Source organism: Cupressus sempervirens, chromosome 8, assembly GCF_028749045.1.
Source record: "Cupressus sempervirens isolate cs-2001-9-10 chromosome 8, ASM2874904v1, whole genome shotgun sequence".
Classification (NCBI taxonomy): Eukaryota; Viridiplantae; Streptophyta; class Pinopsida; order Cupressales; family Cupressaceae; genus Cupressus; species Cupressus sempervirens.
Window position 1 is genome coordinate 267,537,145 of NC_143125.1, and position 72,089 is coordinate 267,609,233.

Sequence of the window (72,089 nt, forward strand, 5' to 3'; positions counted from 1 at the left end):
TCTCTTGAGCTTTTCTCAAGCTTCTTTGTTGAGTTTTGTTTCTTGAATTAATACTGTATCTGATTCAAATAATGTTAAATTAGGCTTAAGTAAGCACTTTTTATTAGGGGCATTTAGACACCTTATGTTCCATGAAGTTAGCTTCATGAGTCCAAGAGAAGGAACTTCCCCTTCCCTGCATTCAAAATATCTTTAATCTTTTTCTAGTTTATGGGCAAACCTATAGCTCCTCTAAGTTCATCTAAAGATTTCCTTCCTCTTTTTCTTCTTTGTTTTTCACAATTTGGAAATTCTAAACCTTGCACATTTGCTTCAAGACCAAGATTTTCTATGTTTTAATTAGCATTATGTACACTAGTATTAATTGAAACTTCTTCCTCTTTATTTGAATATTCTTTTTCTAATTCTTTCTTTATATTATTACTAATTTCTTTATCAAATTCATTTGTTTATTTATCTATTATTTTATTAAATTGGTTACTATCTCTATTTCTTTCATCCATGTCTTGTTGTGTAATGCCCCACTTGGAGATCCTTGGAACACAAGGATAAACCATGCACTGAATAATTATTTTTCTTATGATAAGTTACTCGACAACAGCATAAAGTAACCAAGTGCAAGAGTGAAGCATCAAAATAAGGTAATAAGAATAGGAGACATGCCAAGACTCACACGTTCACCTACACTAGTAGAAGTCTTACAACTACTTCCAAAGATCTCCAAGCTCTAAACCACAACTCATGAACCAAAGATCACACGAATCATGAGAATATACTGAGGGAATGTTCTCATTCAATCCCAAAGTAAAAGCTCCTAGCATGGTTAGACATACAAGTCCACATCCATTAATCATATCATAATCAAGAATCACAAGCAGAGACCAACAATGGTCATGTAGAAGATGAGGGCTCAAAGTTACATCCACTCATCTACTAGACACCATGCTAAAAGATAATGTTGACTCTTGCAATTTGGCTAAGTTTGAAATCCTGAAGCCTTGAAATTTGGCTATTTGAATTTCTGAAGCGCTGAAATTTCCTAGAATCTTTATCTTAACTCGGAGAGGTCTGGAACCTATCTTAAATGAATCATCACATATATTAAAATATATCTTTTAAATGATATATTTTAAACCCCATAGAAAATCTGTTGAACTAGGAAGGAGTGCAACCCTAAAGGGTGCCCAAGACACCCTTCAACTCTCAACCGATAAGTCCAGATATACCTGTTGTTTTCCTTAGCAGGTTTTTGCAATAAATCAGGCCACACTTTACAACAACTAGGCGATATTTTTTGCCCAGGCAATACTTTTCACTATATCCAAGTGATACATCTCAGTATGGCTAGGCAATACTTTACCAGTATCATACGATATTTGTCACTACTATGGTGTGATTTTTTTTGTATCGCCCAGGTTCAAAATTAGAAGGGAAAACGCCAAGTCTAGAAGGCAAACAAGGTGAGAAAATCCATACCAAGGAGTGTTGGAACCATTGTAGTCGAGGAAATGTCACTCAAAAGCATGAAATGCAAGGCAAAAACAAAACTATCCATCTAATCCATAACATCATATGAAGGAACATGTGGAAAGCAACATCATAGTGCACGTACATGGTTCATAAACCAAACATCATATGAAGGAAAAACATAACATCAAAGCACCAACACAACTAAGACTCGTGTGTGGTTCCTCCCAACCGTAATAGCATCATGAGACCTTAAAGGCCCTAGCCATCCCTCGTACGTAACATCCCAAACTACCAACTAGATAGTCGGAGTTGGCTTATGAGGGAGTTACTACTACAAATGTAACTAACATCATAAGAACAAGAAAATCTAACGTGCTAATCCATCAAAGCATAGATACTCCAACTAGTAGTGAGTTGCATCATCTAACCATATGCTAAACATCATAATAAAGGAATGGATCAAAAGAAACTAACATCATCTAAACAATATATCCAAGCATTCCAGTTAAAGCATAAATCACAAGGAAACATACTCTGCAAATCCAAAATACCAAGTGAACATCAAGCATCGGTCTCAACTAGAAATAAACCATCTTTGTACATCAGTCCCCAGCAATGGTATAGGTAGCTATGCCTTCCAACCATGTGGAACCCATAGGTCAACTCCCATCGTGTTGACGGAGATAGTGATCCAACCATAAACAAACATAAAGAAAATGGCCATAGATAACACTCACACCAGACAATAAAGAGGACTGCAACCAAGATCATGAGATAATGCAAGTACAATAGGTCCTAGTCAAACACTCTATGGGTCAACTATGTAGGGACTCGATGGAGGGTAAGTCACTTGGCATCAAGTAGCCTAAGCTAGTATCCTGTGGAATCAAAACCTCCCTAGGAAGCGCATCACACTGTGTCCTCGAACCAAATCGAGTGCTCACATATTTAGTGTCCTCGAACAAAATCAAGTGCTCACCTTTTTATTGTCTTATATTTATTACCCAGTGATTTATTTAATTATCACTTATTTAAAACTTCTTTATGCCAAGTCGGGAAATAGTCACCAAGGTTCCAAGAGAAGCCCCTCCAAGTTGTTAGCCTGCATACCCATGCTAATCGCATGATGAGTGCCCATAGGCAATGCATATTTCCAACCCAGCCCCAATAGACATAACTCCACCGATAATAACCATGAGTTTGGGTCTCCCAAGCACCCAACAAATACACGTGCACGTGCTCATGTGTGGGCCACTAACATCACGAAGATCATAAAACAAGGGTTGGAAGAGAACATAGGCACAATAACACTTAACTGAATACAAGCTCGGGAGTATAATTCTACACGAATCTCAATAAACAATAAAACCATACATCATGAACTCACTCAACCAGCCTCAATCTAGGAGTATGGATTCTCCACGAATCCCAATGATGCAACCAAATGATACATCATGAACTCACTCAACCGGCCTCACGCTGGGAGTATGGATTCTACATGAATCCTAACGTCCATGAAATAACAAGGGTTTGACCAAAAACAATAACACCAGATATAAAATCACTCAACCAAATAGAAAGTCAGGAGTACGGATGTGGCATGCATCCCAAGGTAAACATAAAGATGCAACAATGGTTAGATTTTCATCTTACGGATAATCTAAATCCACAACCAACACCATGCCAAGAAAACCTAAGAAAACTAGGTGGCACACAAATTGAGGCAAAAATCTTAAAACTGAAAACTTTCGAAATTAAAAACAATTTAGTCTTAGGGCACAAAAGCCACAAATATCAAAAAGTGAAAAGGAATAAAATTTCTTTTTGGATACTTATTCACTTTTCGAGTGAATAAATGATTAGGGTAAATATCCAATTCACCTAGTTAAACCCTAAATCCACCCAAATGAAAATAGGCTATTCCAAGTAATTGGATTTCAATTATGGCAAAGTTGTTGGGAATTAAATAAAATAAGATAAAGCCCAAATTTCCCTTAAACCAAAATCACAAAATTCCTTAACAACTTTTGTGACAATTGCGAACCTTCAAATGCACAGGCACACTCACGAGTCTAATCACATAATGCAAATGAGTCTGGATTCATTAAATCACTGGAGCGTTTAATTTAAACAATTAAATAGGATAGGTCAACCATATAGGGATGACATTGGCTAGAGATGAATAGTTGAATCACTAACTCCATGTGTCACTGCCAAGGATATAAATCATGCACACTAAAACACATGATCAAGTGCAATTGTATATAATAACATATTTGAAGCAATAAATGCATTAAATAACCTAATTTAACCATTTATTTAATTATCTAGATCTAAGTTATTGTTTACCAATGGGGTATAAACTCCTATGTAATCTTTCAAAATATGATTCTCTTCATCTCCCTCAAAAAATTCATCTTCTTCCTCCTTATCTAGTTCCACGATTATTTCTATTAACCAATTTCTTTCCATTATAACTTCTTCAATATCTTCATCTTCTAATGCAAGATCTAGGTCCTTATATTTATCTTCATCTAAGATCATTTTATAAGTTGATTTTTGCTTTATCTACCATTCAGTTTTTGCAAATTAATCAGCGTGTTATCTTCTCCAAAATTATATTTACCTCCAATAGGTGTTTGCCAAAATTTATAAAACTTATGTTTCTTATTTGGTTTGTCTTCAATCAAGTTAGTTACTATATTATCTGAATACATTTGTAATTCCTAAATTTTTGGACTAGTTTGGTTCTTTAAATTTTTTGAAATGTCTAATTTTAAGTCCATCTTTTAATTATTATAATCGAGAAGACAATTTTCATTGTTATTACCTATATCTCTATATGGAGTTCCAAATTAATAGTACTTTCCCCTCCTAAATTTTCTACTAAGGCTTCAACCATATGATTGATATCTTCTGTATTAAACTTCAGCTCTTTCATCTTAGATTGTTCATTCTTTTTCGACCTCTTGAGTCTCTTTATTTTCTTTCTTTTGATTCCCTTAATTTACCCCCATTTAAGACACTCTTTTTTGCCTTCACCAATCTCCTTACTCTGGTGATGCTCTATTTCTTGAACTTCCTCTAGGCTATACCAGTAAATTAATTGGTTTCTTATCTCATCCTAGACTTTATGAATATCCTGTAACATCTCATTGATAAACTTCATATTTTTTGTCATTTTCTTAACTATTTGGGCCTTCTCTTGGTGCTTCTCTTCAAGCGACTTTATATGTTCCTTGAGATCCTTCATTGCCAAATCTTTGACGACTTTCCACAAGATCTCATTGTTGAGTCTCTGGAATCCATCTTTCGTGTTTTCTTTTGAGATCGAAGCTTTTTCCATAATCTTATTTTTATCTAGCTTTGCCAATTTTGAATCTATATTTGTTTCCTTCCCTAATGTATCTCGTTGCTCTATAGGAATTTCTTCCCTTATCTCCCCTTCCTCTAGATCTTGATGCCCTTCCTTAATGTTCTACATGTCTTCCTTAGAGCTTGAATTTGTTTCACTCTTTGTTATAACGGTGTTAAGCTTTGTCACCCCACGATTGAGTTTGTTGTAAGGGTTTAATTTCGTAAATCTAAAGCACATATCTGTTGATCTAGGTTCAGATAGACAAATGGTTTTTCCTTTAGAATCAATTTCCCCCTCAATGTAGATCTCAATATCATTGATGTATCCTTCATATGAAAGTGACTGGAGTTTGCAAATTGAGTTATTCATGATGATTTTTAAGGGTTTAAAGGAGCATGAATCTACTATGGTTTGGATTTAAAAAAAAGTTGTCAAATTTTCTAAAAAGTTCTTCAAAACCAAACCTTTTTCCAATCAAATTACCTACTTGATGAAGGATTTTACTATGAAATAATTCCATCGAAAAATTATCTATTGCTACCCATTTAAGCACTAGATCTTTTGCATAAATTTTTTGGTCGAAATTTGGGTGCCAATGAAAGAAATTCGGGAAATAACCCTCATAGAAAATCGATAAACCTTCTGATAAAGATTTCCTAAAATCAGAACTATAACAATCTAAATATAAATAATTATTGCCAAGGTTAGTGATACTTGTTTCCCGAGGGTATCCAGAAGCCATTACGAGATGTTTCTCATATATGATTTGGGGCCACTCTAAAGTGTAACCCCATGTTTCTTGCAATAGCGCCAAAATCAATATGTATATGCATTGCTAAGAATTGCCACCGTTTCTCGGTGATCGCCTGATCTTGGTGGCATTTCCCTTTCACATGTTGGGGAATTTTGTTTTGCCCCCTTCTATTCTCCGAAAAACCTTTGAAAGGAATCTGCTTATTCTCATTGAAAACTTTGTGCTCGTTTTGATCCGTCTGAGGTGGATCGAGAAGCTTTTTCCTGTGTGGTGGCATGTATTTTGTTGGATGCCGACATTTTTGCGTTCAAATTTAGAGCTCTCCAAGTGTGCCCTAGTGAGGGCTTCAAAACTGTTCTTATAGGGCCAAATCAAAGCTGTATTGTTCACCCCATAGATTGCTTGCCCATATTTCGTATTAACAAAAGGAGATAACTGTTTTGCGTGCCTTAATCTGTTCGCATGTTCGTCGTTTTCTTTATTCACAAAGGTAGGAGAATTCGCTTTTATCGCTGGAACAGAAAGTTTCGCCATTTTTTCGGTAATGTACAGAAAATTATAAACAAAGAGCCATGAAATTTATTTGAGTAGGTCAAATGCATGGAAGGCCTTGAAAGTCGTCAGGCGACGGAGAAAAACAAGTCGTGGAGGCAGCTCGTCCTCAGTCCCGCATGATTGCTGTTAAGAATATGGTGGAATCTGAAACCGATGGTGATGCAATCAGGGAGATCCTTAATGCCTTCCAATGTACTTGTTTCAGTCAAGTCGTATCTCCCTTTTAAATCTATAGAAATCTGCAAGCAATTTCTAAGAAAGTTGGCAAAAATCTGCTTTGTGTGTGGCTTGATTACCCACAAAATTTCAGATTGGACGACTTAGATGCTTGTTGACATGTCACAAAGGGCTGAATAGGCATTGGATCTGTGTGCTCGTGTTTGCAAAGTGAAGATATAGTGTTAGATACAATTTTGTCATCCAATATACTTTCTCTGCTACAAGTCATATATGGTAGCCAACGAATGATGTCGTCAGGAGGAGATTTGTTTTTAAATAATAATCTTTCTGCTTATTAAACTCAACCATGTTTGTTTCCTTTTGTTCTATGGGGTTTTTCGGAGCCCAGCCTTGCTTGCGGATGATAATGAATCAGACGTTGATTACAGGAGATCAAGTTTGTTGGTGATTCTGTGTTGCGTATTTGTTTTTCCAAAATAAGAAGTCGTGCTTGCTAAATCGAAGTTCGCAAGAGATTTTTAATGTTTTCCTAAAAAATCTTGTCTTCATAGTATTTTCCCAAATCTTTGTTCCTGATATGCACTGCTGCTGATAATCGCTTTTCTGATATTCACTGATAAAAAAACAAGGAGCACTATTCGCTGAGGACGTGAGCAATCTCAGTTGCTAATTATAGTTAGAAAATTCTAGAGAAAAAATGTCTTCAGTCTATCTCAGAACAACTGTTGGGGTCGTTTATAATATTATTGGTATACTTAATTGTCATATGCTACAGGAGGGGTCATTTCATATTAGAAGATTAATCTTCCAAGACTAATGCCTAGGAGAATGATTTATCCACTCACCAAAGGCTGGAGAATTGGAAGAATTACAGAGCTTGTGAAGACCAAATTTCTATGCATACCATCTGTGATTGCTAGGCGGCAACAGTAAATAATTGGATGTCACCATTTCCGACTTGGGAGAATTAATTCCCACCAATTGGCAATAGATTTGCGAGTTGTAGATCAACGTTCAACAAATAAAAAGGAATCACAAACCGGTCTAGCCTTAACGTCAGTTTGGAGGCAGCAGCGTATCGAATTGTTTCTAGTTGGCTAGTGAACAGTGGAATTAGCAAGTGCAGTTCAGGCTGTAATAGAAGGTTAGTAGTCATCAAGGAATTGACATATCAGATGTCTAAATTGTACAACACATTAGAGAGTCAGCCAACTTAAAACAACCATTCACATTAATTCTGGAAGCTTCTCTTTGCAGTCCAGTCATCCATTGATGCACAAAAATTCACCAGTAACAGTCTCGTGTCCAAATTCAAGTGGTGCTATCTTCCAACATTCATATTATAAGTTCTTGATCTTATTTATATAGAGTCAGCTGAAGTAAAGATTCCAGATGTATGAGACTATATGAAAACTACTTCTTGAAATTACACCTAGTGGAAGCAATTTAGTGACAGAACTGGTTAGCTTTTACAGCATGTTGAGCAGTTCAAAACAAAGAATTCTCAGTTTTCAATGGCATCAAAAGGCACATCATAAATGGCCAAAATGCTTTGCGAAATAGGTAGCAAGTTGGGGTTGAACTTGCATACCAGTGAACATACTCTCATCACTTTGATCAAACTGGAAGGATGTTTAAGCATGGTTGAGCAATCACCTTCCGAATTATTGCAGATTGCTCTAGTTCCTATAGTGACTGCTTTGGATCCCCACAAGTGGCTAAAGCACTCCGATAATAAGGTAGGGTTGTTGGTTACTTCTTGTTTGATGGAGGCTACAAGGATTTTAGCACCACAAGAGCCTTATGAAGAAGATGAAATGAAGGAGGGAATTAAGTTAATGGTTGATAATTTTCAAAATCTTGAGGATAGCAGTAGTCGTCATTTTCCTAGAAGGGCTATTATACAAAAGTCATTTGCAAAAATCAGATTATACAATCTTATGCTTGACATGGGATTGTATGATTTAATTCATAACATGTTTCAAAATCTATGTGGCACAATCAAGGAAGAACATAATGCACAATCAAGGAAGAACACAATGCAGATGTTATTGCAGCCATGGAAAACATTATGCTTATGATAATTAATGAGTGACACTCATTTCCAACCACTTCTACAAATGTTACTAGCAATTTCAGATAGAGAACAAAGGCTACACAAAGTGCTCATAAATTGGTCAACAAGGTGCTCAAACAGTGTGAGTCAAGACTTGAGAAGTACAAACAACATTAAACTAAAGAGAAACTAAAGGCAAGAGAGTTACAGGCTGTAGGATCTCAGAAAATTAGCAAGAGCAGCTCTGTTTTAATAGCAAACAATCTTGGTCTCATGGTCATTCATGCGAGGATAACAAGGACGATGATGGATTCATTAGTCCAGCTTCTACATTATGAAGACCATGAGAGGAAACCCGCAACGGATGATGGTAAGGATTATACTAGTATCTTATTTAGTGAATTGGAGGTTATAATTGACAAACATTATGACGATCATAAGGGCAAAGGTAAATCTCTAATGAGGATGAACTATGTGAAAATAATATCATAGTTAATGAAGTAATACATTTGGAGATGAAGGTAAATTGTGAAAAGGGCACAACTGAAAATGATGTTGATAATATAGGGGCTAGTTTGAAGGACCAATCATAGATCCCATTTCTATTTGATGGTTTCAAAGCATATAATTTGGAGGATAAGCTGAAAGTAACAAATGATATGGTCATTGCAGCCTTAGTGCATTTTGACGAAATCCATAAAAACATTGAAGAAGTCATGTGGGGGGGTTAATAATGTTGAAAAGGAAAAGGGAATAACGAATTGAATCAATATTGCATACCTTCACACTCTTAAAAGGGCATTGGAAAGAATGAAATCAGACTACCTAAAGCTGCTCAAAGACAAGGATATGACTATTAAACATGTTGAAGATAAAGAGAAGAGATAGATGTGTTATGTCTCCAACTACGTGTGACACATTACTCCTTATATCAAGCTGAAAATCAGAATTTTATTGCAGTCATTCATAAGAAAGGTGAAACAAAATATAGAACTATGGAGATGGCACGAATTGTTGAAAGAATCAATACCATTTGTGGGATGAAAACCAAAACAATGTTTCCACCATTCCCCATCCTAGTGAGGCACATTTTGCTAATTAAGACCATAAAGGATCAGCAAAAAGTCAAATACATAAGTTGTCATTTTTACAACAGCAGTGACATGATCTCACCATGAGGTAGAAGATGAACCATGTGACTTTACTTCAAAAACTATGCGTGGAGGTAATCATATCACTTGTGGAGATGTTGATTTTAGTGATGATACTTATGGTGAAGCAGATACTCAGTGTGCCCTGAGAGTTTTTACAACTTATCTAGATATTTATCACCAAGTTATTATGATATGATACATGTCAACTTATTGATCGGTGATTTTGTCTTTCTACATGCTCCAATTATCAATGGCTTTCCTGCTTGGACTATTAGTACATTTTCAGATTTGGCTTGGCCTACAACGGTTAGTGAGTTGCATGCAGATGACTAGAAACTACACATGTTGTGATATCTTCCATATGAGGTGTTTACCTTTCCAGTTCAATGACATATTGGTGACAACATTGTCATTCTTGATGCAGATCTGAGTTATGATAGTGACATCTTGAGTCGTGATCAGTTGGTTTTCTTGCACATGGGCAATGTGTTGGGCATCTATTTATTCAGCTAGCTGATTCAAGAGGTTGGAGATTCATCGATCATCCCTTTCTACACCCAAGATCGTGTTGATAGGTTGGTTTTGGTCCAGGTGCTAACGGGATGTATTATAACACTTTGCGAATTATGTTGCAATGCTACACAATTGGAGATTCATGATCAGGGTTGTGCAGCCTACAGATGCAGTGGTACTTCCAAATTGACTTGGCATCCAGGGATATTATAGTGATAGACAGCATGCATTCCCACTTTGGGTACTATAGCATGGTCGGTCATGACTAGAAAATTACCAAACGAATATAGGACCCTAGTATTAGTTTGTGGACTCATGATTGTTTGAGGGCAAGCAATCTTGAGAAGGAAGGACATGTAATGTCCCCTTTTTGGGACATTAAGAATTCTAAAGTCAAATTCATAAAAATTTTAACTTGGCTTATGAGAGTTTAATGTAGATTTATTTAAAAAAATGGTCAATTTAATATGAAGGGGCATTAACACGGTACGAAATAACAAGGTGACAAGGAGACAAGGTAGAGGAAGCTGAAGAGTCATGGCATTGGACAATAAAAGAAGGAGAGACGGTTTCATTTGGGCATGTTTGGATATTGCTTTGGTTTGGAATTTCTCTTGGAGAAATTGAGGAAGCTCAGCGTCTTTTTAGAATCCGAGAACACAAATCCTTTGTTTCTTCTTGGTGGATTGGACATGACCCCGATTCATCAATTGTGGTGAATTCATGATGGAGTTCCCAATTGCATTACAAGTTCTTTCTTAGTTTTCCAATCTGACTGTAATACTTTGGATTTTGATATCTAGTTATTGTATTGCTGATGTATAATGCAATAACATGCATTTCTGATGAATTTATATGAGCAATTACTGGTTTAATTTGTTAGAGTTTCATTGCATATTTTATCTGTTATATTCTGAAAATTATTTGAGGAAAATTGGAAAGGGATATCCGGGTAGAATATTATATAGAGTTCAAAATATGTATACAAATAAAATATTAAACACCTTAGCATTTAAGAACTTGTCCAAAACAAAGCATCTCAAAAAATGGGATGAGCAAATAAGTACTAACTCAAAACCTTGAAGTTACTTGTCAATATAGCAATACAAATATACAGCCTTTTGAAATTGAAATTTCGGACTAAACGCAAATGAACTGCCTTCTTGCATACATCAAAACTGAACAGAACTACCACTTTTTCCTGAATGAAAAAGAACCCAGTTCCATAACAATTACATGGATTTATCAAATGGATGAATCTCCGCACATACACGGGCATCTCTATGGAGAAATGGATGTTAAGGGATGCACAAAAAGTATCAAACCCTTATAATCAAATTAGAATCACTGAAATGGATTACTTTGCTGGAGTAGGTAGGTTACTTCACTTCTAAAAGCTCCACATTGAGTTCAAAGGTTCCATTTGGCTGCAATTGGACAGAGGAATGTGAGTAGAATTACTGATTAATACAAAAATCCATATTGTTTCTTGTAATAATGTATCAACTCCTCTTACCGGAATTTCATTCATGCTCCTTTTACCATAGCCCAATTCAGGTGTCACAATTACAGTCCGCTGCAAGTTCACAGGGTAGGAAACATCAGTGTAAGGACAATTTGTCCTGATTATAAATGTAGCACAGCATCGGAAACAGTTAGTCTCTTCAGACATTTTTTGATTCAAAGCATGACCCTAGCCTCCCAAAAAACTTGTTTTAAAATGCATTATAATAAAAACATGAAACCCTAGCCTCCCACAAAACTTGTTTTAAAATGCATTATAATAAAAACATGAATTACTGCAGGAAAGACTACCACCTGTCCTCCTACATGCATGCCCTCTGTTATTGTATATAAAGCTACTGGTGGTTTTGGTGCTGCTTGAGCAGAAAAAAGACCATTTGGATTGTCTACAACATCACGTTTTCGTTCTTTGCCAGGAGGTGCTCCAACCGTAAATTCATATGGCTAGAAGACAGAGAGATGTTGACAAGAAAATTTAAAGGGTGGCATACAACTCAAAATGGAAAATAATTAATAAATAGTCATGACTCATATCATAAGAGTATAGACATAACAAGAAGCAAATGACAACCAATTTTAGACAAAAAATGAGTATCAAAATTCAAACTTGTTTCTGTTGCTAAGTATGGCCTCAAATGTTAAATGTGCTTTGGCTTTGGTTGTGCAAGCTAAACCTGAATATTTTTTCAAGAATATGAACTCTCTGCCAGTTGGAGCACAGACACGGGTTTTTCCCTTTCTTCAAGTAGGCAGAGATTTTTCTTCTAAACATAATGAATAGCTGATTGATGTAAAGATTTTTTTCATTGGGATAATATAACTTTTGTTTCTTCAGAAATAAAAAAACTTTCCAGTTTCCAAGAAAGAGAGAGAGAGAAGAATTTAAGAGCAAGTAAAAAAAATTCTGAATCGTTCTAATGATTATAAACTAACACCCATCTGAGTACAGGCTGGTCACTTCAGGAGGTGACAACTGTTAACATAAAACTATATCAATCTGATTAGGTTTCCACAATCCATTAGACTTTTTAATCTTTTGCTTCTGGATTTGATTGTGTTCGTTTTTTTAGCATCAACGTTTCGGATCACACTCTGTGATCCATCATCAGGATGAGAGAATGCAAGAATGAAAAGATAAAACTATATGTTATTGTTTGGCAACCAGACATCAATTACTTGTGAGAACAAAATTCATCAAAGAATATGATGCTGACCTGAGAAATTGCTCTATTTCCAGCCAAAAGTTTAGATTCACGACTAGAAATGACAGTGAGACCTCGATATACACAATCAAAGTGCACCTGTAAATCAGGAAAATTAAATGAAAGTATCATTCAACCAAGTGGACAAAACACGTGTAGTTTGCAGGGGAAAAGGAAATAAAATAACAATAGACATTCAAGAATCACAGCTACTAAAGGCATCAGCAACAATTGATATTTTCATTTTAAGGTTTGATCTCTTCTTTGTTAAGAAGTTGCAAACTTGGAATAAAAAATTGAGCTGAAAGATCAACAACAGTACAGCATCTAAGACACACCAACACAGTTGACCCTTTCTTGGCTTCAGGTCCTTTTCCTTCTTTCAGATCGTAGTATTTGATCCCATCACCTGCTTCCAGTTTTTGAATAAAGATTTACATTAGCAGGAGTAAGAGTTCTTATTGTCATTGAAAGGATTTGAGCATTAGAAGATAATCATCAGTGAAATAAGATAAACACCACTCTGTAATCAATTTGAGGAAGGTCAGTATTTGAATTTGCCTTTTAAGGTTTACTGAAATATTCAGTATTATTATGAGAATTGAATCAATGAACCATTCCTCGTAGCAAGCAGCACTGAAGTAGGGATTTTTTTCTCAGAATAATTCCTACTATATGTATTTTATGTTCCTCGCTCAATTCCTAAGGACATATCTAAGTAAAGATGAAGTCCAAATCCATTGAGCCAGACCAAGTCATGAGTAAGAGACGCTCACAAGACATAGGGTTTAGGTTCAATCTCAGCTAGGTTATGCCTGAAGCTCCATTCAGGTGGTGAACTAGTCTAGGACATTGGCAAGAAAACTGAACTGCACCCTGGACTGATGAATTACCAAGTCAAAGAAAAGAAAAGATGAGTCCATTTTTAAATATCAAAAAACAGAGAGAAGACTATTCTAAGATTCTGGTACAGATCATGATCCTAGATAAACATGCTCTCACGTTTCCGTTAAGTTGTTCTTTGTACTCAGCCCTTTTTGTTCACATTCTGTACCAAGTTAGTAAATTCTTAAGTTTCTGAATCTAACAATCATGATACAAAGGTTCATATATACACGGACCGCCCAACCATTCTATGGAAACAAGTTTTTAGTGTTAGCCACATGCACCAAAGAAAACTTATGTTGGTGAGTCAGTTAGGTTTTAAACTTCAGTACTTCTTCACGCATTTGGTAGGAGTTGATGAAACAACAATAGGAGCCAAGAATCATCTGCAAGCAAAACACCTATCACACAAAAAAGATCAAGCAAAGATAATATGCTCTATGACAACACTGGAATTCTTTATTAATTGCACAAACAACGAATTGAAATTGGAATATATTACAATGAATGAATGACTTGTTTTACAAAAAGCAAGAGTACTAAAAATATCCAAAAACTAATTGTTACTAACAATGTGCAAACTGGAGCCTACGAGACTAACCTAAATTTAGGCTCAACTAAGTGAACTTAACTTAGAGCATGAATGTGCAAATATGTGCTCAATTATGCATAATTATGCATGAGAATATTCTTGAGCATGTGCACAACTTATTAATGCAACTAATATGCTTGTTCTAACCCCCACCCCCCTTAAGTGAAACTTAGGGTGACAAAAAGGCTCTAAGCGTGAAATGCATGAATGAGTCCCAGCAATGAAGACATGATTAGGTACTCGCAAAGCAATGAAACTCACAACAACTAGGTCTCTCTAAAGTTCCAAATGTAGCAAAGGAGAAAAACCACATGGGAAAAAATCCCTCTCCAAAAGCGAGAGATGCAACGAAAAAAAAGGAGAAAAAAAGGTACTGCATGCATCTAAGATGGACTTCAAGTGTCCTCCCAAGTATTGAATCGGTCACATAAGTACAAAAAATATCTCCCCCCATAAGAGAGAAGAAGAGACAATGTATCCCCTCCATAGGAGAGAAACTTCGATGCAAAACATTAAGGCTCAAGGACAACTATGAAGATCCAAGAGCAGCAAACCACATTCCCCCCACCCCCTTAGAAAGAAACCAATCAAATGGCCAAGGCTGAAACAACTCCATGAAAGGAAGGAAAAGTCTCATGATGTGTGCCATTGAAGACTGCTAAGCTATCCCCTGGGCTGAATCAACTGAAGAAAATCCAAACAACCATGTAGATGCCTAATGAATAATCTCTAAGGCACTGATGAGATGATGGGAATGCTCAAACTACCATCACAAAGGAACAACATATCCTCAATCATGTAACAAATGTTTGGAGTGTGTGACGAATCCAACAATGTTGCAATATCTGGCTAGTACTCATCCCACTCTCCTGAAACTAGAAGGGAACAAATAACTTGCTAAACTGAACTGAACTTTGAAGAAGCAAAAGGTGGAAGATCAAACCAATTCTCAGGAACCACTATGGATGACTTAAGTACTAATAGGTTCAAGAGACCAAAGCTCTTCTCAAATACCTGATCCACTCTCGATGAATGAGAGGTGGAACCAAACAATGGAACTGCATTATCAATGGGAAAAACATGAGAGAACTCGTAGAGTCGTGACATATGTATCAACTCTACCAACTACAATGATCTCTCCACTATGTTGATCTCCGATAAACATTAAATTGGGGGTAAACTCAATTGTCTTTTCCTTCCCACTATAAGTAATCTAGTAGATGGAAAGCAATTTGGAAGATAGTAAAGGGACTCTTTAACATCATTGAATCTCCCATCATCAACCTCAATAGAACCACTTACAATAACACCATGTAAGTGTTATTACACATCAAAATTTGTGGAAATGGACGATGCTCAAAAGAAGAGAGCATACCCTCTGAACAAGCCATATGATGTAAAGCTCTTCAATCAAAAAGTCACCAACTAGACTGAGAGTGTGTGCATGGCCTTTCATCTTGTCTTCACCATGTGCCATAGAAGTTGACCTAGAATTTGTAGATCCTGATGTGGTAGAAGAGGATGCACGAGATGAAGGTGGTTGAATGTTGTGCTTCTGTAGAAGATGTGTCAGCTCATCAATCTTCTTTGCATAACATCTATGCTAATTATGTCTTGTCTTGGTGCAATATGCACACTTTGTCTTATCCTTCTTCGATGATGGCCTCTTGGTAGTGGAAGAAGAATTTGAAGAAATGTGTTAGCGTGTCCTCATATGACTTGGAATCCTTGCGTTTCTATTTCTTGCTCTTGTCATGTGAATCCTTTCGATTGTAGAACTCTGGGAAGCAATAAGAGCTATAAGTTGGAAGATTTCTATCTCCCCATTTGAACCACTTGAGTTTTCTATTGTATGAGTTGAGAGACAAACTCATCTAGTGAAGGCATGGTGTATTGAGAACCGAGTGCACCTCTAGTGGCATAACTGTGGAAACTAAAACTAACTAATTAGGACCAAGCTTGGCAAGGATAGAGAAAATCAACTGAGAGTCCTCAATTTTGCACTACTTCAATTGTAATCTGAGAGGCTTGAGTTTGGTGACAAAATCCTGGATGTTGTCAAAATCATTAGGGTTCATACCAATAAGTTCATTCTCCAACTAAAACCCCCTCAATGTAGCTTGCTTCCTATTGTGAGGTTTTCACACCATCGCCTCATTGCAAATGGGGACCCCCCTCATTTTGCTGGTAGGTTTAGATAGTAGAGTAGGTTTGGCAACAATCTGGGAATTATAAGGCCTTTTTGGGTAACACTTGAAATTTGAAAAAAAAAATGGCCAAGTCTAAAGTCAAAAATTGAAGAGAGATTTTGAGTTATTTTTGGCTAAGTATGGAAAGATGAGACCTCTTTGTCCCAAGTGAAAAGGAGATGAGACAACTCTTTGTCCCAAGTGAAAAAGAGATGAGACACCTCTCATACCAAGGAAAGGGAGATAAAGCATCTTCTCATCTCAAATGGGGTGAACAAATCTTCTCATTTCAAATTTAACATGGAAGAAGCACCTTCTAATCTCATGATTGAATAAAGGAAGAAAGAGATAAGATGTGGGCATGGGGATTTAAATTCAAATTTTCCATTAGAAGATTAAGATTTAATGTAATTAAACCTTGCATTGAGCTTTGGATTAAGTATTTAATTAGCGTTGGATTAAATATTTAATAATAACAAGGGGAGATTGATTTTAATGGCGTCAATTTGGGTAGAAATTAATTTTAAATTGAGATGATAAGACCCAATTTACCTTGATTTTGCAAAATGCAAATGGATTTTAAATTTTCCTTGATTTTGTAAAATGAAAATGGATTTTAGATTTACCTCAATCTTGCAAAATAAAAATGGATATTAAATTGAGATGAGATTAAAAATACCTCGATTTTGCAAAATATGGATGATTTTAGATATGGATTAATTAATTCATCCATTGTGGCATTGATTTATCCAAATGATGTCGACTTTAACATATGTGCAACTAAGACTAATGGAAAATAAATCATAAATGGCAATATATTAAATATTTCCCAATCAACTTGAAGTTGTAAAGGGGTCATCCACTAAATGAATTATTCCAAGGTTCCTCTATTTTACAAAAATATCAACTGATTTCAACCATAGTTCCATGACTCTCCCTAAGTCGTGTGAGTAGTCCGAGTTGCGCCGAGCAGACCTAGCTAAGTTTTAATAACTTGGCCCGAGTCATGGAATATGATATATGATTTGATTTATATAATTTCAAGGATTTTTTTCATTTTGCGGAGTTGTTGAGTCGTAGGCAAGTCAAGAATCGAGTCGGCCTTGCCAGGTCTGAGATAAGTCCGAGTTTGGGATCTCTGACAACCAAAGGGGAGCCAATTCAAAGATTTATTGAAGAAGTCTTTTAATATTATTAATTGTCATCAATTCTAAATAAGGAAAATAACAATGTTTAAAGTGATGCTAATTATTATTGGTTGCAAATAAATTTGAAGATGAGCGATGAGATGAGATTTGCATTACCCAATTAAATTTTGTTATTGGAAATTAAAAATAGCAAAGTTTGTGATGATTTTCTAAGTATTTCTTATAGCTGGTGGTTTGTCTTGCAGGTTAAAAGATAATGAGGTGGCAGCCATATCCTTAATCAATAAGAATGTGTTGAGTGACCTAAGGCTTCATCACATTGTCTCTACACTCATTGAATCTTCCAAGAGAAAAAAGAGATAAAGAAAAGAATATTCTCAAAGATGGCTTGGTATAAGTACAAGTGGCATCATCTTATTGGTCTATTAGGCAGTGGCTTCTTCTACAAGTGCTCTTTTCACATTGGACCACTTGTCCTTGCACCTTATTCAGTTGTTATGCGTTTGAATTTACTTCTTAGCACATGAAGGTAATGTGATTTTCTAATTGGTTCATATGATGGTACCTAATTGTAATTGGGTGGGCATTTAATTTGTGTAGCTATGGTTATGGAAACCTAATTAGGGCTTATGTGGACTAGTCTTTGTCCCTTGATTTCAAATTAATCTTGTTCATTCATTGTAATAGAGCTCCCTATATAAAGGCTTTCATATCATTTATAAGAGAGTTTTGTTGGATAATTGTTGCCAAAGTACTACCAAAAGTGTTCTCTATTCATTGTTGGTCTTCATGGTGGATATATATGATCATTTTGGAGTATTGCATGGTTCTTTGCATCTCTCACTTAGATTAGATCTCATTTCACATTAAGTAGAAGTAGTTTAGTTGGATGGAAGTAATTGTGGATGTTTACTTAACTCAACAATTTCAGGCTACTAGCCTATTGTTGATTGTAAGTGTGCCTTGTGTGGTTAGCCGATATTTGAAAGCACTTAACTTCAATTGATATTTAATCTTTAGTTTGCATCTATTTCATGGGATTGAAGAGGAGATATTGATATAAAATCATTAGAGTATTCCTTAAAAGCTTGCACTAGCTGTGGAATCATTGATTAAGCTGTATCTAATAGAGTCCAAGTCATCCATGATTCCTTGCATTCATATTTAGAAGTAGAACTAAGAGTAAATTTAGTTTAAGTTGAAGTGGGAGTTGGAAAATCGGAGCTATATGTTTATTGCATATTGTGAACCCAAATTTTTAGAAGTGCAAACAATTGACATCAATTGAATGAATAGAGTAAGTCCCCTAAGTGATTACTAGCGAATCCCATTATTTCACAAAGCAAGTGTCCACAATAGAAGGAACCTTGAAGTCATTTCATGGTCTTACATTACAAGCTTAGCATGAGAGATAATTTACTCAAGAGAGGATTGGATGTTTGATGTTTCACTTTCAAATTGTGGATATTCAATTTTGCATGTTATAGTGGAATAAAACTCACATCAACAAAAATTGGTGCTAGGAGGGATGAATTGAAGTTTATTCTTGGAACAACTTAGAAGATCAGAGCATTGTTGGCATGCATACCCTCCATTGTCACACCAACAGAAATTTGTACTAGAGGGAGGGGTGAACAAAGTTCATTCATGGAATTGTCAAAAGTTTGAGCTCTCAAGTTATATTTGGGATAATAGATCTCTCTTAAGTGAAAATATCCACACAAAAAAGTGAAAAGTTGAAAAATCCCCAATCAAAATAAAGGTTTCTCAATGGATAGACAGGTTGACATTCTTCCAATTTGGATTGACTTGAACAAGCAATTGCATACATATGGATTACATCAATTTGCAGCATCAAGACAATGTAGAATACATGTACAGAGAATGAGGAGATGCATTGTTTAGTATTTTTTTAAGGGTGGAGTTAGCATTGCAACAAAGAAATCCTTTTTCACATGTTCTTAAATTGGTGGTATTTGTGAAATCAGAATTAGAGTTCCATGAATTTAAATAGAATATTTAGAGGGAACCAAAGAGCGGCTATGGAGGAAATACTTGGTGTAGTGTACACGACTTGTCACATCGAGAGTCTACTCACCATCTTATCAAGATACCATCAACTTAATCAAATTTCAAATGGGTTGATATGAGGAAGCATCAAAGGATGGTAGCAAGGATTTCTTTCAGCTTTAAAGTTGGACATCAAATGAAGATGGCATTCATCACTCATGTTGGAAACCAAAGGGTGAAGAAGAAAGAAAGTTGCAAGGTAGTGTGGTTGAGCTTAACGAACAAGGCAATCAAAAGAAAGACAAACTTTCATGCATCATTTCTCAAAAGGAAGATATTGGAAAGAAAATCAAGGAGGCAATAGATTTCATCCAAGAATGAGAAAAAAATAGCTAGCAATTATCAATATTTGGAAACACATGAAGAACTACAAAAATGTAATTACAAATTTGAAGAAGATAAAATCCTTAGTGTGCTTACACATTATACAGAAGGAGATTTTGGAGGATGAGTTGCATGAGGTTTCAAGCATTCTTGGAGAGGAAGGCAATCAATTGAACAAGTTGAACAAGGAGCTTCAAATTAGCATAGATGGATCCACATATGAAGAGAAATTTGATAAGGTAACACAAGATGTCATGACCACCACATTCCTTGGGGGGTGCTAAAAGATCTCATGAAGGAAATACAAATAGAGTCAATGCCCAAGGCATCTCAAGATAGGCTACTTATTACACTTGGCGAGATTCACCATCAACTCCAACCTCCAAAGACTTTTACCACTCGGAATTGAATTTGATGAACTCATGAAGATGGTGGGTGACCTTCCTATCAACATCAAGGATGTTATGTTTGATGAGATCCTACATGAAGAATTGCAAGATGTTCCCAAGGAAAAATCTACGTGCAAACCCATGGGAGAAGAAGATGATGAACAATTTGGGTCGGTGGTACAGTCGGATATTGCATTTGATTAGCTTGGGGAGAGATCTGTGATGTCCCCTTTTCTAGCCAGAGAGTTTTGTTGTGCCATTAGCCCGTTTTGCCTTGGTCCCATGGGCAAACCAAGTTTTCTATATGATCGGAGCAATTCTTGGCCTAGGAAATCTAGTTGAGGGCTAATCGGAGTTGTTTCAGTGGGGTTTTCAGACACTTACTATTTTTACCAAGATGTATGTAAAGGGAATTTACTATCCCTCTTAGATTAGAAAATAGTCATTTATTTTACTTCTCACTAACAGCTCCCAGAGGCTATACTGATAAAATACATAATTATCACTCAATAACAGCTGACAAACAAGTTGTGTATCTTGTGCTTGTAGCCTTTCCAATAATTTTCAATTTTATATTAGCGTCCCTAAGGATAGGTAAGGTAAGGTTTAGCTACTTAACAATTAGAATCAGGAAAAGATTAGTGCATGAATTTTAATTTTATTCTAAATAGAAAAAATTATCAGTAAATATGATTTTATATATATATATATATATATATATATTATAAGTATTAGAAATTACATCAAATTAGAGATGTCCAGGCAGACCAGTAATGTACATACAGCAGATGATCAAAATGACTTCAACAGACCCCCCCCCTATAAGGCCAAAAAAAACCTTACATAGATCAAAGCTTTGAAACCCTCCCAAAAAGGAACCCATAGTACAGATGCAACCAGTAACATTACACAGTAAACCATCGAGAGAATGGAGGGAAAAGAAGAGAACCAGCAAAATGCAATAAGCTCAAACCTCATTCACAACAAAAAGGAAGCATAGGCACCTAAAATTCTCAACCAAACTGGTCACCACCACCCACCGGAGCAGTCAATGCAAGCTGCGCAACCACATTTCTTCTACCTGCCGGTCATCCTCTACGTCATCTTGGCCCCACCTCACCCTGAACTTCTGGGTTCTCCACGGGTCTCTGGGCCGAGAGTTCCTTGAGAAAAAACTTAGCTAGCAAATCATTTTGGAAATATGAAGAAGACTCAATGGTAGATTTCCAAGGGATTGTATTCTGTTAGTAATGGGGACACTCATGGGTGCCTAATTATAAGACGTCCAATAACCCATCAGACATGGAGTAAAATAATGAGGTACAATCAAGAGTGACCAAAGTTTGATGGGGTACATTCAACTATGAATCCACAATTTCTTGAATGTGAAAAAGCTTACCCCACATAAGGATGCCATTTGATCTAACCATGCATCATGTTGGAGGTGCCCATAACCCCACCCAAGTATTACAAGGAAAATAAAAAAATTAAACTCTATATTAGGTAAGCATTTTACATTTACAAACATTTTTTTAATTAGTTTATATACTTATGAATCTCGTATGTGAAAGCCAAGCTAATTGATGCAATAATCCTGTAATAGGTTTTCCTCATTAAGCAATAACTAAGCTTCAATATCATAATGGAGGTAAAATTACATGAGGGAGTCAAACTCAACATTTATTAAAAACAAGAGTAGAAGAATAATGTTAAGTCCGCATTCAACAAGGAGGACGAATTCAAGACACCCTGGAGGGCCAAAAAGTTGCATCAGCAATATTATCACAGATTATTGCAGACGTGACCATTTTCCCACTAGATAAAATGTCACAAGCAGAGAAAATTCTAAGAGATAAACTTATACTGGTACTGTTGATAAATCAATAAGCAAACATTGCAATGAAAACTTCTAGGGAGTTGTCGAGTAATAGTAATTGAAATGCTTGTAAGAGCATAAACAAAATACAAGTCCTGCCCACACGAAGGTTACTCATAATTCTAGAGCACACATAGAGTAGGTTTGCTATAATGTCACAACCTGTTTTTTCATAAGCTGAATAAATCAGTTCTCTCCTTGCCATCTGGATTTTGTCCAAAAACATTTTCTTTTATAAAATTAATGAGTATAAATAAATCTTTGAATGTAATCGTTGGAGACCAAAGAATCAGTTACTATATATTACTAACTACAGACCACTATCCTCTGCATTTCTTCATGCATTGGGTGGCATTAAATGGTGTGTAGTGGGGATATATGGATGGTTAGCGAGCAACTCAGGAGACATTTTTTTTCTTTTTGTCATTATAGTCTGGTCTCTTAGGGGAAGCAAGTTAAAAAATGCTCAATCATGTATCTTTGAAGATACGGAGGGGCTTTTTCTGAAAGTCTTAACCAACACCTTGATATGGTGACTACAGGACTATCATGATCGGGCATACTTTTGCCAAACTTTATGCCACTGCTCTGAACACCATGTTATCTAGAGAGCTCAACAGGAGAGGTTTTAGGGCTAAAGGGCAGGCCGATTTTTGCGCTGACTATCAGACTATGGATCACATCTTCGCAATGAGGGCTATTATTGAGGAGGTTGGGCATCGCTCCAAGAAAGTCTACTGTTGTTTTGTGGATTTCCGTAAGGCTTTTGATTATGTTCCTAGGATGGCCTTATTTCAAAGACTTAGAGAGATTGGGATCTCAGATATGCTGTTGACTGCTATTATGAGACTGTATGAGAGGGTGACTAGTAGGCTCAAGACTTCAGAGGGATTTTCTGTTCTGATTCAGAGCACCATTGGAGTGAAGCAGGGTTGCCCTCTTTCTCCTACTCTATTTGGATTGTATATTGATGAGCTCGAGGATTTCCTTGTGAACTCCTTGCATCATGGTGACAGGTGCTATTTGCATCAGGTTTTGATCCCCATTCTACTTTTTGTTGATGATGTTGTTCACTTGGCCTCTTCTCCTGATAGTTTACAGAACTCCTTGATGATTTGGCTTCTTTTTGTGATCAGCCTTAGCCTAAGTTGCCGATTCGGGTTCGGGTTCGGGGTTCGGTTCGTGGGTTCGAGCAATTTTTTTTTCCCATTTGGGTTGGTGGGTGGGTTCGTCAGTATATATATATATATATGCAAAAAAAAAAAAAACTCACATAGTTGTAAAAGTAAAACTAAGTCATTCCATAGTATGAATATATCAATGTTACTTGATTATTGATCAATGCCAAATGTCAAAGATAAACATTAAATACTCACTCATTAATCTATGCTAATGTTGTAAATAAAATCATACATTGAATTACTAAAATGCAAAATGGAATTTCAAAACATAGACTACTTCATCAGATTGATAGATAATAAATCATGACTTAATAAAGTTTGAAACTGTAAAACATAGTGATAAATCATAAATGACTCAATGAGTCAATGACAAATGTTTAAACATATTTTATCAAAGATGCAAATGTCCTTCAAGGGTCAAATGGGTCATCAAAATATGAGGATAAATGGCTTCATTCTCATCTATATCATTGACATTTTCTACATCATTGGAATCCAAACCGGTTCCACTAGCCCCAGATGCAGCCACATCCTCCTCCTTGTCCTCCTCAACATCTAGCAAGGCAATTCTAGATATATTTTGGACAGTCATATCCAAGTTAGAAGTCTCAGGTAGTACATCCCACAACTTCTCTGGTCCCTTCTTATATCCTGGATCCTTGCGTGATAAGAGGCGCCAGTTGTTGTAAATAAATACCAAGTCCTCTGCTTTCTTCGAACCCAACCGGTTACACTTCACTGAGTGGATAAAGGAGTATGTACTCCAATTTCACTCAGTAGCAGAAGAGCTCGCAACCTAGAGAGACAACCAACAAATTTTTAAAAATTAGCTAAGTAATTTTACAATACAATAGGAATTTAAGAGTGCTAATTCGACAAGCTAAGTGGCCATAAGAAAAGGAAAAAAACTTAAATACATACTTGTGACAAGATCTTAATGGAAAGAGGTTGGAGGTACATGTAACTTTCCCCATGTAAGTACCACCATCCAATGGCATCCAATCTACTTTGGTCATTGATTGCATCAAGCTCTGCATTTTTGCTTGAGACAAAATCAACAAACTCTCTCCTAACATTTGATGCCACATTAGGATCACTAAAGAGCCTGTTAAGTGCCCTCTTATACCCAACAGCAACTTCAGGATCTCTATATGGTGCCACTCTACTAGGAATAACAAGTATCTCACTGCTATAATATCTAGGAGAAAGTGCATATGCCAGGAGATGTAAAGGTGTAGTCATCTTGTTCCAACGATGTAGAACAGTTTTCTCCACCTTAGTGTACAAGGTATCAGGATCCTGCTCTCTCCTCTGAATGACCTGGGATGTCAAATGATGTACATGTAAGTTATCTTGATGTAGTGTTAATAACTTAATTAAAATCAAAAATCAAAATCTCTCAATAAACAAGGATAAAGTATTGTATAAAAATTTAAACTTACTGATTTCATTCTTTCTAGCATAGAGTCCATGGCATCATATATGTTCCCCAAACAAGGCTCATCCGTGTCGGCATATCGAAGCATAGACATGATGGGCTCAGTGAGTTCTAATGCATATTCCACCCTATTCCAAAAATTATCACTCAAGATCAAATCCTTTACAGTTTTGGCCTTTTCTGTATCAGCTTGCTTCCATCCACCCCATTTGTTGCTAATAACCATTTGACCCAATGCCTCTTTCACCCTCACAAGTCGTCTAAGGACGATTGTGTGTGAAGCAAACCGTATTTCAGCAACCTATTACCATGTTAATTCAAATTGTAAGTTAATATGATAAGTTGATAACACAAAAATTTAAGAATATCTATTAAATTTTGTAAAGTATGACACAAAAATTAAAATGATAAATGAAGCTAAATAAAGTTTAAAATTTACCTTCAATAATTCCAAGTGGGAGAAAGTTCTAAAAATTGCTTGTGACATATGGTGGTTTGTCACAAACATTTGGACCTGCTCACCCTCCTCATACACATTTTTCATCCATTCAATATGGCTGCCCATTGTTTTCATCACCAAGTTCAAGGTGTGGACAGTGCATGGTGTCCAAAAGATATGCTCATATCGTGCTTCTACCAAAGCACCTGCAACCTTACAAACTTTAGCATTGTCCGTTATTACTTGGACAACATTGTCAACTCCCACGGACTCTATGGATTCAATGAGAAGTTGGGCAAATAAATTTGCATCCTTTACTTGCCCTTCACAATCAACCGCCTTCAAAAACATTGCCCCCTTGGGGCAAACGGCAATCACATTTATTAATGGATGGTTTTTGCAATCTTTCCATCCATCAAAGACAATGCTCACCCCCGTTTGGATCCAAGAATCTCTTATTGGTTTGAGGAGGTTTTCTACATTCTTTCTCTCCTTATGCAATATGGTGGTTCTCAACTTTTCATATCCAGGGGATTGGTAACTATGAGGTGCATCATTTATTGCTTTCACCATCTCTCTCCAATAAGGGGATCTCACTAGATTGAATGAAACACCATTTGTAATGAGGCAACGCCCAACCTTTATGTCAGCATTTTCTCTCTTGTCATTTTCAAATGCCGTATCTAATGGGCCTCTCTTGCGGGATGGGTGTGTTTCTATTTCATCTTCATCCATAGATGGGGTAGGTAGGAAGGGATGTGGTTTACTAATTATTTGAGAGGGTGGTGTTGGTGATATTTGCTTTGACTTATCTTTTTTTGCCTTTGACACTAACCTATCAGCCTCTTCTTGTTCTTTTAACATGCCTTCTATTTGAGGAGCCGACAACCCTTTTTTACCTCCCTCTGGGGGCCCCTCACACATGGAAATCCCTTGACCTGGTGGACCTATCAAATGATGTTTAACCCGGAAATAGGAGCTTCTATATTGGTTTTGGCAAAAACTGCATTTCCATATATACCCTCCCCCACCAGCACATTGCTCAATTCTTGTTGTATACTTCCACAAAGGAGAGCCTTTATCAATTTTAAATCTTTGGGATCCCACCCCACCCACTGAACCCTGACTACTCATTCTTGGATTCTTGCAATCTATAAAAACAAATTAAAAAAAATATTTCAAAACTTATACAAAACTTGATAAAAATTTAGAATAATAAATATAAAAAATTTAAAAAACTAAAAACAAACTACGAAAGAAGCAAAAGGAAGGATCAAATGCATACCTGGACACTTAGCACTGATTATTTGAAGGATTTGAGACTCCACAAACAATCTCTACAACCTTCTCTTCAAACTTGCAAAATGGCCACACCAAAATGAGAGAGCAAAATGACAAAGCAAATGAGAGATTAGATGAATGAAATGAATCTAATAGGCCTTACTTTAGGGTTTGGCAAAAAAAATAATGAAAAACACATAATTTTAATGCTTTTTTGGGCCACTTTTTGGCCCCACCTGCCGCGGGTCCGCGATGGGTCCAGGCAGGGTCCGCATTTTGGCCTGCGGGTCCGCCTAGGAGGACCCGCAGGCCAAAATGCGGACCCTGGCCGGACCCATCGCGGACGGGGGCTTGAATCCGGACTCGAGCTCCAAAGTGCGAATCCGGTAACATAGGTGTTAGCTCGTGGTCAATCTGGCTAAGACTCGTGTTATGATCTTTAACTTCTTAAAGACCGCTCATCTTCATTTCTTTTTCTAGGGGCAGGAGATTGAGATCACTTTTTCTTACACGTATCTCAAGGTTAAGTTTTCGGGACCCTGCTTTAGTTTGAGACTGGCTATTCAGTCCAGAATCAGTAAGGGAATGGGGTCTCTGGCCATGATTGAGAGACAATGTTTCAAAGATCATTTTCAGGATATTTCCTCCAAGTTGTCCCTCTTCGACTCCTTGGTTCAATCAACCATTCTTTATGACTCAGTGGTTTGGGGGCCTTCTCTTTCTGCTTCTGATTGGGCCTCTATTGAGCATGTTCAGACATTGCTTTTACGGCGCATCATTAGGTGTCATAGACTCACCCCCAACAGTATTGTCTTAGCTAAGTTTGGTGCTCATCTGTAACAAACGAATTTTCCTAACCAATTTAATCACCTAATTAACCAATAACTGATTCCATTTCACATGAAAAAGACTTCCATTATCCATTATAACTAAAAAGAAGTAATTGCTTCCTATTATTTTCAACTGCTGATAAATAAATAAATGAATACGTTGCGAACATCTTAATCATTCTAACTGATTTCATGTTCAGCTGAAAGTAAAGTAACAATTATCTTCTTTATCAACTAATATCTTCAATCTAACTGATAACATGTATAGCTGTAAATAAAGTAACAACTACCCAGTTATTCTACTATGAATCTAAAGTTAAGGTGCAAGAGAAAAACATACAGAAATAATGGAGAAATCCCTTTGTCATGTTGTTCAAGCCTCGGCATTGGTGAGAGGAGAAGCATTGACATAGGCTTAACCTCCCAAATAGGACCCTCCCTACCTCGAGATCGGGCTGGGACGTTCTTAAGTCCAACCATCTAAGCTACCCAGTGGTTTGAGTGCCCCATCAGTTATTCCTAAATAACTGAAGCTTATGGACAAACAAAAAGATCTCATAATTGGCACATATGCCTAAAACTACCTTGGCCAAGGATTTCAATTTGGGTTCGTAAACCCAATCTCCACCACTCGACTTGACAACAATTTCATTATCAGGACATGCATGAGCTATTATGTATTTTCTATTACTTAGTTAACTGATTCCATTCTTTATTCTTGCAGGTTATCTTCACCTCTTCACCATTCATGGCTTCTTGTCGGTGAGTCCTAGGTGCTTGAGAGATTATATCGATTCCATCTTATTTACACCTCTTCACCTTTAATGGCGTCTTTGCCAGTGAATTCCTTGGTGTTTGATCATTATGACATCATTTACACTTCTACTAAATGCATGAAAAGGAATGTAATATTACAAACAAGATCTTTGACTCGTGAATTTTATTAAAGTTTTCCATTCTCCATATAACTAAGACAATCTCATGATTATTTGGTAGTAGGCAAGTGACACGATATCAGTTTCTTGTAAAGTTTCGACTAAGGAAACTATGTCTTATTACATTCAATCCAGTATTCTGATCCGACAACAGTATTAACACCAACAAGGATAGATAAACAAAATAGAGTTCAGACTTGGTGTAACACTGAGTATAGAAGAAAAGAGACAGAGCAGGCAAGTAACGAAATGATCTTAGCATGACTCATGTGACCTATAGCAAGGTAATTCTTCCTCCTGTAGCCGGATTAAATGAACTCCCACAGCTTCCTTTGCTCTGAACTGGTTGACGGGTGAAGAAGAAAAATAATGGATTCAATTCAAAATGGAAAGATGTGTATTCCGAGGTCGGGCTGAGACTAACTTAGCTTGCTAAGCTTCAGGCAGGTGTAAGGGTAAAGATAATGCAATATGAAGGAATGTTGTGTCAAATATGATCCAAGCTATACTATTAATTGGCCGGCCTTGGCTCTTCGGCTACCTTCGATTATCAAGAAGGCCATTTGAAAACATCCAAATTCGAAATATAGAAGAAAGAAATAAAGAGGGTAAAAGAATAAGGAGTTGAAGAGTTTTAGTTTTTATTTTTTTATTATTATGTGCTATTTTATACGTTCATGTGTATGTACTGGTGAAATGACATCATTAGATAATTAAATTATAATTTGTTGGTGTCACTTCATTTTTATATACATGTGTTTGCATTAAGGGTTATAATAATGATAAAATAAGAAACTCCAATATTAAATCTTCAAGGGTATGAATTTTTTTTTTTTAAATTTAGATTATTTAAGTTTTTATTATATCATTTTCCTAAAAGCTCATGCGGTCCCATAATGCAACCTGTGGTCAAGTCTTCATATCCTTTCCAAGGTAATCTTAGGTCATACCTGTCGATCCTGATGACTGGACCAATCAACCATCCCCTTCTGATGATCTCGTTTAGCAATGCTTCCCCTCTGTTCAGTCTTCTTGCAATCACCCAAGCAAAACATTCTTGCCAAAACATTAATTCAAAGATATATTGATCGTTAATTCCAATCAAACAATTGTCAATCATCTAATGACAGTTATAGGTTGCTTGATTATTTTCATCAACGTCTATAATAACTAACTCATTTCACATGATCATGAACAAAATAACTCATTATCAGTTGGTACAACATATATAATTAACTAACTCACTTCACATGATCAGGAAAAGAAATAAATTGATACAATGTCTATAATTAACTAACTTGTTTCACATGATCATGAAAGAAATAATTCGTTAAACCAAAGGCTACGATCAATTTAAAACTTAGCGCAAAATTTGGGATGTGACATCATCCTTTCAGACTTGCGACTATTTTTGACTTGATCTGGTTTCTCCATCGGCTTCATGGATTCATAGATTCTGAGGTTGACCCTCATAGATACTCTCATCTGGGATATTGTTCTTTTGTTCAAATTATGAAATCTGATACTAGCACTAGATCTCGTTGTTGGTATGCCCAAGTCACCTCTTTGTTGGGTTCGATCGGGATTGACATTGTTTATCTTCCTCCATGCCAATTCTCACTGGATGCTCCTGCTCATCTCCTCCCCTCACACCAAGAGTTAAACAAGTATCTCAGACAGGATATCTATAGACAGTATATTATCACTACTTGGAGTAATCCTCCTAGTGGATTACATCCTAAGATGGCCTTTTATGCAGAGCATTTTCTTGAGATTTAGAATGGTTTTATTGTTTGTCCTACTTACCTTTATCGGCACTGGTGTCATGCCCTGCGATTCTCTTTGGGCTCCTTCAGAGTTGGCTCTCATCGTCTTCGGGTCCAGACTGATCATCATATAGATAGAGAAGATCGGATTTGTAGATTGTGTACTTTGGCGAAGGTTGAGACTGAGACCCACTTCATATTCCGGTGTCCTATCTATTACAAGATCAAAGGGAGATTTATTGTTTATTCAGAGATTGTTTCTCTCTTTCAGAGTTCTTCAACTATGCTGACCAGCGATGTCTTGCACTTTACCTTCACGAGGCCACCCAGCTTCATGAGCATACCCTACAGTCAATCACACCTTAGGGCCATACCTCTGATCTTCTCATCACCGCCTTTTTCTCCCCCTTGTCTCCTCCATAGGGGGTGAAAAGGCCATCCAACACCACTCCCTCCGGATCAGTCAGACATTGTACCAGTCTTTCCAGGCAGTGACACTCCTCTAGCAATTCTCAGCAACAATCTATGACTTTGAATCGTCCACGGCTATATACTTCTATGACTGATTTCTTTGTACCAAAGAAAGATCCTTAGTCCTTACCTTGTGTTTCCTGGTCTTGTGTCTTGTTTTCTTCTTCTCAGTCACCATTTGGTGCTCCAGCTTTGGCCGGCTCTTTCGTTTGTATGCTCAGTCCCATAAACACTTGTGGTTTTTTGTTGGACATTAATATTATTATCTTATGTTACCTTATCTTATCTTATCTTAGGTCTGTAGACTCCTTGGATTGACGCTTCTTAACCAAAAAATCAGTATAATATTGATGAGGTGAAGCTTTGACAAGGGGAGATCGGGAAGTTTTTGTACAGATTGTCCTTCATACAGCTTAACTCTGCAATTTCTATGTTGAGCATCCGATTTGAGGATCTTTTTATGAGATGTTTTCCCGTTGTGTAACTTAACAAAAAAAAACTTGGAGATGTTAGTCCATGATAGAAAATAAAGACTCCTTGTTTGAGAGGGTGTTGAGGATGGGGAAGGCATCGATTCACTCTCCTCTCTGCAGACAACACAAGTCTCTTACTCGGTCTTCCAACTATTACCAATCAAATTATTAGTATTGTATAGATTCATAAGAAGGGATGGCTTGGCACCTCCTCGGTTGACTCTAATGGTTATCTATGTCTGGTTCTGAGAAAGAGGATCCAGGCCTTGCTGCACTCCACATCCTTAGAGTGATGTTGAAAGACAAGATGTCATCCATATTTGAATGGGGTGGATTGAGTTGGAGTTTGGGAGGCAGGGAAGGGAAGTATTGGAATCCTGAAATTTGGGGAGCTCCCTTTTGACATTTTTCGATTTTCGCCTGTGTGAATGTTTATTAAACTTTTAATCAGACTGGTATAATATTAGCAATTTGCAGATTGTAGAATACTAATTTACTATTCAATTTTGCAGGTTATGATCAGGCTGGTTCTTGAATGAATCCGAAAATCAATGGCAATGAAATCTATGTGTTCAGATCTGAATATTTAATTTGTCTTCAATTCTGAAACTTCCGACTTGTACATTTATCAATTTCAATGCTTCTCTTGAATGATCAGGTGGGTATTAATATTGCTTCCAAAAGACAAGTCATGAGAGGACATGTCTCATGTCTGCTCATGACATGACTTTCTACATATACAAATATTAATTATAATCCTAATTGAATTTGTTAAGAATTAGCCAATTATTAATTATGCCAAGTCCCCGATCTGCATGTGCTATTATAGATCATTGCTCAATCTAAAACAGGCTCAACATGTTTGAATATTAGTATGCTCGATCCTTGCTTGATCAATTCTATGCATGTATATCAGATAATTGCTCAATCTGTACCAAGTGAAGATGAATCTGCAAATTCAGATTTCAGTATACTTACTGTGACATATAGAGTTTTGATTTAATGCAAGAATGATTTCTTTGTTTCCAAGGTATATGAAATAATAACTCTTATTGAGCAGAAGAATTGTGTATGTGTGCGTGTACGTCAGTTCACATAATGAATTGGCATACATACACACATGCACATATATAATCAATACAAGCAATCATCCTTGTATCTGACCGAAGCTACTATGTATCAACACTCCCTCTTACCTAGGGAAGATAACCAAGTATAAATCAATGGAGATATCACCTAATTCATGATATCAAGGGATATAGAGAACATCAACTCACATATATCTTCCTTCATTCCTTCGAAAAGACATGCTACAAATTGACTATAACTTTGTATGCAATTTTCCTAGTCTCTGGCGTGTTACAACATATATACAAAAGCCATCCACTCAAAAAAAAAAAAATTAAATTTGTATTGTCAATTGTAATGCTTATCTCCTTGGGAGCAGGAAAGCTCTTATAGACAGGGAATACTTTCACATGTATAAATACCAGATTTCTTTTGTCTTGGATAAACATCGGCTCCTTGAGAGCAATTTCAGTGCCTAGAGAAAAATAATTTCTTGAAGAACATTGATATAGAGATAGTCGATCCCCAACACTATCGCATTGTTAATGTACCATGCAATCTTCTTCTGTATGCTCATCAGTGGAAACAAAATACTGTATGCAGAGATTGTGAAAAGCCACATGACCAAACAAAAAGTAGAGGTGTCATGCCCATGAGGGAAACACAGCCTCAAAGAGGCAATATGCCAAGGAAACACTCATGGAAGATAATGAAGAATCCAGTTAAAAAGATGCAGAGCCTGCTCAAGCCAATGAAACAAGTTTGCTGACAAGGAGATTGCACACCAAGGAAAACAATGTTAAAAGACAACCGCCAAATAATGAGTAATACACAGTCTCCAATCATGTTGGCCTCAACAATGGGATCTTTACCATATTTTCCCCTTTGTTTGGATTGTGCTTATTTAATCAACGGAATTATGTTCCCTCCCAATCAGAGATGAACTGCTAGTACCACAAATTTACTTAGTATTTTCTCTGTTGTGATATTGTATTGCTGTCTTATAACAATAAGGTGTTTGGGACTGTGACATTTGCAATCTACATTTGAGGTTTTATAAATCTTTTACAATGAATCCCTTCTCTCCAATTAAGTGATTTCTAGCATCTTCTTGTGTGGTGTATTTGGAGTGATGAGTTATGACTATGTCATCGCTTCCCTTCACCATACACACCACTTCAAATTTTTGTTTCTATTGTCATAGTAAACCATTACCATCCTTAATGTCAGACCTTTTAATCTTTGCAATCATATATCTCCATATCAGAAACATAATAGATATCAACTCGTATCAGTCTTCTTTCAACAATATCCTTAATAATACTAAATTGCCAAAGGATATTTTTATAAGAACATCACTTGATACTTGATAGTATTCTTGAGATCATTTTATTTTTGAATGCACCTCCATACATATGATACTGGCAGGCAACCAGACAGCTTCCTTCAGACACAACGAAGAGAATACTGCCACCTATGTGACTCTTAGAAATAACAAACTATTGACAGCATAAGTTCCAAGTACTGTATCGCTATTCATTTTAGCAATTCTCCTTCATTCTGTGGACTCCATTTTTTTATTGGTATGGAAGAAATCGTGTGCACAAATTTTAATCACCATCTAATTTGTGTGGACTGATAGAAAATCAATTTCTATTAGCAAACTTCCATCTTATGCCATCGGTAAAACAAACTTTCTTTCAGCATTTGGAGATGTCTGAGTAATATTTATTTTTGACTGGGTACGATGAATATGAATCAAGTCTTCATTTTCCAGAATTAATAATTGCAATATCAAAGTGATTAATCTGATTTCTCAAGTTTAATTTGGATCGTCCTTAACAAGGCTCTGATACCATGTGAATGTTAATTAAACTTCTTATCAGACTGGTATAATATTAGCAATTTGCATATTGTAGAATGCTAATTTACTATTCGATTTTGCAGGTTATGATCAGGCTGGTTCTTGAATGAATCTGAAAATCAATGGCAATGAAATATATGTGTTCAAATCTGAATATTTAATGTCTTCAATTCTGAAACCACTGATCTGTACTTGAGAAAGCATTTACCAATTTCAATGTTTCTCTTGAATTATCAGGTGGGTATTAATATTGCTTCCAAAAGACATGAAACCAAAAGACATGTCATGAGAGGACATGTCTCATGTTCGCTCATGACATGACTTTCTACATAAACAAATATTATTTATAATCCTAATCGGATTTGTTAAGAAATAGCCAATTATTACTTATGCCAGGTCACTGATCTGCAAGTGCTATTATAGATCATTGCTCAATCTAAAACAGGCTCAACATGTTCAAATATTATTATGCTTGATCATTGCTTGATCAATTCTATGCATGTATATCAGATCATTAATCAATCTGTACCAAGAGAAGATGAATCTGCAAATTCAGATTTCTTCAGTATACTCACTGTGATGTATAAAGCTTCAATTTAATGCAAGAATGATTGCTTTGTTTCCAAGGTATATGAAATGATAATTATTGAGCAGAAGAACTGTGTATGTGTGCATGTATGTCAGTTCACATTATGAATTGACATACATACACACATGCACATATATAATCAATACAAGCAATCATCTTTGTATCTGTTAGTGTAGTTTTTTATTTTTCCTATTTTGCTAGATTTTTTCTACACTTTAATAATCTTGCTTAGGTTAATAAAGCATGTCTTATTAGGTGAATGGTTGTGAGGTGTCACCTTCTTACATGTGAGCATCCATTAGCTATCTTGGGAAGATACTTTGCTATCTTTAGTCCGATAGATGGTTGCTCCTCATTGGTTGGTGTTGCCACCTCCTCCCTCTTCCTAGCCTATATAACCATGCTACCTGGCTTGTATTTGCATCTCTTGTTTTTGCATCCTCTTAATGCTATTTTGCTTCTAGCATTTGCATTACTCTCTTGGAGACTAACTCTGTGTTCTATTTTGATTTTGTATCATTTGCATTCATAGTTTAGATATTTATTCTTTGCACTAGTTTTCTGGGTTATTAATCTTTTCAAATTCTAACATGAAATCAGAGCTTTTCTATGTGCAAGAGTAGATTTTAGTTTCCTTATTTGAGAGATTCGGGGGGGGCTAATAAATTTTATTGTAGTTTTTTGAAAAACAAAGTATGCTCTTCTCTTGCATCTTTGGATGGTCTTGAGAATCAAAAAAGTTTTGACAAAAATGGTTTTCCTCTAGGGTTTCAAACTCAAATTTGACAACCAACTTGCATATTTGGAATTTTCAATCAGTATTACAGGTTCCAGCATGTCATTGATCGACTTAGGAAGCTGATTCAGCATTTGCATGTCATGTTTTGGTTGCTGGGGTCATTTCTTGATTTTTTGAGCCGTTTTTTACTATTAAAGGCGTCTGATTTACACTACAGCAACATCTTCTGTACATTAGCAAGAAAAACGCTTTCTAGATTTTATTCGCAGCCCCAAAAAACCATCTGGGTATCTTTTAGATTTTGCATGCCATCTATATATTTTGCAGGATCGAGCGTGGAAACCTACAGCAGTACCCCTCTCCGTTGGCAGTCGCAAATTTGAACGCAGTTTTCAAATGTCTCGTTCTTGCTCATACGGACTCCGATTTTGATGATTCTTGTTATGACCTTGGCTATTTTTTTGTGCTCTATCCACTAGTGGAATTGTTTTTTTATTTTTATGCATAAATTTTTCAAAAATTGCAGATTCTTGGCCATAACTGTGCACAGTTCTCGTTTTGGAAACTTCGGAAGATCATAACTTTCTCATACAACCTCCTATCGAGGCGATTCTTTTTTTGAAAATGCATGATTTTTCGAGTAGATCATAGTGGTGCTATTTGTTTCCTTGATTATTGTGCCTAAGTTTCACTTTCAACATATGCTCTTCATGAGGATTTGTAATGCACTGAAATCAAGACCACTAAGTATTTCTTTCTAGTGGTAGTTGTAAATGCACTAAAATAAAGTGTCAAATCATATTTATTTTGGGGGGGGTTTCTTTGATTGAGTAAAAAGGGGGGGCATTATCGTGGCTGGGTTCTCTTCTTTTTAGCATTTCTTCTCTGCATTTCTTCATCATGGATCAAACAAATATGCCCATCCTAACTCCATACAATTACTTTGAGTGGAAATCACGAATGACAATTCACTTAAGGAAAGCGGGATTAAATAGGATAACTATGGGACTTGAAACTGAACCTAATAAAGATGAAGATAAGCCTAAGTGGTTTAACAAATGTGATGAGGCATATGGAACATTGTGTTTGTCTATTTCTCCTGACTTGCTATTTCACATTGAGTCTTTGGATACACCAAATGATGTATGGACAAAGCTAGAAACACTATTTGACACACAAGATTCAATGAGGGGTCATATGTTGGAAAATGAATTAATTAGTTTAAGCCCAGACAATTTCAACACAATCCAAGATTTCTTCACCAAATTGAAATCCTTAAGGCTGCAGTTAAAACAATATGGAATTGAAAAGAAAGATGAACAACTGATTCTTAGTATTCTCTTTAAGCTAAGTTCAGAATATTCTGTGTTTGTCTCTACCTTCTATGCTACTAAGGGTGCACTTGGTACTCAATTCACCATGCCATCTCTAGATGATTTTGTTGTCAATCTCACTCGAGAACAGGACAAGCTAATCCAGATGGGCACTTTTAAGTCCTCTAAGTCACATGCCTTAGCAACCAACCAAGGCACAAAAGAACAAAAAGGACAAAGTAGTAACAACAATAGTAAGGATGAGAAACAAAATAATAGTGAGGAAAAGAAGGATCAGATACCAATTGCTTCAAAAGCAACTATTGATACCTCATCCTCTAAGGGCGATAAGCCTAAGAAAGAAAAGGTTAAATGTGCTTATTGTAAAAGACCCGGTCATGATGAACATAAATGTTTGAAGAAACAAATTGATCACTTGACATACATTCTTGAGAAGAATAATATTAGTGTTCCTGAGTCTATCAAACAAAGTTCTAATGAAGAGTCTAACAAGGCAAAAGAAAACAACAAGGGGAAAGGAAAGGGCAAGGCTCTTCTTGCACTTGCTTCCTCACCATCCACTTGGGTTCTTGATTCGGGTGCTTCGTACCACATGGCTTCATCTAAGGAAGAACTTGCCTCCTTGGAGCCATGTACTATGCCTTCTATTTTGATGGGTGATGACACTCCTATTGAGGTGTGTGGGAGAGGGTCTGTTGATGTGGGGGATGGCACATTCCATGATGTTCTTTGTTTACCCTCATTATCAACTAATCTCCTATCAATATACCATATCACTCACACAGGTTTAGGCAAGCGGGTTGAGTTCACTCCTGATTCAGTGGAGATACGTGAGTTGCATAGTGATTTTGTAGTTGCAATTGGGAGAGCAGATCATCAGTCACGACTCTATCTGTTTTCTCACTTTGTTCCTGATCCTCCTTCATCTATTTTGCTCACTCACTCTAATGATGTGAGTAAATTATGGCATGAGCGGTTTGGCCATCTTAACTTCCACTATTTGCATTAGCTCAACCAGAAAAGCATGGTCACAGGGTTGCCTTCGGTTCAATTCTCAGGAGGTGTTTGCCAAGGTTGCATTCTTGGTAAGCATCCTAAGGAAAAGTTTGACAAAAGTAAGGCATGGAGAGCTTCACAGATACTAGAGTTAGTTCACAGTGATTTGGCTGGTCCATTTCAACATCCTTTTTTCAACAAAGCCCGATATGTCCTCACATTCATTGATGACCTTTCTCGATATACATGGGTGTACTTTCTCAAATAGAAGTCAGAGGTATTTGATCATTTTCAAGACTTCAAAATTTTTGTAGAAAAGCAATCTGGGAAAGCCATCAAGGTTTTGCGCATAGACAATGGTGGTGAGTATGTCAACCATTGGTTTGAAAGATTTTGCACTTCAGAGGGGATTGATTTATAGCATTCAGTTCCATACAATCCTTAGCAAAATGGTGTTGCAAAACGGAAGAATAGATCCTTGAAGGAAATGGCAAACTATATGATTCAATCTAGATCTCTTGCACCACAGTATTGAGTAGAAGCCATTAACTGTGCTTGTTATATCCAAAACCGTGTTCCTCACCGAGCCTTGAAGGGAGTTACTCCTTTTGAAGCTTGGAGCGGTCGGAAACCATCAGTTAAGCACTTTCGAGTTTTTGGCTCCCCTGCATGGGCCCACATTCCTACAGAGAAACATAAGGCCTTGGATCCACAAAGCAGACCTTGCATATTTGTAGGTTATCCTGATGGTGTGAAGGGTTATCGGTTGCTCCACCCTACTACACATGAGTTATTCATTGAGAGGAGTGTTCAGTTTGAGGAGGGATCTTCAAGCTCACTTTCTATCACTTCTCCAACTCCTTCTACCTTGACATTAGAGTCACTTGGAATACATGATAGATCTTCTGATGAGTCAGATTCACCTGAATAGTCTTCTACCTCTACTTCTGATGCAGAAAGTGATTCAGAGAACTCACCTCCTTGCTCTCCTAGTCATCATTCAGAGGTTAATGATTCCCCTCCAGATTCTCCATCTTCCTGTCCACTTTGGGCTAGACAAACCTTGCAGTCTGCAGGTGATTGGGTTGGGGATCCATCAGACACCAGGCGAACTCGTTCACAATTCCAGGATGCTCCACATGTCTTCATTGCTACTGCCTCAGATCCACAGTTCTTTCATGAGGCTTCTGGTATTCCTGAGTGGGATATAGCTATGCAGCAAGAGTATAGTTCCTTGATGAGGAACCACACTTGGGATCTTGTCCCTCTTCCTAAAGGAAGAAAACTTGTTCGATGTAAGTGGATCTATCGGACGAAATTTGCCGCAGATGGGTCAGTTGACAAACACAAGGCTCGCTTGGCCGCCAAAGGATTCTCCCAAGTTCCTGGGATTGACTACTCTGAGACTTTTGCGCCAGTTGCCCAAATGAATTCCATTTGAATTGTTCTTGCCATTGCTGCAGCTAATCATTGGGAAGTACATCAGATGGATGTGAAGAGTGCTTTTCTTCATGGTGACCTTCATGAGGAGATCTACATGGAGCAACCACAAGGCTTCCTTCAGGATTCTTCACTTGTGTGTTGTCTTCGAAAGTCTCTCTATGGCCTCAAACAGGCTCCTCGGGCTTGGTATGCCAAGATAGACTCCTTCCTTCTATCAGTTGGGTTCACTCGGTGCCATTCTGATCCTAATGTCTACATTTTGCAACAAGGTGATTCACTTCTATTTTTGGTTTTGTATGTTGGTGACTTGCTGATCACAGGAAGTTCTTCACCCACCATTAAGGCTGTCAAAGTGGCCCTTCAGGACAGTTTTTTGATGACTGACTTGGGCTTGTTGCATTACTTTCTCGGGATTGAGATCCTTCAGTCTCCTTCTGGGATCACCATCACACAATCCAAGTATTCTCTAGATTTACTCTCGAGGTTTCATATGGCTGATTGTAAGCCTGCTCTGACTCCCTTCCTTTCTAGAGTCAAACTTGAGGCTCAATGTTCTTCTCCACTTGTTGATGGCACTTTGTACCGCCAACTTGTTGGGAGTCTCATTTATTTGACTCATACGAGACTTGACATGTCCTATGCTGTAGGCATGGTCTCTCGATTCATGCAGGAGCCCCATGAGTTGCACTAGAAAGCAGCCAAGCAGATCCTTCACTACATTCAGGGTTCTCATAGTTGTGGGATTCACTACGCAGCAGGTATTGAGCTTGATTTGGTGGGTTACACAGATTCAGATTGGGCAGGTGATTCTGAGGATCGCAAGTCTACTTCAGGGTATAGCTTCTCACTTGGGTCAGGTCCTATTTGTTGGTCGAGCAAAAAGCAGTCTACTATTGATCTATCTTCTACTGAGGCTGAGTATCGGGGGGCTGCAAATGCTGCCACTGAGGCCATTTGGCTTCAACATCTTCTCACTGAGTTTGGTATCCAGATTAGGCGGCCATCACTCATATTTTGTGACAACCAGAGTGCCATTCAAATCTCACGGAATCCGGTTCATCATCAGCGGACCAAACACATAGAGGTCCACATGCACTACATCTGGGAGCTCATCCATGGTCATGTCATTGACCTTCGCTATTGTCCGACTTCCGAGCAAGTTGTTGATATCTTCACCAAACCCTTCACATCACCAAACCCTTCACTGAGAGCAAGTTCCTTCATTTGCGAGCTTTGCTGGGGGTGCGGGATGCTTCATCTTTTGGGGGAGCCTCTTCCTCTCACTCGAAGTCCTGACTTTTTTTTGTGGGGGGTCTCTTTTCTCTCTCTTTTGGGAAATCTTATGTACATGGGTACCTCATCAGGCTTGACTTGCCAGGACCCATTTCTACATCCACCTAAGCTTCGCTTACGAGGGGGTGTTAGTGTAGTTTTTTATTTTTCCTATTTTGCTAGGTTTTTCCTACACTTTTAATAATCTCGCTTAGGTTAATAAAGCATGTCTTATTAGGTGAATGGTTGTGAGGTGTCACCTTCCTACATGTGAGCATCCATTAGCTATCTTGGGAAGATACTTTGCTATCTTTAGTCCGATAGATGCTTGCTCCTCATTGGTTGGTGTTGCCACCTCCTCCTTCTTCCTAGCCTATATAAGCATGCTACCTGGCTTGTATTTGCATCTCTTGTTTTTGCATCCTCTTAATGCTATTTTGCTTCTAGCATTTGCATTACTCTCTTGGAGACTAACTCTGTGTTGCTATTTTGATTTTGTATCATTTGCATTCATAGTTTAGATATTTATTCTTTGCACTAGTTTTCTGGGTTATTAATCTTTTCAGATTCTAACAGTATCTGACTGAAGCTACTATGTATCAACAGCCTGCAATCAAAAGGTGTGCCTTCTTGTGCCTAAGGTTTTGGATGCAATTTTAATGTGAGCATTTGTCAAATTGTGATATGACATACTTGACCGAGTTCATATGTTGGTAGTTAGCATTGGACCATTATTCTTATAAAGATGGGTCCACTATTTTTTCAAATTATTTTTGGATGCCCATGAACCTTCCCATCTTAGTATGTTACCACCATATGGCTCTGTAGTATTATTCAGCACACCAGACATGTCGTCTAGCAAACTGATTCCAGGTCTTCTTGTGCCATCTTACATCTATTGATGGAATAGTTCTTAGGCTGCATAGGATAATCACATTTGGTGATCAATGTGGATCACATTTTAGAGGAGAGACATTTCTTAATCTATTGTCTTTTTCAACCAAACCAGTCTTCCTTGTTTCTGGATGTAGTTGGTGATTATTATGGTATTTTGTTTCTATTAATATTGCTAATAACAACCACCATTTGAGCATTATCATGCAAGAAATTTCTGTGATTGCCATTACTTCAAATCCCTTAAATTGTCATCTCTCTTGATGTATTGTTGGCTTTTCTACCTTACCCTTGGTTGGGCTTTTAAATTTCATTTTACCACTTTTCGGTTCGGTATATGCCAATCTATATTGTCCTTCATCTATTTCATTTGATCAGTATTTTCCTCTTGATTTGCTTACCCCTTGGCTGGAAAAGATTTAATCATCGTTCTTTGTTATTTTATCTCTTTTTTTTATCAGGCTTACAAACTTGTCTTTATATTTTCTAGTGACTATATTGCTCTGTAAATTTGGCCTTATTTGTTACCAGACTCTTTCATGATATTAAATGATGTGTTGATCAAATTCTAGGTGAATATATAATTGAAAATATCAAGAGAATTATTTTTAGATTAACAATACTCCTCCAGTTGTATGCTAGATTTGTTTCAGCGTAGAGAATTGTTATTGTGGGTTATATTAATAATGAATATATGAGTAGTGATAATTGAAAAAAAATTAAATAAATATAATGATAAATCGGAAGGTAAAGGTTTTAATAGGTTTTCAATATGCCAAATCAAACATTAGAAAATTGTAAATTAGTTATAACGATTCACTTCCAGAGTAATTTAATTGCGTGATGAGTTTATGTGTATAAAGCTAAAGTTACCAGATTCTCTCCAGCAACCTTCAAAGTCTGGTTCAATTCTGTCCAAAGTCTGGTCCTTGTCAAATTCTCCCCAAGTTTGCCTACAAAGCCTCAGATTCGCTGCAAATTCTGCCAGAGGAATCTGGGCAGAATTTAGAGCAAATTTTGAAAAATTTGCTGCCCAGCAACCGAACCCAAGCTGAATTTGGTCTCAAAACAAATTATTTTTACTTTTTTAAAGTGTTTTTTTGCCTAATTCGGTTTATTCAATTCTCCCAACCCTAAAAGTACCACTAAAAAGGCCAAAAAATATGGTTTATACGTCATTTATGCATTTGTGAGTGAAAATGAAAACTTGCTAATAGAGGAAATCCAAATTGACAATTATAGAGGAATGGCTTTAAAAACTATGATATATTCTTTGAATCGAGGGCTTAAAATCTTAATCTCAACTTTTGATCTAGCTTGGTTAGAAATCCTCTAATCAATATTAAAAAAATCAGATAAGTGCACTTAACTTTTGATGATTTCTTTCGTTCTCAAACTGTCCCTTGATATGGAAATATGTCCCATGCATGTGACCAAGCAAGCGTATGGTGTTGTATGTATGGCTAAATGATGCAATTAATATCCTATTATATTGAAACATAGATATGGTGGTGTATTTTTTTATGTTGCTTTACTATTAGCAAAGTGGTGTATGGACTTAGTTGTTGCATATACACATAAATTTTGAAAAAACATATGTTTTGGCATGGACGAACCCAAAGCGAATCCAAGCCCAACCCAAAAAATATTTGGACGAATTTCAAATCTAAATCTCGAACCCGCATCCGTACTAGAATCCAAACCGGCAACTTAGGTATAAAGTTGATGACTTCCTTGAAAGTATTAGTTTTGTAACTTTATAGCATGTTTGTTAAGCATATGACGTACCTTGTCTTTTGTGTCACAACTACTCTGAGATCATGGTTTATGACCACATAAACTGAGTATAAAGAAGTCATATTTTTCTTTTATATGTATATACCATAGTTCCAAGAATCACGGCGATTCATGCGATTCACACGATTCGACGATTCAATTCAAGCCAAACAATTTTTTGTGAATCAGTGAATCAAATCAGTCATAAAGGGTTTATGAAATAAGTTACTAAATTTCAAGGGTTTTTTAAATTTTCCGATTCGTGGCCGATTCGATTCCGATTCATGGCCGATTCATGATTCGATTTGAGCTTTGCCGATTCCGATCCGATTCCGATTCTTGTTACTTTGGTATATACACTAAAGGGACATACACATGATGATGCTTATGGGCTTTGGTAAGTGTCTCTTCTAAAAGCACATATAAGATTGTTCTCCTTGAGCTAATTTGATCATTCCAGAGAAGTAGGAAATGAGATCATGAAATGCTCTATTGCTTGGTGAAGATGTGGTTTGTATGACTCAGTATTTTAAGCATTAAGATGTCAACTGTTAGCACTTCGTGTATATGCTAAACTACACAAGATTTCATAACACCCCTCAGTTTTTCTTGGTTAGTCTTCCTTGATATCAGACTGGGTATTTTTCATGTCAAGAAAGATTTTGAGGAAGCTTAACAGCTTCGTGGTAGGGGGGAAAAGCACTCCTACAATATGCTTGCCCTTTTGTGTTCTTGTGCAGGTTCTGGAGTGGTTGTCATGTTCGGAACATCTTGGTATTCTTGTAATCAAATGATGGTCTCTGGGGTATACTAGGTTAGTTAGTTGTTAGATCTTATTAAAACTATCATTTACAAGTTTAGAACATGTCGGTTTATATTCTATTGTCATGTTTGTATATATATTCTTTTAATTAAATGGATAATATTATTGTTGACTGGTCAAGGCATAGTGACCTCAACTTTTGTAGACTTCTCCGCATTTTATGGTAATTGCTGACGTGGTACTTGTTTTGTAGGTGCAGTCCTTACATGTAACAATTAAGGTTTCGAAGTTATAGCCAAAGTCTACAATTCTAAAGATATATTGTTTAAGCCTGCGCTGAATTGAAGGTGTGCATAACCTTACCCAAGATTTACCAAGCAAAAAATTAGAACTCCAGAAATAGCATACGAGTTACATTTTAAATAAACATTACTAACCTTGCTGAAAGTTCGCCAATCAAGAAAGAAATAAAATAGCCAGTTCAGTAAAGAAACTGCCTTGAAGTTTTAGTTTCGGTTGTTCATAAGCTCAGTCCTGCCATTGTTGCTACTAAGGGGCTCTTATATTGTAAATAAACAAATGGATATCAGTTGTATCATGTACTGCATTTTCAAACATGAATTGGGGGAATGAAAAACTCACTGCTGGTTTTATAGTCTTCAATGGGTATAGCTTTGGTGTTCCTGCGCTGTCTGGCTTCTGCAGGATATGGTTGTTGAATGAACAGCGTAGCCACGCAAACAAGAGTCATTGCAGAGATTCCCACATCTCTTCTTGAAATGGGTACCTGATTGAACTTTTCTGCTACATGCTCATCTACAAGAGCCTCCATCACAACACTAGAACTAACCAAAATCTCTCTCCATTTTCGCTTGTGAGCGGCTTGAGAAAATGAGGAGCATCTCCAGTGATGTTGTGCTTGCAGTAAAGAGCTTGAAGAACTCAAGGACCAAATCGTGGAGACCGCTCTGTTTGTGCACGAGGAATTCAAATGGCCTGGCAAAGCCATGGCTGACGTACAAAAAAATGGAATCGTGTCTCTTCATTTTTATCTTGAAGGATGAAGAGCGTTATCCACATCCCTAACCATGCCGCCTAATTAAAACACACTGATTTCTCGTGAATGTTGCAAACAATTTTTTTTCCTATTTTTCTTTTATAATTATTTCGTTTGGTTAAGTTTTCAGAATAGTGTAGCAAGTGTCTAAGTATCATTGGAAAGTATGCACATTGAAATTTTGGGAGGAATGGGTCCTTGGTCTAGCACTAAAGTTGAAAAAAGGAAAAAGAAAGGAAAGGGGGTTTTATAGTCCACGACACTATGCCATAGCTTTTGGGTTTACATATGGTGATAGTGATATGGGACTACTTCGTATTCTTTTTCGAGAGGCGCTTGGCGCTACAAACGAGGCGTACATACCCTACCCCCCAGTGGGACTTGAACTTGTGACCTCTCTTTCAAGAGTACAAGTTCTCCACCACTAGGCCAACTCAGGTGAAAGGTTCTTAAAGAGCCCACCACGGATATGCACATTGAAATTTTGGAAGGAATGGGTCCTTGGTCTCGCAATGAAGTTGAAAGGTTCTTAAAGAGCCCACCACGGATCAAGTCTCGTTGAGTGTGTGGCTCTAACATTGAAAAGGAATGAGGTTGTGTGGCTTTGACATTGAAAAGGGATGAGGTCAGGATTGTGCAATGGGCGAATTTAGCAAAGTAGATGCCCCTTAGTCCTTGGCTCTTCGTGAATTTGAAGTGTGGTGGTTATCATTCAATATTTTACACTGAAACACTTTGTGACATGAGCCTATTAGTGAGAACTTTTGGAAATGACCAAAATGACCACAAACCATTTAACCTCGTGTTGGGAAATAAAAGTTTTAAATTTTACACATGGTCATACTCAAAAGAACTACATATGAATGGAAACAAAATGGAAAGCAAAATTTTAATTACCAAGATAAGACCTAGTTCGCAACAGCTAAGATGTGAAATTAGAAGAAGAGTGGGTAGACCAAAGATCTCCCTATTACACTCAAAATGCAATGGAGACAAAATGGCATTACATCATAGAGTGCTCAACTTACAAGGATATTCAAACCAATTACAATGATATGCTAAATGTGAAAACCTTGAACAAGTTGTTTGAAGAAAAGAAGATTATAAAGTTTGTAGATTTCTCGATCAAGTTACATAGTAGAAGATTCAAGTTGTGGAAGGATAAAGAAATTTAGTGGTGGGAGCCCATTGTTTGGGATTTGTTACTCATTTTGTTTGTTGGCTATCATTGGGACACATAGGATGTTCAACCTCATGGACTTAATTAAAAGATTTCATTCATTTAGTGGCTTTAATCTTGGAGGATGGTATATGGTTAAGCGTATAGTGAGACAATTGACCTTAGGAATGTCTTATATTTCACCCCTACGAGCATCTTCTAGATGTAATGAGTGCTAAGTTGATGTAGGAGCATCTTGGGTTGCCTTGTTATCCTGCTCATATTTGTTCATTCTACTAGTAAGTGTCAAGTTGCAGTCATTGTCGAGCTTTAGTGGTTGTCGAGTTGTAGTTGTCGTCAAGTTATTCAATCTTGGATGAATTGCTCAGTATCGACCAAGTGCTTTGGTGGTCAAGTGTTCCTTCATGTGCTAAGTGAACTTGATGTTTGTTGATGCTCGATTCCTTCTTTGACCAAGTTTGTCTATGATTGGTTCCTAGTGTGAGCCGACCTATGTATTTAATTTGGGTTGTGAATTTAATGTAAGGATCTTGTCTTGGGATGTGTACAAATCATTTTGAGGTTGGCCTTCTATTATGTAATGATTTAGAATCTTTTGTAAGTCGTTTTGGCAAGTATAAATAGGGGTGTCTAGGCTTAGGTTAAGTAGTGTGAAGTCAAGAGAGATGGATTAGTTGGAATGAAGGATATGTCAAAATTCTAAGTCTGAAATTTTGTAAATCTTGTTGGCTGTAACCTGAAAGGGCTCACTGTCGGGCATGTATGCGGATAATTTGATGAATTAATAAAGTATCTTTTGTTCTTTCTCTCCTTGGTGTTGTTCTATGTATTGTTTGCCTCTATTGTGTTTACTTTGCAAGGTGATTGGACTGTTAGTTGTGTCTTTGGCCCTAATTGTCCCATCTATACCTGCATCACATGGTATCAGAGCTTGAGGTTCGTCCTTGAGGAGATTGGATCGTGTAGAACCCTAAGTTGGATTTGGTTGTAGGGTGACAGATCTTTGGATTTGACCTATAAGTTGCATAGGGTTACAATCTTGCAGAAACCTGTTTGTTAAAATTGTTCGAGGTAGAGGAAATGTTGATAATGCCAGATTGGATATGTTAAGACAGATTGTTGCTAGATTAGAATTTTTTGAGATAACCTAGAGGAGAGGAGCGCATCTTGATGATGTGAGTGATAATGAAACAATGACACCAAATTCTAATCAAGAACCTAAGGAAGGTCAAGATGAGGAAAGATTATTGAGTGTGTTGTCTAGGGCACATTCAAAGCATGTTGTGGAAGTTGTTCTTTATGATGGAAAATTGAATACCAATGTTTTGTTGGATTGGATCTTTGATATGGAGAAGTTCTTTGAGTTTGAAGGCACTCTTGAAAATAGAAAGGTGAAGATTGCAAACACTAGGTTGAAAGGACACGCCTCACTATGTTGGGAACATTTACAAACTGATAGACAAAGAAGAGGAAAGGAAAAGATCAGAACCTAGGTGAAGATGATGAACAAGATAAATAAAAAGTTCCTTTCTAGTGATTACCAAGTTAGCCTATTGAGGAAGATGCAAAATTTGAGACAAAAAGACATAACTGTGAAGGAATACACCGAGGAATTCTGTAGATTAGACATTAGATCTGGACATGTGGATGATGAGGTTGAGAAGTTGCAAGGTACCTAAATGGATTGAGATTTGGAATTCAAGATGACATAAGTTTTGTGAAATTGGATATTGCAGAAGAATCATATCAATATGTCTTGAAACCTAAGGAGATCTTCACAAAGAAGCATGAATAGAGACAGAGAGGTAGAGGTGGTAGATTATAGAGAAGCAGAGGTAGATCTTATGGAAAAGGTGGCAAATCTAACAATTCTACACAAGATAAGGGAAAATCTAAATGGAAAACTAATCAGATGGGCAAGATTGGGTGAAAAGGTGGTAATTCTTATCGAGGAGGTACTAGTTCTTATTGAGGAAGAGGTAATCCTTATTCTAGAGGTGGTTTTTGTGGTAATTGTTTTACTATGGCAAAGAAGGACATATATCCTTTGAGTGTAGGTACTTTGATGAAAATGAACAAGGTAAAGGAGATCTTGAGGGTTCACCAAGTGGACCTGAGGTTGGAGAGAATTTGATGGTAAGGAGAAGTTGTTGTAATAAAACACTTGATAAGGAATCTATACTAAGAAGTCTTTTCAAAACCAAATGTAAGATGGCAGAAAAATGATGCAAGGTAATTGCTGACAGTGCAAGTTCAACAAATTTGGCATTAGAGGAGATGGTTACAAAGTTGTAGTTGTGAAGGTTGATACACCCTAAACCTTATCATGTTTCATAAATCAAGGATGAGCATAACTTTTTGGTAAGTGAGCAATGTGTTGTGAAATTCAAGATTGGAAACTATTTTGATGAAGTTGTGTGTGATATTATGCCTATGAATTGTTTTCATATTCGGTTGGGTAGACCTTGTAGTATGATAGACATGTTGTGCATGATGGTGCTACGACCCTAATATTGGTGTATATAGAGTTATGAATAGTCAACTTGTGGTTATCTTAATACTTAATTAAGTCATGTTATTATTATTATATTATTATTTAGGTAGGTATGTTGGCCTAGGTGTTATGTAGGGTTGTATTTATTCAGCCTAAGCATAATTAGGTATGTATAGGAGGTTGTGAGTCTTATTTCGAGATCATATTATGAAGTGTGTTCTCATTGGAGATATTTGGAGGTTTCCCCCTTGAAGTGACCTATTACTCTTAGTAATTATGAAGTGTTTATATAATATTTTATATTATTTCTTCTATGGTGCAAGTTATTTCATTATAAGTGGTATCAAAGCATGATCTTGGCACCATAGGGACACAATTTTTTCTCAACATTGGGGCGATTTTGGGAAGAGCATAACTTTTAGATTTTAGCGAATTTTTAAAAGGTTTTTGAAGACCATATTAAAGAAGCCATAGTCCAAAATTTAGAGAGAAATTGGAGCAAATTTGAGCAAATTGTTATAGAATTATTGTTTCTACACAATGTATTGAGATCTACATATCTCTCACATCATATTGAATTGGAGTATAACTTGTATTGGGTTTTTGAATACATAGTACAGGAGCCTATATTTCAAAGCTTGGAGAAATTGAAGCCAAAATAAGCAAGTTATTACAAAATTAGGAAAAATTGCTCTTAAGGTAGCAAATTTTCTTTTTTTGGATTTTTTCTAAGGGTATCTTGGCCCTAGTAAGTTATAGTAAAAAATAAATTAAAAAATTAAAGAATTTACATTTCATTTGTGTGATTTATTTCAAAAAAATTATTTCCATCATGACGGGGCCTTAAATGAGAGGCAAAAAGAATGCTACCACACTGGGGGAATCATTTGATCAAGATTGGGAAACAAGAGAGGATAGTAATTCCAATGAGGAAATATGTAAGTTCAAGGAAAAGGTTAAGAGGTTAAGAGGGATATGTGTGACCTACCAAGAGATATATCAGATATATGAAGCATTTTAAGTGCCTATATGAATTAAACAAGGAAGGAGTTCTCAAGCAATCAAGGTGAAACCTTCAAGTCAACTAATAATGACACAAATTTTAATACTCCTACAAGATCTAGGATTTTTTTCGAAAGGTGGATATGTGAAAATTTGATGGCAAGGATCCTCTATCATGGATAAATCAAATGGAGAATTTTTTTGAGGTACATCAAACCCCATATGGATAAAAGGTCACAATGGCTTCTTTATATCTAGAACTAGACCAATTCATTTGGTATTTTTGGCTTTGTACTCATAGGAGGAAAAAGGGTCTCACTGTATCATGGTCAATTTTTATAGAAGAACTCCAAGCACAATATATCAATAGTGTGATAGAAAACTTCTTTAGCCAGCTTGCTAAGCTTCAACAAATAGGATCAGTTAAGGATTATATTCAAAAATTCCAAAATCTATCCTTAAGAGTGGATACAATTATAGAGGAGAACATGAATGATTTATTCTTGGGTGGTCTCAAGGATCACATTCAACATGAGGTATGCATGTTTAGTCCTAGCTCAATAAATAAGTCTTTTATATTGACACGTAGAGTAGAGGAGAAGTTCTTGATTCCTAGAAAGCAAGGGGCTAATGTGACAAGAGAAAAAAGTTATTGAACATCTTATCTTCCTCACCCTACTAGGTTGACTCCACAACAAATTGAGGAGAAAAGAGATAGTCAAGGACATAAATGTTGTAAAAAGAAATTGTTCTATATTGAAGGTCCAAGTGAGGAAGAAGAGGATGAACCCATACTAGAAGAGGATAGGGAGTCATGTGAGGAATCACATGATTCTCAACCAATCATTTCTTGTCATACACTTTTAGATTTCAGTGCACCACAAACTCTCAAGGTAATGGGTTTCTTAAAGAGGCAAAAATTAACAGCGTTGATCGACTCAAGTAGTACTCATAATCTCATCAACAAAAAGTTGACAACTTTGCTAAATTGTTTTATATATTCAGCCCTAAAGTTTCAAGTTTTGGTTGTAGATGGGAGCATAATTAGTTGTTCAGAGAAGTGTCATGGCATCAAATTACCCATGGGAGATTATCAAATTGATACCCCAATGTATGCAATATCCATGGGTGCAACAGATATTATTTTGGGAGTATAATGACTTGCTACATTGGGAACAATTAAGATGATCTTCCAAGAACTATTCATATTATTTCAATCAAAAGGAAAGGTAGTGGAGCTAAGGGGGTTGAAGGAAAAATCCCATAGATGGTAAGCTCTCATCAAATGCAAAAGTTTCTTAAGAAAGGAGTGGATGGATTTGTGGCCTAGATATGTTCATTAAAAGTCTCTCAATCTAATGCTCTTACTCATCCAGATTTACAAGAAATAATTGATTGTCTCTCAGTGATTCTTGGAGATATGCCTAAAGGACTAACTCCTAAGAGGGATCATGAGCATGCCATACACCCAGTTCTAAGGAGCCAGCCACCAAACATCAGGCCTTATAGGTACCCACACATACAAAAAAGTGAAAAAAAATTGTTGACGAAATGATAGAGGTGGGAATTATTAGGTGCAGCCAATGTGTTTACTCCACACTTGTTGTGATGGTGCATAAGAAGGATGAAACTTGGTGCATATATCCAAATTATAGAATGCTCAACAAGTACACCATTAAAGATAAGTTTCCTATTCTAGTCATCAATGATCTTCTAGACGAGTTAAATGGAGCTATGCATTTTACCAAGTTAGATCTTAGATCAAGTTATCACCAAATTTGGATTAAGGAGGAAGACATTTGTAAGACAACATTTCAAACTCATGAGGGTTATTATGAATTTTTGGTGATGTCATTCAATCTAACCAATGCACCATCTACATTCCAAAGTTTGATGAATTCCATTTTTAAGTTCTTGAGAAAGTTTGTGTTAGTATTTTTTGATGATATATTAATTTATAGAAAGATTTGGGAAGAACATTTGCAACATGTAGATCAAGCATTAAAATTACTCAAAGATCATCAACTCTATGTTAAGCCATCCAAGTGTGCTTTTGGTCTTAAGGAGGTGGAGAATTTGGGACACATAGTTTCACATGAAGGAATAAATGTGGACCCTAACAAAATTAAGGTTATCATGGAATGGCCTATTCCAAAAACCATTCAGAAGCTTAGGGGTTTCTTGGGATTGAAAGGGTACTATATAAGATTTGTGAAGAATTATGGTTGTATAGAAACACACCTCACCACTCTATTGAAGAAGGATTCTTTTCATTGGAATGAATTTGCTAATGTAGAACTTGAGCAATCGAAGAAGGCTATGTGTAGAAATCCAATATTTGTCACTCCAAACTTCACCAAGGAATTCATTGTGGAATGTGATGCTTCTAGAAATGGGATAGGAGCAGTTCTCATGGAAGAAGGTCGACCAATTGCTTTTGAAAGTCATCAATTAAAAGGTAAAAATTGTTGAGATAATGGGTGTTGCACACGTTGCATACTATTGTTATATTGTCTTATTTTATTTTATTATGCAATGTTGCACCTAGAGGGACGTGCAACATGGAAAGAATCCCATGGGATATACTTGAATTATATTGTAACATTGTGATAATATTTGATGTAATTATTTAATATTGGGGAAAAGAATTAAATTGTCAATATTAAATGTGGGGTCAATGGGTTAGGTAGCACATGGTTGTAGCACAATTTATGTAATACGACTTGGTGGTTTTGTGGGACTTGCTACTATCTAAGCAACCATAAGGGTAGTTGTTGGTAGTGAGAAGATAAAAGGAAAAAAGGCAAGAGTCAAGCAGGACAAAGCTTGATAGGTTAGCCAAGGGAACATTTGTGAAAGTTGGAAGCATGCCATGGGATGTGTGGATTCATGCTTGTTCACATAGATTGCTTGGTTGTGGCTATAGCTTTGAAGACTTCCATAGTTGTATTGCAATGGTATTTTTGTTGAATAGTACATGGTGATAGATGCTTTTGGAGGCTAGGTTTTTCCTTCAATGAGGATTTCGCAAGGTATATTGTGTGTCACATTTTTTGGGTATGTTGTCTATTCTCTTGCATGTAGATTTTAATTGCATATTTATTTCAAATCTATTATGGGTTATGTGGAAATGGTTATATTCTTTTGTTGCAAGTTTCCTTACAAGTGGTATCAGAGCTATGCTTTTATTATTGTAACTTTAGATTGGATCCATGGGAATGCATGAGAGGATAAAAGAAAGGGCAAGATATATGAGTTGTTTATTGTAGATCTAATGGTTTTGGGTTTGCTGTTATGATGGGATATTGGTAGATTTTTTGGCATGTGAAATTGTTGGACAAAAGGGTTTTTTAGATGTTTCATTTAAATGAGGGTTTTAGGGGAGAGCTTGTAGAAAAGACCTCCTCGGTAAAAATAGACCTCACCATTGGATTGGATCAATGTTTTCATTTATTTTGATATATAATATGCCCTAGTTTGGTCATGTTCAGAGGAAATGAAAGAGTTTTCTAGTTTCAGCCCATGATAGGTATCAAATTTAATCCTGTTAGAATTTTCGTTACAAAAAAAAATCATAGTGAAAATGGTAAAAAGATCGTCTTAGTAAAATGACCATAACTTTCTCTCAAGATATCGAATTTCAGACTTCTTATAGGCGTTGGAAAGCTAATTCAGAGCACTATAACTTGGTGTAGGTTTGATTTTATGAATTTGAAAGTTTGTGATGTTTTAAGAGCCTAAAAGTAAAAATTTTTATTTTGAGCATAAATTAGGGCATAACATGAGCATACAGAGTCAGATTTTGGACTTTGAGTAGTCAGCAAAATTTTGGAAAGCTCTACACATGGGTTTAGATTTGGTGCAGGTTTAGCATGGTTTATTTGGTCATATATTAATCTGAATAGTTGATGGTATATATTGACTATGTTAGCATTGCGAGTTTATGACATTGTATGTTTGGAGATTTAAGATTTGATGTCATTGTATACTCAGTTCATATTTCAAATTAATCTCATGATGATATGGTTATCAGTATTTGGTTTGGTTATGTATGATGACTTGTTTGGTCTACAAGTTGTGCAATGTTGTAAGTGGTATATACTTACAAGTTGCATTTATAGCTTGGATATGGGTTGTCATTGCCCATTGATCTTTCATTATTGTTGCATATTCAGATTGGTGGCTTGGGTTTGGGTTGTCTATGACCTAAGTCACATGATTTGTTGATTTTTTCTTCATGTAGAAGGGATGAGATGTTGTTACCAAGTACAGTCGTGGTGAAGGATTACAATTGACTATTTTATGCTGATAGGTTGGACATATTCAGGGTCAGATGCTTAGTTCATGGATGTGATCATGGTGCCATGGATTTTGGCATGACATGATTGGATATACAAGTACATCCTTGATATTCAATGGTTTAGATTCTTGATTTGGTTATGGTGGTATATCTTTTTGATTGAGGATCATAGTTATTTGGTTTCTTTTGAAGAGCTCATGATGTACACTTTGAGTTCTTTGATGGTTTTGATGCCTTGATTGATTCTCATGGTTAGAGAATGGTTTTCTCATCATGATGTCATCAATAGCTTGGATACATGGTTTAGTGGGAGCTTGTGATAGTGATGAGATCATAGTGCAGGATTAGTTCCTGGTTTAGTTTGTATCTTCTTGGGTTTGGAGATCTTTGTTTCACTTGGTACTAATACTTTGGTTGTGTGAGTGTAGACCTCAAGGATCTTCATGTAGGAGATAGATTTTATGATGCCATGGTGACTCGGTACCATGGTTTAGTGGGAGTTGTTGGCATTGATATAATGATTGAGTGTTTGTAGATGTAGGAGGTTTGTCTTAGATCTTGTTGCTACAAAAGCATTTTTGACATTTGCATGGTGCACTTGTTATCTTCATGATGTGTGAAGATGGTTAGATCTTGAGGACTCATGAGGTTTTTAGTTATCTGCATGGTGTGTAGAGATGGTTCTTCATGGTATGTAGAGATGGTTTTTTCTTTATGGTGTGTGGAGATGATTACATCTTGAAGACTAATGGAGTTATTGGTAAAGGCGTGGTTTATTCTTTCATTTGGCATGTTATCCTTGGAGTTAGTATGGTTTCATTATTATGTCATGATATACTCTTGATACATGTTTAGATTTTTGACATATTATAGTATGTTCATATGGAGCATGTTATCTCTTTGTTTGAGATGGTTAGATCATGTTGTCATGTTTATGTTCTTGAGGCCATGGTTGAAACTTTGACATTGATCTTGGTTTAGTTTCTTAGTATTGAGTACATTAATAATAAGCTAGATACTTCATGATAGTGCTATGTTGCATTTGGAGTTGGCATAGATTGATTGGTTACAAGTGCTTATGGATACTTAGAGATGGTGGTGATATTAATTTCTCTTGGATTAGAGAAGTATTTGTTGGGATAGTTGTTTGGTTTTAGCAAAAAATCTAAAGGTCATTCACCTGATATGGACTTGAGAGAAGATTGTTCTTAGTTGAGTCTTGGTTAGAGACTTGGATATCTTGATAAGCATTCTCATTCCTGACTCTTGGTGTACTCGATAGTTTTCTACTTGAGAGTTATAGCCCATTATTTCTCTCAGGTGCATTATGTTTATGCTTATTTTTCATATATATGGATCTTTAGCTATAGTACATGAGTTAGTTCTAGAGGGTTCATTTGAGAGATGATTTGTCATTGGTTATCTCCTTGTGCATATGTTGTTGTTATATTGGTTGAGTTTGGGAGATGGTTTTATATTGGGCATATTCCTTGGATTAGGAATAGTTATGAATTTGATCTTCTTGTGAGAGGCTTACATCCATGATTAGGTATATGGTATAGTTTTGGTGTTGTTGTGGCTTTTTGGTTGAGGTTTTATGGAGGAGATCATACTTGCATAGTTTACATCTAGAGGTGTATGTAGAAGGACATGATACATGTTATGATTTGCATGATTTCTCTTTGGTCTTGTTTATCTTCTTAGATGTTCAGTTTTGCTTACATTGGATTTGAGATTGGTTAGAGATTATAATCAATGGTTTGTGTTCATGTATGTCATGTGAGAGAAGACATGGTTATTCCCTTATCTCTTTCCTATGTTGGTTGTGGAGAGCTTGAGAGACTATTAAAGATTTTTTATGAGAGTTGTTCTTGTAGGTTATTGGTTTATGTATTGTGGATGTTCTTGATACTACATGGATTCACTTCTTTGAGATGTTGTGAGTGGATTGGTTACAGATTTGACATTATCTTTTGCAGTGGGAGCTTCTTGGTATATATGTGGCAGGTATTGCTTTTGAGGCTTATGATTGTAGTTTACAAATACAATATGTTGATGATGTGAGATTTACTTGGTATAGCTTTTGAGGTATGGATAGTTGGATGGGTTTGGTACTTGTTGTGGGTGTGATTTCAGCTATGGATATTTTGACAACTATAGATACATGTGATTACCTTTGGATCAGGTATTTTGTGCTTGGCTTTTCAGCAGGTATAGGATTTTAGGATCTTCTAATGTGACAAGTTAGGTGGCTTTCTCTTTGCATGGCTTCTATGTATGTTTGGTAGTAGAGGCATAAGAGGAAGTGACTTCATTCATGTTTGAGATGCTAGATACTTTGATTTTGTAGCAGGTACCAGGATGGAGTACATTCTATACTTTGATCCATGATGGTAGATGTGCTAGGAGGGATTGTTCCCTTGTTCATTTATATGTCTATAGATTCACCCTATGCAATGTATACAATAAGTGGGAGATTGTTGAGATAATGGGTGTTGCACACATTGAATAATATTGTTATATTGTCTTATTTTATTTTATTATGTAATGTTACACCTAGACGGACGTCCAACATGAAAAAATTCTCATGGGATATACTTGATGAGTTGTATTGTAACATTGCGATAATATTTGATGTAATTATTTAATATTAGGAAAAATGATTAAATTTACAATATTAAATGTGGGGTCAATGGGTTAGGTAGCACATGGTTTATGTAATACCGTTTGGTGGTTTTGTGGGACTTGCTACTATCTAAGCAGCCACAAGGGTAGTTGTTAATAGTGAGAAGACAAAAGACAAAAAGACAAGAGTTGAGTGGGACAAGGCTTGACAGGTTAGCAAAGGGAGCATTTGTGAAGGTTGGAAGCATCACATGGGATGTATGGATTCATGTTTGTTCACATAGATTGCTTGGTTGTGGCTATGGCTTTGAAGGCTTCTATGGTTGTATTGCAATGGTATTTTTGTTGAATAGTACATGGTGACGGATGCTTTGGGAGGCTGGGTTTTTCCCTCAATGAGGATTTTCTAGAGTATATCTTGTGTCACATTTTTTGGGTTTGTTATCTATTCTCTTGCATGTGGATTTTAATTGCATATTTATTTTAGATCTATTATGGGTTATGTGAAAATGGTTATATTCTTTTGTTGCAAGTTTCCTTACAAAAATCAACTCAAACCTATTTATGAGAAGGAAATGCTAACAATCCTTCATCTAGTTAAAATATGGAGGCCTTATTTAGTGGGTCAACACTTAAAGGTTAAGATAGATCATGATAGCCTAAAATATTATTTGGAACAAAGACTATCTTTAGAAGAGCAACAAAAATGGGTCAGTAAGATGTTGGGATATGACTTTGAAATTGTATACAATAAAAGGCAAGGAAAATATTGTGGCTAATGCACTTTCTAAGAAGGATGAAAAAGATGAAGCCTTATTGTATGCCCTTTCAATATTACAACTAAATTGTGTGGTAGAAGCCAAAGTAGAGTGGCAAAATGATGTCGCAACAAGTAATCTCATCCAACAAATAAAAAGTGACCCTAGCATTTCAGATAAGTTTTTTTTAAAGGGGGATATTCTTTGGTATAAAGAGTGCTTATATCTTTACAAGAACTTTACTCTTAAACACAAAATTCTCAAAGAACTACACGAGTCCCCAATTGGTGGTCATTCAAGATTTTTGAAGACGTATCATTAGGTCAAGTAAGATTTTTTTCAGGAAGGGCTAAAAGGTGATGTTCAAAAATTTATGGTTGAATGTTTGGTTTATCAAAGAAATAAGGGGGAAACAATTAAGACATTAGGTCTCTTGTAGCCTTTATCTATTCCTAGCCAATGTTGAGAAGAGGTATCCATGGACTTCATCATAGGGCTTCCCAAATCTAAAGGTCAATATGTCATCATGGTAGTAGTTGATCGCCTCACCAAATAAGCATATTTCATTGTATCACATCCTTTTACAACAAGTATAGTGGAAAAAAATTTCTTGGAGAATATCCAAAAGCTACATGGTACACCTAAGGTTATTGTTAGTGATCATGATCCTATCTTTACTAGTCACTTTTAGAAAGATTTATTCTCATGTTTGGATACTCAATTGTCTCATAGTTCTTTATACCATCCTCAATTAGATGGGAAAATTGAGGTTGTTAATAAATGTTTGGAAGGATATCTACATTGTTTCACTTTAGAGAAACAATTGCAATGGGCATATTGGCTACCTCTTACAGAATGGTGGTACATTACTTATTTGCATAGCTCATTAAAAATGTCTCCATTTTTAACACTTTATGGATATCATCCTCCTTCCATCACATCATCACTAAAGGTGTCACCAATAGTTCATGCAGTAGAGGATCACTTGCTTCATCAAGAAAAGGTACTTTTAGGACTCAAGGAGAATTTAGCTATGGCACAAAATTGAATGAAACAACAAGCAGACCAACATCGTAGTGAAAGAAATTTTGAAGTTGGGGATTAGGCCTTCTTGAGATTGCAGCCTTATAAACAAATCTCAATGAAGCAACAATAAAAGAATAATAACTTGTCTCCAAGATATTATGGACCATACCAAATCATGAAAAAGATTGGCAATGTTGTGTACAAGCTTGAGTTGCCACCAACAACAAAGATACATCCAATTTTTCATGTTTCTTATTTGAAGAAGGTAATTGGGCAGAATATTCCTACTCAAATAGTACTACCAGAGCTTGAAGAAGAAGGAATAATAATTTTGGAACCAGAGTGCATTCTTCAAACACACATGAAGAAGTTGAGGAATAGAACCCTCGCCCAATATCTCATTCAATGGAAGAACTTACTAGTTGAAGAGGCTACATGGGAGGATGAGGAGTTCATTCAAAAGAATCCACACTTGGTTAGCATTGAGGACAGTTCTTCTTTCAAGAGAGGGGGCATGCTACACCTTTAATATTGGTGTATATAGAGTTATTAATAGTCAACTTGTGGCTATCTTAATCCTTAATTAAGTCATGTTATCATTATTATATTATTATTTAGGTAGGGAGGTCGACATAGGTGTTATGTAGGGTTGTGTTTATTTAGCCTAAGCATAATTAAGTATATATAGGAGGTTGTGAGTCTTATTTCAAGATCATATTGTGAAGTATGTTCTCATTGGAGATATTTGGAGGTTTCCCCCTTGAAGTGGCATATTACTCTTAGTTACTATCAAGTATTTATATAATATATAATATTATTTCTTCTATTGTGCAAGTTATTTCATTACACATGGTAGATTGAATCAATATACTATTTAGGTGAATGGAGAGAAGAAAATATTGTGGCCTTTGATTGAAATTCTAAATGAGGTAAAGTGTACTACTATTAGGGTTTGCATGGTTAATGGGAAATAATTTAAGAAGGAGATGAAAAGGAACCCAAGTTTGTTTTGCTATAATTCCTTGAGGGTTAATTTGTGGTAGTAATGGCTGAGTGATAGAAACTAGTAATGACCAAGTGACAGAAGATAATAAAAGCCAAGCAACATAATATAGTAGAGGTCAAGTGACAACAAAAGTTAAAAGTGTTAGCCGAGTGTTAGTAGAAACTAAAAATTTGCTGCATGAATATAACGAAATTGTTGTAGAGGATACCCCTAATGGCTTGCCATCAATAATAAGTATAAGTCATTATATGAATCTAATTCCTAGAGCTAGTTTTCTATATAAAGCACCATATAGATTAACACCTACTGATAATGAACACCTTAAATGACAAGTGCAAGAGTTATTGCAAAAAAGTTTGATTAGAGAAAGTTTGAGTCCATGTGTTGTACTTTATGTATTGACACCTAAGAAGAATGGAGAATGGAGAATGTGTACTAATTTGATAGCTACTAATGAGATCATAGTAAAATATAGGTTTCCTATGCTAAGGATAGATGACATAATGGATTGTTTGAGTGGAGAAAACTATTTTGCCATGATTGATTTGAATATTGGTTATCATCGTATCATAATTAGAGAAGGTGATGAATGGAAGACTACTTTGAAGATAAAAGATGGTTTGTATGAGTGGTTGATCATGCTTTTTGGATTGACTAATGCACCTAGTACTTTCATGAGGTTGATGAATGAGGTCCTAAAGGGATTCTTGGAAAAATTTGTGATCGTTTATTTGAATGATATTCTAATATTCGATAAGACTAAGAAAGAACATCTTGAGCACATTAGGCAAGTATTGCATAGATTGAAAGAGGAGAAGTTATTGATTAATCTGAAAAAGTGTTCCTTAATGCAAAAGGAGATTGTGGATTTGAGATTTGTGATTTCAGCTAATGGTTTGAGAATGGATGTTGAGAAGGTTATAGCAATTCTAGAGTGGCTTACGCCTGAGAATGTGGATGAGGTAAGATCATGTCATAGTTTAGCTAGTTTTTATAGGAAGTTTATAAAGAATTCTAGTTCTATTTGTAATGCCGTGACTTAGACTATGAGAGGAGATAAAAGGGATTTCAAGTGGACCCATGGAGCTAATAAGAGTTTTGAGACTTTGAAACAAAAGGTTTCTAAGTTACTTGTGTTGGGTTGTCATATTTCAAGTTGTATGCGATGCAAGTGGTAGTGAAATAGGAGTTGTGTTAAGGCAAGAAGGTAAATGTATTGCTTTCTTCACTGAGAAGTTGAATGATGCTAAAAAGAAGTATTATGTGTATGATCAAGAGTTTTATGCTATTGTTGAAGCCTTGAAGAAGTGGAGACATTATTTAATTCCTAAGGAGTTTTCTTGTATAATGGCCATAAAGATATACAATATTTTGGAAGTCAACATAAGTTGAATCAAAGACATATGAAGTGGGTTGAATATTTGCAAAGTTTCATATTTGTGATAAAGCATAAAAGTGGAGTCTCTAACTGAGTTGCAGATGAACTAAGAAAAAGACATTCTTTGTTGACCAAGATAAAGGTTGAGGTTCTTGGTTTTGATGAGATGAAGTTGTATGATAATAACCCTAATTTTTTTGAGGTATGAGAGAGTGTAGAGCACCATATCTATCAGATCAACCAAGTAAGTATGTTGAGTATTTCATTCAAGAAGGTATGTTGTTCAAAGAAATTTGGTTGTGTATACCAAGAAGTTCTATGAGAGTTAATTTGATTAAGGAAAAGCATTATGGTGGATTGGCTAGACATTTTGGAATTAAGAAGACATTGAGTTTTCTTAAGGATAAGTATTATTGGCCACATATGTATAAGGATGTTCATAAGTTTGTACGGAGTTGTGGAATATACCAAGTTGAAAAAGGAGTAAGTCAGAATATTGGATTGTATACACCTATTTTTGTTCCTAAGAAACCTTAAAGTGACATCAGTATGGATTTTGTTCTTAGGTTACCTAAGACAACAAGAGGGCATGATTCCATATTTGTTGTTGTGGATAGATTTTCTAAGATGGAATATTTTGTACCATGTAAGAAGATCTCATATGTTGTGCATGTTGAGGAGATTTTCTTCAAAGAGATTGTTAGATTGCATGGATTACCAAGAAGTATTATCTCTAACAAAGACAACAAATTTGTTGGTTATTTCTAGAGGACTTTGTGGAAGAAGATGGATATTGAGTTAAAGTTTAATTCTACATTCCATCCATAAATAGATGGACAAATAGAGGTTGTGAACATAAGCTTGGTTAATTTGTTGAGATGTTTAGTTGGAGATAAGTTGAGTAATTGAGATATGGTATTAGCACATGCTACGTTTGTATATAATAATTCTGTGAATAAGAGTATTGAAAAAACACCTTTTGAGATTATTACTAGAATGCAACCTAGAGGAGTATCATATTTGAGGGATTTTGTTGGTGTAGAGAAGAGAAGTGTTGAAGGGGAAGTATTTGTTTATTTTATGAAGTCTTTGCATGAGGAAATGAAGTTGAGGTTGGAACAAAGTAATCAAAAACATAAGGAGAATGTTGATAAGTTTAGAAGAAATCATGTTTTCAAAGTTCGTGATGAGGTGATGGTTCATTTGAAGAAAGGTAGATTTGCTATTGGAATATACAATGAACTAAAAATGAAGAAGTTTGATCCTTATAGAGTTTTGAGGAAGTTTGATAGTGGTAATGCCTATGAAGTTGAGTTATCCGATGACATGGATATATCTCCTATATTCAATGTTGTTGGTTTGCATAAGTATCATGAGTTAGATGACAAAATTGTTATACCAAATGATTATCCTAAGAAGAATACTAAATAGGTTAAACATATATTGGATCAGAAAGTTGGTAAAAGTAGAAGAGGAAAATATTACTACGAATATTTGGTGAAGTGGAAGAATAGACTAGATGAAGATGCTACATGGATTTCTCAATCTGAGTTGGATTCAACTCAGGTTATGACATCTCAATGATTCAGGAGAATTCAACATCAATTACCTAATGTAGGAGCATCCTAGGTTACTATTGACACAAAAGTTTGCACCCTTGCTTGAAATATGACCCTCAAGCAACCTTGTGTAACATGGAAACAACCTCCAAGTGTGGGACTTGCACTCTGAGGTTGAATCTCCAGAGAAGGTCGGCTTCCTTACTATCAAGATGCACTTACACTACCACTTTGAGGGGAAAAGGAGAAGGAGAACTGAAATAAATTACAGAAATGAAAGGGGGGTGATGCACTAGATAGAAATAATAGTTACAACTCTGCCTATAACTGCACAAAACATGAATAAATAACCTAAATACACAAATCTTGACCCAAATCTATTCTTTCAAAATCCACATGAAGGTAAAACTAATGAATGTTGCAAGGAAACAAGTTCACAAGACAAAATTCAACAACAAGATACACACGACATACAAACTTGAAAGAACAAAAATGAAATAATCAATACAAGGCATGAAATGCACAATATATTAGACTATCAAGATGAGGTAGAAGTTAAGTTTTCTATTTATGGAGGGCAAAAGATTACAAATACATAGCATAATGCTTCTGCAATGAACTTGAGAAGAATAGAAAAGAACCCCAAAAATATATTTACAACTATCTTTTAAAGAGTTTAGACATATCTTAGATCTAACTTGAAGTTAAAACCTCAACCCAAGGTGGAGACAAGTTGCAGAGAGCAGCAATAAATGAATATCAGAACTAAATTTGATCATGAAATACAATATGATATAATGAAGTGATAGGAAGTAAAAAACAAATGCACCCAATCATAAGAAATCAAATCCCATGAGATTTGATCATTACAATCAATAAAAAAGGATAGAGATGCAAATATGTCATGCAAACAAGGCCAAAGAATGCCATTCAACATTAAAGAAAAGTCCTTGTAACGTGTCATGGGTTGTAATGCCCACCCATCGTTTGCTTTTATGTTCTGATTGTCAAATTCTTTTAGGTCAATTTTGTGCATTGATTAGTTTCAGGGATACTAGATTTTCAACATTATGATATTATTTCATGTCTTGGATTACAAATATATCAGTTATAATTGCTTAGTTGATTTCATTTCACGTGTTGTTAATGATGTCTTGATGATTCCTAATTAATAAATGTGGTTTCTTTCATAACAATGCTAATGCAATGTCTTTAATGATTATTATGTTGTATTGATAGAGATGCATTATTATACTTGAGCATTTGATGTTAGATTTGTGATTTTTATGATACTTACCCCATACTTGCATGTGTATGGTGTGCGTATTTGTTTTATATTTCTATCTAACATGTTTGATGTGGTTAAGGGAGAGAGTCGTAGTCACCTGCTAGTCAAGATCTACACGATGCACCACTCTCCGCCATTGCCTATTTAGTTTAGATATATATTATATACATGTACATGCTCATCTTTTATGCAGGATGTAGGTACCGGGTATTGACTTCCCTAAATTGCCAAGATGAGCGTGCCCAATTATAAATACTCAAATGGTGAGAATGGGAAGATAATGATCAGGTTCAATCCCAGCCATAGCCTAAAATACTTTTCCTACAAGGAGGACTCGTAATAGACTGTCTACCCTTTTTAAAAAAAAACCTGTGAGTCTTTTGTACGTATGTTGTTTTATGAATATTTGATGAATTTTCTATTAAATAAGTATAATTAAAAGATTAAATTAATGATTTGATTTAATGGAAAATTATTATGACATTTTGAATATTTAATTAATTAAATTAAAAGAATTAAAATTGGAGATAAAAGTTATAAGAATGATTTTTGAACGCGATAATATTTATTTAATTTAATAATAATATATTTAGAGTTCATTTTTAAATAAATGCTAAATATTATTATTATGTAAGTTGATAAATATTTAATCAATTAAGTTTCAAAAATATATAAAAAGTGAAAAGAAATTAAATTATGAAAAAGATTTAAGTTCGCATGAATGAGTTTAAAATATAGAAAATTAATTAAAAAGATAAAATATGTGAACTTAATAAAGATATTTTAATAATGTGTGCATGAGATTTAAAAGTTAATAAAGTAATTTAGTCATTCATTTGACATGTATGAAAGGAATAATAAAATAATATCTTAATTAAAAGCAAATTAATTGTGCGTTAAAGAATTAATTAAATAAAATAATCATAATTTTAGAGTTGTGGAGACAAAAACCCTAAAAGGCAATTAGAGCTCTATATCAGAAGGTTTTCGGGTCATTATTGCACATGCAAGTTTCAGGAAACACACTTTTGGAAGGAGAACAAATAAATCTATGGAAGCTTGGAAGGGTTTGGATTAGCAAGGGTTTCACTAGATTGTTAGCATCAGATCAAGGTAGGGTTTGTGAACCATTGTAGAAATACTTTCAGATCTCTGTCTTATTCATACTTGTTGAAAATTGATTTCTCAAATTTTGTTGTATGAATCTTGCTACCCTTCATTCTAAATCTTTTGCTGTTTGATTTCATCTATGAATCCAGATTGAAAAAAACTATTTAGATAACCTCGTTCTACAATTGAAAGAAATTAGTATTAAATTGGGGTCTGGGTTTTGAATTGAAATGGAATTGAGAAATTTAAATTTGGAAAGGGTTTGTTTTTGGAAATGAAAATCCTAGATTGAAAATTCGAATGGTTCGATTTATTTATTTTCCTATCAGGCTAATATCGTAAATGTTATATATATATTAAAAAAATATTATTATGGAGTTTGTTGAATTCAATATCATAAAATTTAATAAAATAAAGATTATAAAATTATAAAACAATTCTTAAAATGTCATAAATAATAATTTAACTAAATTTTATTGGAGGGGGTTGTTCTTTTAATAAACAAAATTATTGTTTTTTTTAAATGTGGTGAATTTGACTTAGTTTTAAAGTTTTTAAAAAATAATATTAATGATGGGAGGCGGGGGCCACAACCTCCCCCACTCCCCCTTTAATGACGCCGCCGACAATTACAGCTGGCACAGGGACTACATCAGTAAGATGCCGTAGGCCTGCCGCGATAGCCACCCTTTATAAGGGTCAGCAATTATAATAAAAGCCACAGGTTACTTTTTTTTGCAAAGTTTTATTATTATGTATTTTTAATATTATTTAAATAAGTTAAAATTAATTTATATTAAAATTAAATTATTAATTATTAATTTTGATTATTATGATTTTTAATAATAATTTTTATTATTATATTTTTTTAAAAATATATTTATTTAATTATATTAAATTTGGTTGAAATTTTAATTAATGAATGTAATTAATAAACTTTGTTAATAGTTATTAAAAAAATTTGCAAGTATTTATATTAATATTAATTGATAAATAAAGTATTAACTAATATTAATATGGATCTTTTATGACAAGAGATTGTTAATTAATTTAGTTAAATTTTGTTTAATGAGAATTAATTAATAATATAAGATGTTTAATTAAGTGTTAAATGTATTTAATATTGATTTTAATAAAGTCATATTTTTTCTTTGAGAATCAACAAGTATTATTTTAATAATTTAAATTAATTACTCTTGGATTATTTTTAGGAAATTGACTTAAATCAATAAGGGTAAATTCAGACTAAGAGTGGGTTAACTTGTAAGGGTGAACTAGAAACTAGAACTTTACAATTAACTCAACTATATGCTTTCAAATCAAATCAACTGTGACACAATGATGTTTTCTATGTATTGCCTATGCTTTGTGGATTTTGGAGTTGACCTAGTTTGACCAGTGTAGGATGTACACCAGAGGTTTTTTGAGATTTCTTTTTATACCATTTATGTGGCTGGATGTCATGATGTGTCTTGTGATTCAAATTGAAATTTTCTTTATGAGGTTTACTTTGTGGAGCATTTATGTGTACTTGGTTGGAATACCAGCTTATCTTCAGGTTGCCTGTTAAGGAACCACATTTGATCATTATGGGTGTTGTGGTATGGGACACAACTATATTTTATGTTCTTAGGAGAGGTTGTCTAGGTACATGTCTTTGGGAGTGGCTTGCAATAGGGGTCTAGGACCCAAAGTGGTCAGTGTTAGGGTAACCTATTGTAAGTTATGTAATAAGTGATAATCTAGTAATTAATATTTTGGGGGGAAAACACACTAAAAAGATAAGTTAGAGATATTTGATCTACCCATGCCTTGAGTGCTTGTATAAACTAAGGATGGGAATGGGATGACTGCCTCATCTTTTTTGAGAGGGCTTTTTGGTTTCCACATGTGTCACGTTGAGGGTCTGGGGTTCAGAGTAACCAGTCTAGGGTAACTCAACGCTTGAGGGTCCAGGGTCTATTGAGAGACTAGTCTAGGGTAACTCAAGAAGCCATGTGATGACACTCCCTAGTATGTAGCCTGAGTCTCTGCTATAGATTTTGTTTACCTCTGGTGGTGTACTTATTGTTGATGTGTTTATTGTGGTTATTTACTTTTATTGATGATGATTGGTGATTCATGGATGATGTACTTTTGACATGTGGCTTCTGTCTAGAGGTGGATATCTTTTGTTGACTTTATCTTATGATCTTGGTATTTGATTTATACTTGGTTCATGTATGATGTTTGGTTATGTGGTGTTGGTATTGGCTTGAGTGTTCTTTCTTTTTGGATTGTCTTATATTCTTGAGTAGTATGTGTTACCTTTGAGGTAGTTTTGGCTATTGAGAATTCCATGCCTAGGAATGTTTTATGTTCGATTAGCCGTATGTGGATCATTCATTATCTTCCCTGCATGGTGGGAGTGGAAGCCTGATTAGGTAACCACATGGTCGGGAGGTAGTGTCTTCTTACCATTTGGATTTTCCCTCACATTGCCAGCTATTGGATGATTGTTGTAGAAGATGTACCTTTATCATTCTTATTTCTTATCTCAAAGACTTATTTTTCATTGATGTATATATATGTTATCATGTAATCTGGTGTATTATATCTATTTTCACATACCCTGCGACATGTGTAGTGGATGTACTTTCATTGTATTAGTTATACTTATGTTGTGCTTATGCAATTATGTATTTGTTATTTCTTTATGATCATGTGGTCTTGTATTTGAAACTTAAACTAATTAATTTAAACTTCTTAAATGTGACTCAATGTAAAGGAACCCTTGAGGAATTGAAACTATATCTATAATTGCAAATGTGTATTTGATGTGCATGATTATATTGCTTCCACATTAATGTTATCTTGATGTTGTTCAAACCTTTAAAAAAAAAAGTTCAGTAAACATTGTAACATGTTAGGTTAATTTCTCTTGGGTTCTCGAGCGGGGCATTACATGGGCACAACAAATAAATTCACACTACTATCAAAAAATGCATTGATGAAAGATCAACCCCACAGCTCCCAAGAATCACCTACATGCAAACACTTGTCACAGAAAGAGAGAAGCAAAAGCTATGGAGGCAAAAATTGCCAGATCCATAGATGAGACATTCTTGATGAGCAAAAAAGTATATTACTATTATCAACAATGAATTAATCTCAATGAATAGTTTATAATGAGAGATCGTCCTTATAAAGGAGATCGAAACCTGAAAAATGTCTAACCTAGGTTGCATCTAATAATTAATAAAAGAATTAATTATAAGATGCCTAAATTTTAGCTTAAGTATACTAGAGTTAATTAGAAAATATCTAATTACTCTTACACCCCCCTTAAGATAAACTTAGCGAGTAGCTAAAAACTTAGAAACTACTACTGAAAGTAGAATTGGGTTCCAAAAAAAAAGGCCTAATGAGTTACCTGTAGTCAAAAAGGTTTGCACCCTTGTCTAAAGTTTTTACCTAAGGACAACCTTGTGAAACATGGAAACAACCTCCAAGTTGTGGGACTTGAACTGTGAGGTTGAGTCTCTGGAGAAGGCCGACTTCCTTTACTATCAAGGTGCACCTAACTAATCTTGGAGAGAAAAAAGGAGAAAGAATACATGAAAACAAATCTACCTACTCTTAACCTAAGGGGGTGATGCACCAAAATAGAGTGTTCAAACCAATCTCTGCCCATACATGCACTTTTGAACCATCATGACACCAAAAGATATACACATCCATACTTGCTTTAATCTAACAATCACATGTAGATCAAAAAATCCAAATGAATGACACAAGGAAAGAGAGGATTCACTTATGTATCATTCATAGGCCAAAAGAGATACAGTCATGCAAGATTGTAGATCTCTAAAATACACCAATGAGAGGCAAATAGTTCTTGCACTTTACATCAATGGCTGAAGGAGATAAGGTAGAATGTCATATAGTTCAAAGACAAAGGGAATTTACAGTAAAATTGTAGAGTAATATCAGAGAAATCAGAGAAGAGTTGACCAATACAAAATCTACAAAATTTGCCTTTTATATCTCAAGTATAACTGAGATATTTTCTAACTGAAGTTACCCCACAACCACTGCCATTAAGTCTTGATAAGGATCTGGAGAAAATCTGATCTGGGTACATATTTAGATACAATGAAACCTGATATTTGTTGAAACAGGGCCCTAACAGGAATGACGCCATTAAACCATTATAACAAAGTAGATGGATAAAATGGGGTGGTGGAGTGTTCTCCTTTGTTCACTGAGTTTAGCATTCATTCGAGAGCAGTTGGCATTGATCACAAGGATCAGATCGTGCAAGAAAATTTAATCTCCTTAATTTTTGGCTCATTAATCAGCAAAAGATCAACATGTTAACTGAATTATGCCACCAGGATGAGCCACATGGGTCAATAGTCTTTCAATTTTTTGCCACCCTACAAAGTCTCCATGCGGTTGACCACATCTAACTGACTAACTGAGTCACATTTTCAAAACCCTGACCACGATGTCTTCCAACTGCCAGCCTTAACTGCCAATGCTAACTGCAACATTATCTCCCCAAGCCCGCAAGGACACGTGTCGTTGAATCACTATCTCACTATACATAAAAAGTGAGCACCTTGCCATAGCGAGATAGTGACCATCGTAGATTCTCATTGATCATGTGGAAGACATTGATACATTACTTAAGAGAAATATGGTGGGTCCCTTGTTGCTATGTCGCTGTTAGTAACCCTCGTGAAACTCACCATAGCGAGATAGCGACAATAGTAGATCCAAGATTGATTTGATGATCAAAATTTCTTATATGTTCTATGGAAGGGGCGTGGGTCTAGGCACTGCTATCACTGAGCTGGCTTAACATGTTGGCACACATATATATATTATTTAATTTCCAATGACATCATTTTTTCTTGACCTTGCCGTGTTTGTCATTTTCAGGCATGTCGCTACCTCGCTATCAACAAAAATTACAAACTTCTTGATAGCGATATAGCGAGCTCCGGCGGAGTCAAAACTTTTGGCCTACAAGTGCTAAGTAGGATGTTGCCGTGTCTTTCAATTTGCACAACTCATTCTTGATGAATCACCTGCTCAGGGCCCACCTTTGAAAATTGTCATTACACCATAACTTCCTGATCAGTCGCTACCTTGCTACCGACAAAAATTACAAACTTCTCGATAGCGATATAGCGAGCCACGATGGGTTAACAAAAATTGGCACCAGACTTCATCTTTAGTACTGCAGAAAAATTTTGATGGTCGCTATCTTGCTATGGGAAACAACCTCGCAACTTTTCATAGTGAGTACGTGACATCCGTATATCTTAACAAGATCCAAAGGCAGGGAAAGTTGTAGGCCAACAGAAAAAAAATAGGAGAGAAAAGAAATACAATAAAGTTTTAATCGTTTTATTTTTTGTATTTCCCAGGCATGAAAATAATATTAAAGATGGAAAGTGGCTGTTGGGTGGGTCAAGTATTTGAACTCAAATTTTGGTGGGGGGGGGAATAGGTAACATTACCCAAGCACAACCAAATCTCTAAAAAAAGGAGAAATAGAGAAAACCACATGGGAAAAACCCTACTCCAAAAAGAGATGGAAAAAATGCTAAAAGGAAACTAGTAAAGGACTAAAGAAACCTCCAAACTAGGGAAATGTTCTAGAAGATAGGAACAAAAGATGATCATAAAGAACACCACTGAAGCATGTAGAAGTTGCAAAGCTCTATCACAAGTAACTACTAATCTAAAGAACCTCTACTAAAATAGAAACTGACCAAGTAGAGAAGATTGTAATCTACATTGAATTAGGAGGCACACAAAGGCAAACCACTGAACTTGAAGATACAAATGGCATGAAACACCAAAGCCTGAAGAGCTAATCAATTGAACCAAGGAAGCATGAGAAATAATAGAAGAACCTCCCCTAATGTAGACAAGGGTAAGGTGGTAGGCAACTAGAAAAGTAGGCCAAAAGAACTGCAAGTCAAGGAATCATGATTAAGATGCACAATATAGTACATATGTGTGTACTAAGGTGATCAAAATTAGACATGACACGAGGCTAATGTCACGGAAAGGACATTCACTAGATAAGGGAAGATGGCAAACAAAGGCAAAACATCAACCCCCCTGTGGCACTTTATTAGAGTAGTGCATGAACAATAAGTCACAAGGCATAATGAATCCCAAAAATATAGTAATATGTATGAGTGCCCTCAAATGACACTACTCAAATCAGAAGGCAAAAAAAGGCAAACAACTAAAACAAAAATACAGATGCAGTATAATGCTTTATCTCAGTGTGTTTGAAAAAATGCATATAAATGATGTCTAAATAAACCATAAGAGACATAAAACTAATACAATAGATGGTATAAGTCATGACAAATCATCTAAAGCAACGAAATCGATCCCTAGACTTGAAACAACCAAGTTATCCACTAGAATGCACAAATGAAAAAGACTGAATAGAATGTTTCACAAGAAGAATCTAAAAAATCAACCAACATCACTGAAAAGAGCTCGGAAAGAGTTTTCCAATGATATAAATAATTCCTAAATCAGAGATCAAATGATCAAGATATGTCTCAAGGAGTGCAAAAAGGAACTCTTAACTTTGATAGCAAAAAAAACCATAAAAAAAGCATCAAAACTGAAAATAACTTATACCACTATGACAAACTCAGAACTAGCTTTCTGATGATCTTATTTTTGGAAAATGGAGTTTGTATGCCCAAGATATGAGCAAAAACATGAAGGTAGGTCCAAACAGAGCTTGAGGAGGTGAAAGGAATGCTAATGCAATATTGATGTGGCCCTAACATCAGCAAGTGACAAGCCTAAGTTTATAATGTTGATTTTCTGGAATAGATTGTGTAGAGATTTTTCCTCAACGTTTCGAATCACACTACGTGATCCATCATCAGGAAGAGAGAGCAAGAGATGTCAAATTATGTCAAATAGTTTGATGGTCAAATAGTTGTCGATGCAAAAAAAAACCATAAAATGACCCCTACTAGAGAAAAAAATTCCAACAACTCGAAACAAGACAAGATGACAAAAAATCATTGTCATTAGTAAAAGAGCTAGTGCCGAATAAAAAATCTACTGGCCAAGAATTTTCATGTGTGATTAAAAAATCATGTGCTAGAAAAGTGTTTATAAAAAAAACTCTTTTGGGTCAAGCATCCACATGGGATAAAAGTCTATGGTGCAAATCAAGGACTCTTTGAGTAGAACAAGAGTTGAGCACCAAATCCTTCCCAAATGAACTTCATCTTGACACATGGAAAACTAGAGTCATGGGTCCAAAGACCAAGAAATGATTACATAGGCAAAAATCCCTCCACTTGTCAATGCATGTCAGATCTATTCACACCCAAGAGAGGTTCATGCCAAAAAAAGCAAGTCAAAACATAGAGATTTTGGCATTGATTATAGGTGGAGCTCTTGTCAATAAGAAGAAGAAACACCTAATGGTTTCCTGCACAAAAGGTTGGCATGTTGCATCACACAAACCACTAA

General features: G+C 35.8%; 1 protein-coding gene across 2 annotated transcripts; it reads right to left on the minus strand.

Moving 5' to 3' along the window:
• Window positions 1-11,100: 11,100 nt before the first annotated feature.
• Window positions 11,101-44,921, minus strand: LOC149542481 (FKBP-like peptidyl-prolyl cis-trans isomerase family protein). Of its 2 annotated transcripts, XM_089797423.1 has the most exons (6): window positions 44,434-44,921; window positions 13,105-13,175; window positions 12,779-12,865; window positions 11,859-12,008; window positions 11,557-11,616; window positions 11,101-11,467 (listed from the first exon to the last, which is right to left on the minus strand). In XM_089797423.1, exons 1-6 carry the CDS (start codon window positions 44,798-44,800, stop codon window positions 11,420-11,422), a joined length of 783 nt encoding a protein of 260 aa, XP_089653549.1. In that variant the 5' UTR covers window positions 44,801-44,921; the 3' UTR covers window positions 11,101-11,419. The 2 variants fall into 2 exon arrangements, with proteins under 2 accessions (XP_089653549.1, XP_089653550.1); XM_089797424.1 differs by lacking the exon at window positions 11,859-12,008 and having other exon boundaries at window positions 44,434-44,920.
• Between the last annotated feature and the right edge of the window lie 27,168 nt (window positions 44,922-72,089).

Excerpts from the sequence above, each read along its gene's own strand:
- LOC149542481 (XM_089797423.1), bottom strand. The coding sequence starts at position 44,800 with ATGGCTTTGCCAGGCCATTTGAATTCCTCGTGCACAAACAGAGCGGTC. Across the intron at positions 11,617-11,858 it reads GCATGCATGTAGGAGGACAG|CGGACTGTAATTGTGACACC; the intron begins GTGGTAGTCTTT and ends GTGAACTTGCAG. Across the intron at positions 11,468-11,556 it reads GGAGCATGAATGAAATTCCG|CCAAATGGAACCTTTGAACT; the intron begins GTAAGAGGAGTT and ends GTCCAATTGCAG.